General features: G+C 46.7%; 1 protein-coding gene and 1 pseudogene across 2 annotated transcripts; both read left to right on the top strand.

Moving 5' to 3' along the window:
- The first annotated feature begins 1,856 nt into the window (after positions 1-1,856).
- Positions 1,857-39,526, top strand: LOC137651913 (ERI1 exoribonuclease 3-like). Of its 2 annotated transcripts, none has more exons than XM_068385123.1 (6): positions 1,857-1,965; positions 16,856-16,995; positions 32,848-32,982; positions 36,462-36,659; positions 36,997-37,093; positions 38,706-39,526. In XM_068385123.1, the coding sequence occupies exons 2-6, from the start codon at positions 16,906-16,908 to the stop codon at positions 38,801-38,803; spliced, it is 618 nt and encodes a 205-aa protein (XP_068241224.1). In that variant the 5' UTR covers positions 1,857-1,965; positions 16,856-16,905; the 3' UTR covers positions 38,804-39,526. The 2 variants fall into 2 exon arrangements, with proteins under 2 accessions (XP_068241224.1, XP_068241223.1); XM_068385122.1 differs by lacking the exon at positions 1,857-1,965 and adding an exon at positions 2,284-2,373.
- Positions 39,527-45,330: 5,804 nt separating this feature from the next.
- On the top strand, positions 45,331-45,449 carry LOC137652603 (5S ribosomal RNA; annotated as a pseudogene).
- Positions 45,450-71,819: the final 26,370 nt, after the last annotated feature.

Genomic DNA, 71,819 nt, shown 5'->3' on the forward strand with positions numbered 1-71,819 from the left:
GACGCAAGAGATCAGATGGCTCTCATTCGTAATATCCGAATCAAACGATGTCCTACACTTTTGATAACTATTTTGTTTACTTGAGGTGTTTGCAGTGCGATTGTTCTAATTTTGAGTGAAAAGAAAGAAGAAAAGTACGAATTATGAATATGAATAAGAAAAACCATCAAAATAGCCTTGATGTTTAAACTTATGGTCATTCTCAAATTTGACGCCAATGTAATTAGTCAGAAGAATGGCTAATCAAAATCAATTTCTTCATCTATAACTGAAATGAGAAGTCCCCCAATTGTGCTAAGATTATTTCTCAACAGTACCCATAGGAAAGAAGTCAATTATTTTAGCATACTATGTTCCCTATTTGTGATGTCGCCGTGGTTGTTTAACTTGTATGTTGATGGAGTGGTGAGAGAGGTGAATGCTCGAGTGCTGGGACGAGGATTGAAACTGGTAGACGAGAATGATCGTGAATGGGAGGTAAATCAGTTGTTGTTTGCGGATGATGCTGTACTGCTTGCGGACCCAGAAGAGAAGCTCGGCCGATTAGTGACAGAATTTGGCAGGGTGTGTGAAAGAAGGAAGTTGAGAGTTAATGTGGGTAAGAGTAAGGTTATGAGATGTACGAGAAGGGAAGGTGGTGCGAGGTTGAATGTCATGTTGAATGGAGAGTTACTTGAGGAGGTGGATCAGTTTAAGTATTTGGGGTCTGTTGTTACAGCAAATGGAGGAGTGGAAGCAGATGTACGCCAGAGAGTGAATGGAGGATACAAAGTGTTGGGGTCAGTTAGGGAGTAGTAAACAATAGAGGGTTGGGCATGAATGTAAAGAGAGTTCTGTATGAGAAAGTGATTGTGCCAACTGTGATGTATGGATCAGAGTTGTGGGGAATGAAAGTGACCGAGAGACAGAAATTGAATGTGTTTGAGATGAAGTGTCTAAGGAGTATGGCTGGTGTATCTCGAGTAGATAGGGTTAGGAACAAAGTAGTGAGGGTGAGAACGGGTGTAAGAAATGAGTTAGCAGCTAGAGTGGATATAAATGTGTTGAGGTGGTTTGGCCATGTTGAGAGAATGGAAAATGGCTGTCTGCTAAAGAAGGTGATGAATGCAAGAGTTGATGGTAGAAGTACAAGAGGAAGGCCAAGGTTTGGGTGGGTGGAAGGAGTGAAGGAAGCTCTGGGTGATAGGAGGATATATGTGAGAGAGGCAAGAGAGCGTGCTAGAAATAGGAATGAATGGCGAGCGATTGTGACGCAGTTCCGGTAGGCCCTGCTGCTTCCGCCGGTGCCTTGGTTGACCGCAGAGGTAGCGGCAGTAGGGGATTTAGCGTTATGCAGCTTCATCTGTGGTGGATAACGGGGCAGGGTGGGCTGTGGCACCCTAGCAGTACCAGCCGAACTCGGTTGAACTTGAGTCCCTCGTCAGACTGGGAGGAACGTAGAGAGGAGAGGTCCCCTTTTTTGTTTCATTTGTTTGATGTCGGCTACCCCCCAAAATTGGGGGAAATGCCTTGGTATATGTATGTATGTATGTTCCGTGAATAAGATTCTCCAGTGTATGAACAGTGAAAAAGATGTGCTCATCAGAGGGAATAAGTCTATCTTGTGCCTGTATGCTTTGTTCCTTGAAGATTCACTTGTGCTGTTTCTTTATCAGCTGGACAGATACAGAAGAAACAAGTTTGACTTCTTTTAGCATACTATTTTCCTTGAATAAGATTCTCCAGTGTAGAAACAGTGAAAAAGTTGTGTTCAGCAGAGGGAAGAAGTCTATCTTGTTCTCGTATGCTTTGTTCCTTGATGAAGATTCACTTGTTCTGCTTCTTTATCAGCTGGACAAATACAGATCAAAAGAAGTCTGACAGTCTGACTTCTTTTAGCATGGTGTGCTCCCTGAATAAGGTTCCCCAGTGTAGGGACAGTGGAAAAGAGGGGCTCAGCAGAGGGAATAAGTTTGACTTGCTCTAGTATGCTTTGAATATTGATGAAGATTCACTTGTTTTATTTCTTTGTCAAGTGGACTTTTATTGTGATGTGTTTTTTTGATAAAAATCTCGTGTTGGAATATTAGATCAGATGGTTTTGCGGAATTTTTGTGGAAAAAAATATAATAACTCTTAAACAACAGGAAATATGAAAAAAAGATTAATATAAAACTAAGAAAAATATGAAACTCCAAAATTAAGTATTATGACCCTTCGTGTATTCATGAAATAAGATTTATCCTACTTTTTACCTCTAATACATTTTCCCGTTGTATAGACTTAATCACACTATTACTACTAACATACAAGGCCATCTGAATTTTTGTCGAAAATTTCCTTTTATTTTAACACAAATGTCAGTGTTTATTCGATTACAGCTTCATATTATAAGTAAGTAGTAAATTATATTGTTGTATGATAGTAATTAGGGTACAAGCGTACATTTAGCCAGTGCCTAACTTTAGGGTCCACAGATTGCATTTTTGAGTTTGGGGGATGTGATATCTTTCAGGTTAAATACATGATTATTTCATTTTTAGTTAAATTACGTGAACCATATATTTTGTGAGTTAGGGGATATGACATCTTTCAGGTTAAAAACATGATTATTTAATTTATAGTTAAATACGTGAACCATATATTTTCCTTACATATTGTTACAAACTATGAAAACAATTACTGTATGGGGGATCCCAGTGTGAAACAACTTTTGGGTCGCAAAACAACAAAAACTAGTGATTAACAATAATAATGATGGCTAGAAATGACTAATAAACACAAGGTAACTAGGGAAATATATATGGATCATGAAAGTGGCCAAAAATTAAAATATCATAATAACCTATTATTCATATTACGTACCTCAATGATTTTTGCTCCACAGCGGCTCGCTTCTGTCACGAATAAACATAATCTCGCTGCTCCTCTATCCTGGCAAGCAGTACGTGGATGAGCTGCGCACACCAATCATGTGGGTCATTATATTGGTGATTTTCAGATAAGCAGCAGTTGCTATTTACTGAACAGAGAGCGTTTTCACTATAACCAATTATCAAAATAGATGAAATTACTTTAAATTTACGAAATAGATGGTATTTCTGGTTTTATTATATTTATGGACGGGAAAAGCTTTCCTGCTAAAAAAACTTTTCCCTATAGAAAAACACAAATTTTCTTGAAAAATGACACTTACTTTCACAGCAAATAAATACAGTAGTGAAATATATATATCTATATCCACCTATAATGGGTGACCCCTGGGGGAACCCGTATAATTTTACAGTATTTCCCTCTCGTAGATGTCTTCTTGTGGCAGTTGTCATGCTATAATTGAAGGGGAAGACGGGAAAAGATTGGCTGTTGTAGAAATATATTCAGGAACTTGTGCATAAATATTTGGAAGCTCTCAATTGGTTAAAAATGCCTGGCAAAGATTATGTCATACAGAAAACAGAACAGCTGGCAAATGCAAACAAATGCATAGTAATTCATAATCAGTCTCCCAAAAGTAGGCAATGGATTTATGTACAGTATCATATATTAAGCATGCCCATGCTAAAATAACAAAAGCTATCTACTGAGCTTATGCCTAATTGAAAGAGATTATGTTGAGTCTATAAGTTTATATGGAACAAGCTAACCTAGGCTAGCCCATCCTGTAATTACTTACAATTTCACCTTGTGCTAATGTGAATAGTTATTTTCATTTATACCATCTTGATTTTTCCAATCAAACTTCTTCCATGAAACTTTTTTTGGCAACACTCGTCTGTCGCTTAAAAAAAATATCTACTTAATATTACTTTAGGATCCAACATTAGTAATGCAATTTTCTATTATGACTGATGATGTTTGTTTCTACGCAGTATATAAATTCTCGACCTTTAATTAGAAAGATTGATTCAGCGCAAGCTGAAATTGGTCGTTAAAGTTGTGTAATGAGTGGTTATCCAGCTGGTGAGCCTGAACTTTAGATTTGGTCGCTGACTTGTACACATGTACAGTTAGTAGCCATGGAGGACTTTGCCTAGGCCTTTTTCCACGGTGTTTCCTGGCTCGATCAGTGGTTGGGAGGAGTGACGCACTTTGCAAAGTTGACGAGGTTATCAACCCCGGAAGCTTTAGAGAAGTACTAAAGTGCTATTGGGTGGGAAGGCGGTTACCTTCCTTGCCCACCAAGCATAAAATCAGTGGGCTAACTTGTATTTGAAAAGACGAGATGCTGTTGTTTCTTGTTTTTCAAAACATGTTACCCCGGAGGTAGAGTTATCATTGAGAAACTCATCGGTGCAGGGTGTCACATTTCTCCTTCCTTGGAGTTGTGTACAAATGGCGGTGGAGTCTTGTAGGGCTCCTTCGTAGGACTCCATGATCCAGCACACTGACGTCTTCAGGGACTGACCCTTTGAAGGTGGCGGCAGCCAATCCTTCGGTTGTAGCCAAGATTGCAGTACTGTATTGAAATCATGAAAAAGGCCCTGTGCCCGGTCTGTGATGCTGGTTGGCAATGCTCGCGACCTCTTCCCGAAAAGTCTTTAGGTGGACAGCTTTTTTGAGCACCCCAACCCACTCATTTTAAGAAGGGAGGTAGTGGGAAGAGGGGAGAGAGAGGGAAACGTTCATGCTGGTGTTCCCCCTCACCCACTGCTGAGAGTAGAGGGATACCTGTCTTGTTACTGGGTGACTTGGCCGAGACATGGGGCTGAGTCTTGGGTTGGGACTATCCTATGGACAGTTACTTTCTACCTATTCAGTTCTGCCAGCCCTTCATATCAAGTTCAGATCGAGTTCATTGTGGATCATCTATCACCAAAAGCTATGGCCTTGCAGGCAGAGGTGGACATGATATTGGAGAATAATGTGCTCAAAGTTGTTTGAAATGAGTTTCTGGCTTCTATTGTTGGCTCTTCCTGGTAGAGAAGGCGACTGGGACTTAAGATCGGTCATCGATCTCTCTCCTCTGAACAAGTTTGTCTACCAAACGAAGTTCAGAATGAATGTAGTACGGTCTGTGTTGTCTTCCGTCAGAGAGGTAGACTTCGTGCTTTCGGTAGACCTAAAAGACGCATACAGTACAGTACTTTCAAGTGCCTGTTTATCAGTCATCTCAAGAATACCTTCGGTTCTCCCTCTACTGTAAGGTGTACCAGTTCAAGACTCAGTGCTTTAATATATGTATGACTGCCCAGGTGTTCACTTGGGTGTTCATCTTTGTAGCTGCTTGTATTCATTCAAGAGGAATATGTCTGTTAATGTATCTTAATGATTGGTTGATTCTAGCCTCCTCAGAGGGGTAGATGGTACAGGATGGAGATCTGATTCTTGCATTTTGCTGCGATTTGGGGATTGTGGTAAACTGGGAGAAATCAAATCTCATACCTAAGCAGAGGTTGAAGTTCATAGATACTGCAACAGTGAGACCATCTGACGATTGCATCAACAGGCTCAGGGAGGTTGCGCAACCATTCCGGTCCAAGACAGAAGTACCAGCTCTGCGCTGGTAATGTATTTTTGATCACCTCTCCTCGGAGAAACTCGTTCAATGGTGTCTTAAGGATCACTGGTCAGCCAACAGGGATCTCCTGTTCCAGTGAGACAGGAGGTTCATCCTGATCTGTCCTGGTGGCTTGATGAGAACCTCACCGGGGAAGTTCCATTTGATTCTCCCCCTCAAGACATGCAACTGTTCTTGAATGTGTCAAGGTAGGGGTAGGAAGCACACCTGGACGATCTGGTCGTTTTGGTTTTGGGGACCAAAGAAGAAAGGCATCTGCACATTAACCCTCTCGAGATGCATGCAGCCTTACTACTGTTGCAAGCATTCCAGGAACATTTGAGGAGACACTTTGTAGTGTTGATGAGTGCTAGCACCATCATAGTGGCCTATGTCAACAAGCAAAGGGGCACTGTTTTGTGCCTTCTTTAAAAGTTAAAGATGTCAGGTTTCAGTTCCAGTTTCATTAAAATAGATGCTCACCTGAACATCAGCAGGGCAAGCCCATCCCCACTGTGGTGCCCAAATACAGTAGTGACCCCCCAATAAATAGCTTAAACTCACGGTCTCGGCGAGGATCAATCTGTCCCCATGCAAACGGTCGGCAAACTGACGAAGAGAATGCACATCTGTGAAGGGTTTCACGCCGTAGAGTTGTCGGCAAGGTACATTCCTGGCAAGAGGAATATATTAGCAGACAGATTCAGATACCAAAGGAAAGTTGTAAGGCAAGAGTAGTCCCTACATCCTCTTGTAGCAGAAAGGCTTCTTGCCTTATGGGGCTCTCTGGCTATTGGCTTGTTTGCCACCCGGCAGAACAGGAAGCTCCCCGTGTTCTATTTCCCCCTTTCTGTACTCTTGGGTAGTGTTCAAAGATCCTTTTCAACACCCAATGGATCACCTGGACATGTACTGTACACCTTTCTGCTGTTCAGCCTGATCTGGCTGTGTTGGTTATGCCAGGACTCAGAATGACCTTGGTGGCTCTCTTGGTCAAGGTCCCAAGAGAACTACCCCAATTACCCACGTATTTCTGTTAGCCACACCTCTAGAGGTATCACCAGGGCATGGAGTCCTTGGCTTTTCATATGAGGAGGCTATACAGCATCACCTCCAAGTGAAAGGCTTTTGTACGAGGCACTGCACAGATATCTGGATACCTCTAGAGGTCCTCTACAGGTGTCTACCACGGTAAGTTTGATATATTCTGCGATTGGTGTCATAGAAAAGATATTTATACCGTCGGAGAAACTCTAGCACAGATCGCGGATTTCTTCGTACTTCTTTGCTGAGAGAAGCACCTCAGTTGTGGATGTTAAAGGCTACCGCTCATTCTTGAGTGTGGTCTGGTTGAAGGATAAAGACCTCTCTGCTTCTTTTGAGTTGTTAATGCTTACGAGGAGCTTTGATTAGGCCCATGTAGTGAGGCGTAACTTTAGTCCTCTTACGCATACCATATTTCAACCTTTGAGGAGGTTGTCAGACATGTTACCTCCATACTACCTTTTTGCTAGCATAGCATCGGCGAAAAGAGTAGGCGAGTTGCAAGGTCTCTCTTATTTAGTCACCTGCAGTGAGAATTGGAAGATCTTCAGTTTTGTGCCTGAGTTAATTGCCAAAACTCAGAACCCGACGAGGAACGACCACAGGTTTGAGTCCTCCTCCATCCTCTCTCTTTAGGAGGCGTTAGGTGGTGATCGGAAGGAGATGCTCGTGTGTTGCATGAGGGCTTTGTGGTGCTCTATGGAAAGGACCTGATACCTCAGGCTTGAGTGTCAGTTTATGTTAACACTGGCAGGTCCAAAAAAGAGGTGTCAAGGAACATGGTCTCTTTCTGAATTCGTGAGACAAGCCATAAACCGTACGCCTCTTCCGATGAGAGTTGACGCACCAGCTAGGACCAGAGCTCACAAAGTCAGGGGTATTGGCCCCATTCTTGCCTTCAAGAGAAACTTGTCAGTGAGCCAAGTGTTGAATGTTGGTTTGTTCCGTAACCGAAATACAAACCACGCTATTTACATTGGGTTTACCTTTTAGCGCAGCTGAAATGGCGAGCCATTACAATTTAACGAGGGTGTATTACCCCCGCGCTAGTTAGCGGGGGGGGTAGGGGATTGGTAGCTAGCTACCCCTCCCCCCTCTCACACACAGATGAATGCTCACTTTCACTTTTGGCTCGGACTGTGACAGACGTCTCTGTCTTGGTCCTCTCTTGGCAGCCATTGTTTGTTTTGTCTTTACTTAATCGCTTACTTTTCTTTTACTCAATATATATGTAAACATGTTTTCATGTTTGTATATATATTTGAGTATAGAAATCAGTAAGTTTCCTTTTCAGATTTGTGTGTGTAGTTTACGATATCTACGTGGTGTCCTCGGCAGTTAGGCCACCACGGCGTAATTTTATGGGTGGCGATCGAGTTTGGCTTCGGTCTCTCTCTCTCTCTCTCTCTCTCTCTCTCTCTCTCTCTCTTGAGGTCGTTCACCCTTTTACTACGTGTTACTACGCCCTTGTAGCTTCCTTTCCGTGTGGGGGGGTTGCTACGCCGTACGTTTGTCTCAATTAGTTTATGAATCTAATTGTAGTTGTTTTATTCAGCTTGTAGAACGATTCCTTTCGGGGTTTTCGTTCTTTCTTTAGTGTTCATTCATTTTTAAATTACATAATTACATAGTTTCATAATTATAATTGTTATAATTCTGTTTTGGTTACAACTCTCCTTCCGTGAGTGTAAGTGGTTGTGAGGGCACGTGCCTGTTGTGTAATTCTTGTTTCCTTTCCCTCGGGATTCCTCTTCGGAGCCTTCCCGGGGGAATGAATGTGTACTAATGATTTTTGTTTTATTTTTTTACAGTTACCGATCTAGTTCGTTTCTGTAATATGGCAACGGTGTGAGCTGTCTTGTTGAGGCCTGGGGATTCGGCTGTTGCTGCCTCCCCCCTTGTATTTTCGTCAGGGGCGTGTCTCCTTCTACTGGAAGTACTCCCGTGACGACGGACAGCTCTCCAGTTAATTTTAGAAATCTCAGGAGGCTTGCCTCCTTGGGCGGGTAACTTTCCTTCTGAGGGAAGTTTTTCCTGTCCAGGCTTGAGTTTTTCCCCTTTTGGGGGGTTCTTCTCTTTCCTTTTTTTCGTGCGACTATGCTCTTGGTGCTGAGCGGTCACACCTGCAGTTTCGCTCAAGGGGCTGGGCAACTGCAGGAGCTCCTCTTCGGAGGATTGCTCCTTTTAGGTCATTGGCTGACCAGTCTCTTCTACGAAGTGTTTCTCTTTCGTTCGCGAGAGAGTACACTCATCGAGACTCCTCTTCGGAGGATTCTTCTGCTGCTGTTGGCCTCCCTCGCCGTAAGGCCCACCGTCCGCCTCGTCGTAAGGGCCTCTCATATCCCTCTAAGGGTGCTAAGAGGCGCCTTTTTGAATCTCCGTTTGCAGCCTACAACTCTTTTTTCTTGATCTTCCGCCTTGGTGCAGATGGACAGCAGTCTGATCTCGTCTTCCGACGGGCAACGGTCTTCCCGACGGACAACGATCTTCCAACGGACATCAGTCTCCCGGCGGACAGGCTACGGTCTTCCGATGGACATCTGTCTCCCGACGGACAACGTTCCCTTCGGGGCAAAGGGTTGCCTCCCACGGGGGTTCTTCCCTTGCGTGTCAGGGTTCCCCTGCGCGCCCTTCTGCTGTGATCTCTCCTGCTCCTGCTCAGTGTTAGTGCACAGGCGCTCTCCTGCTCATCAGCGCTTCCTGATCGCTAGCGCTTTCCTTTCGCCAGCGCTCTCCTTTCGCCAGCGCTCTCCTGTTCGTCAGCGCTCTCATGATGATCATCACTGCTGTTCCTGTTGGTTCCTGTTACGCGCCCTGTGCGCCCACGTTCGCCCTCGCGATCTAGAACTTTGGTTCAGGTCTGGGTCAAGGACTCTTCTTCTATGCGCAGGCTTCCACGCGTTGCCTTCTGCTCGTCAGCGATCATCAGCTCGCCAGCGATCATCAGCTCGCCAGCGATCACCTGCTCGCCAGCGTTCACCTGCTCGCCAGCGGGCACAGGTGATTTTAGTATCGCCTATTCAACAGCGTTCTACACGTCATCGATCACCTGTCTCTCGGCGATCTCCGGATCGCCCGCGTGTGTTACAGCCGGCACGCCAACGTTCTCCAACACTTCTGAAGGAACATGGTTCGCCAGCTACTAGCTCGCCATCGCCCACCTGCGCATGCTGCTCGCCATCGCGCGATCGCCCACCTGCGCATGCTGCTCGCCATCGCGCGATCGCCCACCTGCGCATGCTGCTCGCCATCGCGCGATCGCCCACCTGCGGATGCTGCTCGCCATCGCGCGATCGCCCACCTGCGCATGCTGCTCGCCATCGCGCGATCGCCCACCTGCGGATGCTGCTCGCCATCGCGCGATCGCCCACCTGCGCATGCTGCCCGGCATCGCGCGATCGCCCACCTGCGCATGCTGCTCGCCATCGCGCGATCGCCCACCTGCGCATGCTGCTCGCCATCGCGCGATCGCTCACCTGCGCATGCTGCCCGCCATCGCGCGATCGCTCGCCATCGCTCGCCAACGCGTCGACATGCCACAATGCGCCATCGCCAACCTGCGCGTTAGCGCTCACCAGCTCACCACCGATCGCCTGTTGATCCATATTGCCAGCGGTCTTCCTCGCCCACGCGGCAGCGCGTTTCCTCGCCATCGCGCCTCGGACTCTCGCTCATTCATCTGCCCACCCTCGCGACCGCTCGCCTGCGCGCCCGTGCGACCGTTCGCCTGCGCGACCGCTCGCCTGCGCGCCCGCGCAATCATTTGTCTGCGCGCCCACACGCCCACGTGCCTGCACGTCTACGCTCATGCGCGTCCGCGCACATGCTCTCCAATGTTCGCCCGCGCGCGAACCAACGGTATTCCATCGCGCGGACGGACGGGGTTCTGTCGCGCGAACCGACGGTGTTCCGTCGCGCGAACCGACGGTGTTCCGTCGCGCGAACCGACGGTGTTCCGTCGCGCGAACCGACAGTGTTTCTTTGCACGAACGTCGGCTTAATTCTTGCAGTATCCATTGCTCGTCTATGGGTTATCGCTCGCCGACCACCAGCTCTCGCCCTTCCTACCACGCTCGCCCTCCTTCTGCGCTCCTTCGCTCACCTTCGTTTGCGTTCCTGCGTGACCGCGCATGGGCGCTTCCACGTTCGCCCACGCGCAAATCTTTGAATTACTATCGCGCGAGCTCCAGGGCAATTGCGACCACGATTCCCATTGGGGTTTTCGCAGCATGGCCAGCCTGGCAAGTTCTTCTGGAGCGTATTTCCAGAACACGGCCTCATCCCGTAAACGCAGAGCATGGCACTTGCAAGAATAGGAAGAAACTTCAGGGAGGTCTGAGCAACACTCCTCTTTCCAGAACCTGGGTTAGCCCTTCCCCGTCATTCCCTGGAAGGATTTTTGGCGGGGGGGCTTTCCGTTTGAGATTTCTCCATCGGCCAAGGGGTGACTGCTTACCCCTTCCTCTGGGGGCTTACCAGGTCCTTTCCCTCCTCGGTTACGGCCCGAGGTTTGGTTCAAGGAAGCTACAGGAAGATCATGGGTACTTTCCTCCTCTCGAGCTCAGGCACCTTGGCCTTTCGTCGTTAAGTATCTAACTTGCGGACAAGCTGACTGAGGGCTTCCTTCGGGTGTCTCATCTGTGGAGGTCGACGACCTCAGACACCCTTCCATCCTTGAAAAGAGTTTGTTTATGCCCAAGGACAGAGACTTAGACAGCGGCTGTGCGGAGGAAATCGACTTCCGTTTTCACTCCTCCAAGGCGCTTTCTTCCAGACTCTGCAGGGCTCCAGCGCCCTTTTCTTTCAACCACGTCGGCCTAAGTTGTCGGCTACGACAACTGGGACAAGGTGTCCAATTGCAGTTTCCTCCTGTCAGGAACAGATGGCACGGGAGGCTCCCCCGGGAGGGCATAGTCCTAAAAGGAGCTGCAGAGTTCACGAACTCTAGGATTGCAGGTTTCTCGCTGGGAGGATGTTTAAGGTTACTCATCCGGATGACAGCTTCCTGATGCCCATTCCCGCACAATCTCTGTGATCAGCCAAGGATATCGCGCCTGCCGTCTCTGTCAGCGAATTCAGTGTCTCTGAACCTCTATGCCATAGTGTCGGCAAGAGTTGCCCGGTTGGGCAGAATGATCCATACCTTAGGCGAAGGTCCTCCATAGGATCATCGACGGCTTCACCCCCGGCCTCTTCAGTCGATCCTTTCTTGTAAGGAAGGATCTGAGAGGGGAGTTCCGTAGTCGACCTCTCAGCCCTGATCAAGTTTGGTGAACAAACTTCGGCCAGCGTAGAACAGCAGAATCGATCAGACTGGTAACGAGGCGACAGGACTCCTTAAACCCTGGATCGGAGGGACGGGTACTTTCAGTTTCCATTCCATCCATCTTCCAGGGAGCTCGTGGAATTCAGCCTAGACTGCAAGTATTCCTGCTTATGATGCAGTGTGGCTATCCCGCCGTGGCATAGCAGGTTTTTTTCCCCAGAGAACTCTCCCTGTTTTCCTCATGGCCGCTCAGGTGCAGGCTTCCGCCTCCTCTGCTTTTTGGAGGGCTGGTCAACTCCGGTAGGCTCGGGTTCGACCTTCTTCAGCGCCGGGACAAGCTTCCGGATGCTTACCATGAGTGTGGGTTCATGGTATTTTGCTTGGAGCCTTCTCTTCTTCTGCCTCAACATCTGGAATATCTGGCCATGATATTGAGTCAACGGCCTTACGACGTTGGAAACCCCGCTTCTCGTCCGTCCAGCGAGGTTAAGCAACGTCGGTTCTGGTCGGTACTTGGATGGGTGACCACCTGGGGACGCCAGATTCTGTTGCCACATCCTCCGAGCCTTCCTTACAGTTGACTGTGGCAAGACTGAGGAGAGTCGCAGTACCTGTTCTCAGTCAAGCAGAGCTTTCAGCCCTACCTTGGAACGTTTCCTAGTTCTCCTTTCCTCATTGACCCGTCTATAGTCCGAATGGTCGCTTCAGGATAAGTTCCATGTGGGGCGGTCCAAGTTCTGGTGGTTTCAGGCAACGTTTAACCGGACTTCCTGGCCCCTATGGGACCAGCGGAACTATTAGACCTGCAATGGGTGTTGACCTATGGAACCTCTTGATGGTAGTGGATATTCTCGTCCTTTCCCCACATTCTTGATGCTGTTCTCGGACTCGTCAAAGGAAAGGGGGGGGGGGGGGGGCATGTTCTGGTCCAGGCCTATGGTCAAGACCCGAAGGATACCTCTCCATCATTCAGGCAGGCTTAGGGGCCGTAGTCTGGCCCCTCTACAGATCCTACAGCTCCTGCCGAGTCGCCCATTGCGCGTCGACTTCATGATTCTGGCGTGTTCTAACCAGCAGGGGACGCATTTTCACACCTTCACATCTTGCAGTAGAGATACCGGGATGATTGAGATTATCTCAATACCACCATCGGCTCTCTCATTCCAGGCAGAGGAATGTTCTCTCCGACTATCCGAGCAGAGCCTCGTAGAGAGAGTGTACCTGGGGGTATTTGACCTTGAGTAACCAGCAAGTCCTGGTCTGGGGGACCTGATCGCGACAGCTTGGAACCTCAAGCTTCCGCTGTTCTTCCCCCCAGTCTCAGACCCCGAGACTCTGGCAAGATGCATTCCGGTGATGGTGGGACAACTTCGACGCCTGCGTCTTCCCTCCTTTTTGTCTGTGGACAATGGGTCTCAACAAGACCAGGTTGTCTGTCAACCTTTCAATGGGAGAGCTCCACTGGGACTATGCGCAGAACGGTTTCTGGACCCTCTGCTTCCCCTGACGGAACTCCCGGGAGAGCTTCTCTCACGGCGCAGACTACTCAAACAACCACACTGCGACATCTCTCCCGAACCGGGGCGTCGCTTCGGCTTCATGCCTGGAGACACTACGCCTCCTCCTCAAGAAGAGACAACCCGCTACAGTCGCGGTACGGAGGTCGCGTCATCTGCGATAGTCATCCGCAGGGGTCTTCCAGGCAAGGTGAAGAGTCTTCGGTGGTTGGTGCCGTGGGAGATATACCTCTTCCCTTGAGGCCTCTTCTCCAGCAATAACGGTCTTATTGCCTTTCGGCGGGAGGAAACTCCTTTCCGCTCTCGGCAATGAAGCCTGTCGCTCAGCCTTTCCCTGACCTTCAGGCTTAAAGGAATAACTTTTTCCTGCCCGCTGGATCTTTCCTCGCTCATGCGAAGCTACGATCGTCCCTGCCCTAGTCGGAGGAAGACCTCCAACTTGGAGCATGGCTCGGACTTTTAGTCCTTTAAGAGATCTTCTCAAGACCCTTTACGACAGGCCTCGGATTGTATTCCGCCTTGGGTCTCTTGCTCACTCTGGCCACGGCCAGTGTGTAAGCAATCATCTTGGTCTCGTACGACTCCGCCCTTTTTAAGGAAGAGGGGAAGGCAACATTCAGGTTCGCTCCTGAGTTGTTGGCTAGACTCAGAATCTGGGGGTCCCGGCCCTTCGGTCCAATTCCTTCAAGATTTCGAGTCTCCATTCTGTATCTGATGTCCCAAGACCTTCTCTTTCTTGCCAGTAAAGGAATCGAGAGGTTAGCTTTGGGAACAGCTGCAGTTTGTCCTCAGTTGCAGCCGATTTGGGAGCACAAGGAGGACACGGGGGAGAGTCACCAGTATACCTCTTCAGCCCGGACTCAAGGACATTCATCTCGACCTGTCTCCAGACCCTCCCCCGTCATGTCGCCCTACAGCACGATGTTGGATACATCGCAACGTCCCTCGCCTTCGAGTAATACTACTCTGTGACGCAGGTGCTACAAGCTGGAGTCTGGAAGCGTCTAATGACCTTCGCAGCCCGTTTCCTGCAGGGCGTGACCCACAGGAGTCTCGATACGTTTTCTATCGCTCTGTGGTGGCTACACAAAAGCTGGTCTAACCTCAGGCTCCTTTTTGGACAGGTAGCAGAAGGTTGAGGGCATTGTTATCAGGTTTTAGTCTGCATGAACGAAAGAAGTATGTCTGGCCCTTACTTCTTTCTTCATCATCCCCTCTACGGGGAAGCAGCATCCTGGTCTCTGCATAGCTGACCTCGAACCTCTGCAGGTAAACCATGCTTCCTTGTGTTCCGAGTATTGAGTCAATACTGTCGCGTCCCCCATACCCTGACGAGGTGGTATTGGGAACGTTCTAACCCAGAGTTCCTTCTGGAACTCCAGGTCAACTGCCTAGGACGGGTTACACTTCTTCCTTCACACACAAGCTTATGTAGGCCACACGGTTCCTTGCGGAGCAAGGAACTTGTGAGGTGCAGGGACTCCTTTTCTCGAGTGCGACTCACTCAGATTCTGAGTCCCTGGGTAAAGCCAAAGCCAGTATGGCTGGGGACTTTCCACCCTACCTAATGGGTAAGTCACCCAATGTAAATAGCGTGGTTTGTATTTCGGTTACAGAACAAATGACAAATTCGAAGATAATTTGTATTTTTCCTAACCATACAAACCTTAGCTATTTACACATATTTGCCCGCCAGCCCTGTCCCCCAAGACAAGTCCTACCTCTAAGTGAAAGTGAGCATTCATCTGTGTGTGAGGGGGGGAGGGGTAGCTAGCTACCACTCCCCTACCCCCCCCGCTAACTAGCGCGGGGGTAATACACCCTCGTTAAATCCTAATGGCTCGCCATTTCAGCTGCGCTAAAAGGTAAACCCAATGTAAATAGCTAAGGTTTGTATGGTTAGGAAAAATACAAATTATCTTCGAATTTGTCATGTTTGGATAGGAAGACTACCTTCACTGCCTTTTACTTGCGAAAGTACAATATACCCACAAGTCCTTTGACTCCTTTGTCCTTGGATCTGTGCTGGCTTCTCAAGGAGTTGTGAACTGTATCGAGCCCAGCTTCCACATGGGACATGGATGCATCTCATCTCTGGTAATGTGTAAATGTAAGTCTGGAATGAATGGTAGCCTGACTGGTTCTTTTCTTTCATTCTTTTGTCCCCCAACTTAGGGATTTGGGGATTATGCGGTTGAAACGTTACATGCTGGTAAGTTACCCTTCAGAGCGTCATTCTGTAAGTCCAAAGAAATATCTCTCCCAGGGGATGTGGATCTTATACCCCAACCCATTGATCATCATACAAGGTATATATTTCCAACTGAAATCCCCTTTGTGGGAAGGATATCTCTAGTTTGATCAAGTGCAAGTTTGCATGTACAGTACAGCCCAGGTCTTATCAGTCTTTCATCCATCTGAAAGTCAGGTAGGAGGTGGATTCGGTCATCGTTTTGTTTCTATGCAGATTAAGCAGTCATTTACTTCCAGCGAAGAAAATGAACCTTTCAGTTTAGGTTCTAATGGGACTTCCATCCCATTAAACACTGAGTGTCCATAGTTAAAGAACTAGGGTTTGTATGAGCATAGGAAAAAATAACAGATTTTTAAATTAATTTCTATTTGATCCAACATCCCTCCTTAACCACCTCTCTCAGTCCTTGGTTGATGGGTAAAAAGTGAAGGCTCTCTGGCTTGAAAGGGGCGGGGGCTAATTGACCCACATCCTCACTAGTTGGATAACAACTTGTTATCCAACTTTAACGACTGACGACTCCAGTACTGGCCTAATTAATCTCCCTAATTAAGGGGCAGGTTTGTAAGTCTAGTAAAAATACAAATTATTTTAGAATATGTGACATTTGAATTAAATTATATGGAAATAAAAGGGAAACTGTATGTACTAACTAAGGTAACCCGCCCCCTAACATGACATTTGCCATGTCCTTGTTTACTGGTGTGCAGCCTTCCTCCCCTTACCTTTGGGCACTGATGTTGGGTTCTATTATTAAACGAAGATTAAGTAAGTAAATGATACTTTAAGTGACGATGGAGCATTTCTGAGAAAAGTACCTTGGAAGGACAAGGAAGTTGATTGGAAAGAACAAGATTGTGTAATTAAAAGTACAGTACTTATTAGCGTGAAGTAAGATTGTAAATATATACCACCCATCCTATACATTTTAGAAGAAATTTTATAGATTCATTAGCATGTGTGGATGTAGACAGTCTTAATGACCCATAGGTAGAGACATTTGCACATCTTTCACATTCACGAATGTACTGTATTGCTGAAAGATAAAATTGGAAGCCATGAAATAAGGAACATACTCTCAGTTAGGGTGCTTATACCTATAGTTTCTTTCTCCATCTTTGTCAGTGGACTATCAATATTCTTTGAAATTTTTATTAAGATTTCACAAGAAATTTTTTTCTTGTTGGATTATCTATGGTACTTGTAGTCCTATGTATGAGTTAATAATCTTTGACATACTCTTATGTACATGTCTCAGTATGATTATACTATAATGTGTTGTTATTTTTTATTTCCAGATATTTGAAATAACAAAAATAAGCTGGGCTACCTTACCATTGAAACAAAAATGGCTCAAAGAAAACTTCAAAGATATGATTATTTTATTGTCCTAGATTTTGAAGCCACTTGTGAAAAGGACATACAACTGAAGCCACAGGTACGTTGTTGGATGTACAGTACATATATTTATATATTTAGCTTATTGCTGTTGTATTCCTTTGATTCAAGAATGTTATTGACCTACAAATTTGGAATTTTTTTGCTCAAAATCTTTTTTTATCATGTTCTGTAAAAGGAGTCCCATCAGTGCTACTCTGTTCAGTTTTGCCTACAATACAGTTTATGATTATCCTCATTCAAAAGTCTTACTTTTTTAATGTGCATTTGTTCCAACACGGAGTACTTACCTCGAACTACTTTCTTAGGAGTATCTGGGATCTCCCAACCGACCAGAATTTTGTGTAGTTTCCCCTATCTCTGTTTTCTATAGTGGGTACCTCTGGCGGAGGGATACGCGCCATGAGGTGACCTGGGGTCAGAGAGCGTGCTCGCCCAGGTCTCGACCTCCAGTAAGTTTCGGGTCGTGACGTGATTAACATCTCGCCGCGCTCTCTTCACCCAGTGCGACCCTTTGTGTCTCACGCGGTACTCACGTGGTCCCCTCTTGTTCAATCCTTACCTTATCCTACTCTTTCCTCTGTGTCCCTGTGTCGATTGGTGCTTTAGTGTTTCGTTATGGAGCATCCCCGCCGTTGCCCTGGGCCTATGGCCGGTAAATCTTGTGGGGCTTTTCTCTCCAAGCCGGAGGTCGACCCCCACTCTTTGTGTTCTTCGTGTAGGGGCAGTGTGTGTGTTCCCCTACAGCCACGTGTCCGGAGTGCGAATCCTGGAACGAGATCCAGTGGGTGCTCTACGGCACGAAGAAGAAGAAAGCTATCAAGAGATTGCCGAAAAAGTCCAGCATTTCCTTGCCCCTAGCGTCGCCCGATGCCTCGTCGGAGAGGGGTTCCCTACCGCCTTTCCCTACCCAGAGTAGGGGACGAGGTAAGTCCGTTGCGGGGAAGCGGCCCATTGCCCTTCCCCAGGAGTCTGTGATGCCTTTTGGTGGGGATATTGTGTCGATTCAGGCAAGTGGGGGGCCTGAGGGAGGGACGGGAGTGTGCTCGGGAGACGCAGTCCTGGTGCCCGCAGGGCCCGTCTCTACCGACGATCTGATGTGGGGGAAAGCCGCTACGGCCTCTTCCCCCACATCTTGGGTGTGCGTTTCAGGTATGTCAACGGCCGGGGGAGACGCCGAGAAGGAAGGAGATTCACCGAGTTCGGACCCCCTCGCGTGGGCGCCGCCGAGACGCTTTTCAGGTCGCCCATGAGACTGAAGGAGGAGTTCGACACCTGGTTCGCCCGCAAGAAGGTGCCTTGGTCTCCCCCGGTGCCGTCGGCAACGCTCCTGCCGGTCTTTCTACAGCCTTCTTCGCCAGCGGACCGGCACGAAGATCCACCAGAAACTCGAGACGCTTTGAATGACTCAGCAGACTCTCTTTCCTCCCCGTCATCGTTCTCCTCCTTCGAGTCTGACTCATTCTCCTCGGAGGACGAAGGCCCAAGGGACTCCAGGAGGAGAAGGGAGAGGTCCCGCAGGATGAGGTCCCGCTCATGATCACGCCACGCCAGGAGACGGTCCAGAACCTCTAGGAAAAAGCATAAGAGGAGCCGTTCGTCGAAAGGTGAATGGGTGCGAGTCACCATCCCCCGTAGTCACCTCCTAAAAGTTACCGCCGACCCGAGCACCTCTGGCTGGCTCCCTAGAGCTACTTCGCCACCCTCGCGGCACGGCCCCTCCAGCAGACCCGATCATCGTCGGAGGATGTCGCACCAGGTCTCGGTAGACAAGCTTAAGTCCGCGAAGGTTCCGGCTCCATCCGCCCGGCGGAGAGAGCCGCCCCTTCGGCCTGGCAGCTTTGTCCCGGCCTCCGGCCCTTCGACGGGGTTCCCTGAATGACAGAGCCAGCCAGCTGGTACGGAAAAGCCCGCAGCTCCGTGGAGCTCGCAGGAGGGAGTAGACCCATGACGGCTACTCCCGTCCCAGCGGATCCGTCCGCTCGGCGGGTCGACCCGCCAATGGCTCGGCACGAGAGGAAGATGCCTCCCCCTCACGCGGAAACCTCCGTCATCGACGTAGCTGCTCATGCGGAGGACCAGATAGCCGAAGGCCTCGTAGAAGGGGGAGAATGCTCTACGGACGAAGTCTCCGCCTACAGGAAGGTCTTGGCCCTCATCAGGCGTCACCATAGGTTGGATGAGTCGAAACCCTCGGCAGAACAAGCCTGGCTCTCCGGACTTAGCAGGCTGGTAGATAATCCAGTACAGTAGAAGCTTTCCCTGGCCCTTCCCCTGGCAAGGGATGTGAAGCTGGGTATGGACCATATAGATAGGTTCATAGCCAGCCAGGCAGACGCCCCCAGGAACCAGAGCGCCTCCAAACTCCTCCAGGGACTTAAAACGCAGAAACGCTTTTATCTCCCAGAGGGGCGCTGCGGAGGCCCCTGTACGGTTGAGCCAGCGATCGCCATTCTGAACCAAGGAGTGGCTGAAGATAGGGCATCCTCCGCTCCGGTGTGTTTTTCTCCAGCGGAAACCTCCATGATGGAGGACATGGCCCTGGACCTAGTTTACGTGTCTTCGTGGTTGGACTGGTGGGCCTGCACGTTGGTGGGATTCCAGGCATCTCACGACTTCTCCGTCCCCGAGAATCAGTCCTTACTGAGGGAGCTGATTAGTTCGGGTGGAAAAGCACTCAAGCTCCTCTCCTACCAGTCTCTCTCACAAGCGTCCAACTGGGTCCTGTGGAAGAGGGACACAGTACTGAGCAAGCTGTTTAGGAGGTTACCCGAGCGGGAGGCGAGGGCTTTGAGGAACTCGCCAGTGTGGGGCGAGTCGGTGTTCCCCTTGAAGGCAGTGGAGGAGACCATGGAGAGGGTCAGGAAGCTTAAAGAAGTGGGAGAGCCCAGACCCCCGCCTGCAAGACGACCAGCCCACAGGGGACCCTCTTCAGACGTCCCTCACCCATCCCGTGGATCGCCGGTACAGCTGAGGAGGGACTCCCCGTCGGTGTCTTGGCACCAGGCCTCGCAGCCCTCCCGTAGGGGTAGTTCAGCCCCACAGTCAAACTTCAGACCAACCTATTCAAACTCCAGGAGAGGGCGTTCCAGCCGCGCCTCTAGAAGGAGATAGGAAGGGAAGCCCCCTACTACTGCCGAAGCCTCAGGTAGGGGGATGCCTCAAACACTCTTGGCAAGCTTGGCGGGACCACGGAGCGGATCCGTGGACCGTAGCAGTACTGAAGGAAGGGTACAGGTTGCCCTAACCGCCCCTTCTGATCCCGGACCAACAGGCGGAGTGGTTGGCGCCCAAGGACCCCTTGAGAAGAACAGCATTGCAAGAGGAAGTATCGGTCATGCTCGCCAAAGGGGCGGTAGAACCAGTCAGGAATTCCGCGCCGGGGTTCTTCAGCAGAATCTTCCTGGTGGAGAAAGCGACAAGGGGTTGGAGACTGGTCATAGATCTCTCAGCCCTCAACAAGTTCGTGTGCAAGACCGACTTCAGGATTGACACCCCGAAGTCAGTTCTGGCGGCCTTGAGAGAGGGGGACTTCATGATGTCCATAGATCTCAAGGACGCCTACTTCCAAACCCCTGTCCACCCCTCTAGCAGGAAGTTCCTAAGAGTAAAATGGGGTACCCAAACGTTACAATTCAGAACCCTCTGCTTCGGACTGTCGACAGCCACTCAGGTCTTCACGAGGGTCTTTTCAACAGTCTCGGCCTGGGCGCACGAGCAGGGCATCCACCTGATTTGGTACCTAGACGACTGGTTGTTGCTTTTAGCCTCAGAGGGAGCACTGAGGGAGCAAGGTACGAAGCTTCTGCGGTTATGCGGTGTCTTGGGTATCACCATCAACCTGGAAAAGTCACAGCTGATACCCTCCACCAGGATGACCTACCTGGGGATGGTTCTAGACTCCCAGTTGGTGAGAGCCTTCCCCTCCTCGGAGAGGATAGACAATCTGGAGCAGATACTCCGTCCCTTCCGAACGGACCAGCCCAGGGGAGCCAAGGACTGGCAAAGATTGATAGGCCACCTCGTGTCTTTGGAGAAGTTGGTCCCCCAGGGGAGGCTCAAACTCAGGGGTGTTCAATGGAACCTGAAGGAGCTCTGGAACCAGGGGGACTCCCTGCACAAGATAGTCCCGGTGTTTCCGGAGACGAAGGAAGTCTTGAAGTGGTGGCACGACAGGACAAACACCCTCAAAGGAATGCCCCTCGCAATCGACCCTCCGGAGGTGCTGCTGTTCATGGACGCATCCAAGGAGGGTTGGGGAGCCCATGTTCTCGATGAGTCAGCGAAAGGGAAATGGGACCTCGCGGAGAAGAGCCGTCACATAAATGTACTAGAGCTGATGGCCGTCCATCTACTCCAGGGAATCACCGTGGCTCTGATGTGCAACAACGCCATGGTGGTGGCCTACGTGAAGAAGCAAGGAGTACTGAAGTCGAAGGAGCTGTGCAGTCTCACAACGGAATTCCTGGAATGGGCGGAGGAGCAACAGATCAAAGTCACAGCCAGGTTCATTCCGGGAAAAAGGAACGTCCTAGCTGACGGCCTCAGCAGGGTGGGTTAAGTAGTAGGGTCGGAATGGTCCCTACACCCGAGAGTGGCCCGGACTGTCATCCTGAAGTGGAGCTCTCCGATAATAGACCTCTTTGCCACGAGACTAAACGCACAGCTCCCCGTGTTTTGTTCTCCTGTGCCAGATCCAACAGCGGCGTTTGAGGACGCCCTTCAACATCCTTGGGACAATCTCGACGTATATGCCTTCCCCTCCTTCGGAATGCTCAGACAAGTTCTCAACAGAGTGAGGAGGGCAAACAACCTTTGGATGACTTTGATAGCGCCCTGGTGGCCGGAGAGAGAATGGTTCGCGGACCTAAAGGAACTGGCTCGCCGTCCGCCTTGGCCCCTTCCAGACAGGCCAGACCTCCTCCGGCAACCACACTTCCAAAGGTTTCACGAAAACCCTCGGTCCCTCCGCCTACACGCGTGGAGGTTATCGAGCGCCTCCTGAGGAGGGAAGGATATTCGTCGAAGATCGCAACAAGGATGTCGGGGTACCTTAGACGGTCCTCGGTCGCAGTATACCAGGCGAAATGGGCTACCTTTACTAAGCGGTGCACCGAGAAGAACATTAGGCCGTTAGCGGCCTCCATTCACGAGATAGCCGACTTCCTGGTATATCTGAGGGATGAAGTGGGCACGTCCATACCAGCCATCAAAGGAGTCCGGGCGGTGCTGGGCCAAGTCTTCCTCCTGAAAGGCATCGACCTAGGAGCGTCTAGACATATCTCGATGCTCATCAAGAGTTTCGAGCAGTCGTGTTCCCCCCAGGCCTCTAGGGTACCCCAGTGGGATGTGGCTAGAGTACTGAAAGTGCTGTCAGAGCCTCCCTTTGAACCGCTCAAAGATATCCTGGACAAAGAGCTCACCCTCAAGACGGTCTTCCTGTTAGCCCTTGCGTCGGCGAAGAGGGTAAGTGAGATCCATGGGCTGTCTTACGAGGTCTCACACTCGAAGGGTTGGCGAGAAGCAACTTTCAGGTTCTTACCTAACTTCGTAGCCAAGACTCAGAACCCAGCCATCTGGGACCCTAGGTTTGAAGGGTTCTCAGTGCCAGCGATTCCGCGTTCAGACAACCCAAGGGACTTGTTACTGTGCCCAGTCAAAGCGGTGCGCAAGTACCTAGAGAGAACTTCCAGATTTCACCTGGCCTCAAAAGTCTGTTCGTCTCCTCAGGACTAGTGAAGAAGCTAGTCTCTAAGAACACGATCTCCTTCTGGCTACGGCAGGTAATCATGAGAGCCTACGACAGTTCAGGGGTCTCACTTCCGGGAAAGCCTAGATCCCATGATATTAGGGGCCTGAGTACTTCGTTGGCCTTCGAGAAGAACATGGCAGTGGGCCAGATCTTGAGGGCAGGCACTTGGTCAAGGCAGTCCACCTTTACGGCTCACTACCTAAAGGACTGTTCTAGAAAATCTTTGGACGGCTTCTCGCTTGGTCCCGTCATTTCTGCGCTCCAGAAGATTTAAAGGTGTAGCCCCGGGGAAGCCGTGGGCGGTAAGTCCAAGAGACACAGGTTCCTTCCTTACCTTTCCCCCCCTTATCACCCTTCCTCTCCATGGCCCTTGATTCCTTCACCTTCCATGGGATACACTTTCAGTGAATGAATACATCTCCGAGGACTTTTACAGAGGTGAGTTACTTAGACACTAAGATATTTTTTTGCGTAGTTTTCCCTAGTTTCTCGTTTCTATTTTTGGGGTCAGCAGAACCTAGCCTCCTATCTAGGTTTGTTTTTTCCCTTCTCCAACAGTCTTTCAGTCCGGAAGGCCACTCCCACCCCCTAAAGTATAAGTCTCCTAAGAAAGTAGTTCGAGGTAAGTACTCCGTATTGGAACAAATCACAAATTTTAAGTAATTTGTATTTTTCCTAACAATACTTACCTCGAACCACTTTCGGGTTATGGCCCACCCATCCTGCCTCGAGTGCCTTACAGGACTTTTGGAACCTTATCTATCATAAACTTACTGGAGTTCGAGACCTGGGCGAGCACGCTCTCTGACCCCGGGTCGCCTCATGGTGCGTATCCCTCCGCCAGAGGTACCCACTATAGAAAACAGAGATAGGGGAAACTACACAAAATTCTGGTCGGTTGGGAGGAGATCCCAGATACTCCTAAGAAAGTAGTTCGAGGTAAGTACTGTTAGGAAAAATACAAATTACTTAAAATTTGTGATTTTCAAGGCTTTTGAGAGATAGCATAACAAGGCCTCTCTTACTAAATGTTTTGTTTATAGCTGTTCAGCATTTCATATTCAGTATGTTGTTTTTATATGTTTTAACTGATTGCTTTCAGTTTTTCACTCAGTACTTGATGGTTTCTATGCTGAACAATATCGAGTAACATGACTGATCTGCTTAAATAAGCCAATGGAAAAGGAATAACTCTTGTAAATGAGAGACTTGAATCCTGGAAGATTAAAAGAAGGCCCGAATTTTAAGATGAGGAGACATCCAGGGACAAGGATGGAACACCACCTGTTAAGTAAACAACTATTGTTTTGAAGACTCAACTAACCTGTGATCATAGACTGAAGAGAAAATTACTATAAGGAACCCACAAGCCCATCACTGAAGAAAAAGGAGTAATGGTGCTAATGGAATTTGGTAAGAGCAAGATTGGCGACAGAAAAAAGTGCAGGTATAGACATGAGGCTGATTGCTAGTTTTCAGTTGGCAAATGGTTTCCAATTAAGCACAGAAGTGTATCCCTGCAGTAGTGAACTTTTAGAGATGAGTTACTGGATATGGCAGGCTACACACAAGCAGAAAATATATGAACACATTTGCAGTAACAAGAGGTAAACTGAACCCAGAGAATTCTAATGGAAATAGTGTATGCAAGAAGGATAGAGTCTTTTACTGTGCAAGGTAAGCAAAACATTAAGGAATGTCTGAGTTGTTTAAGATGCTGGAAAGTAGTACCTATAGAAGGAGGAATTACTTTAACTGAAAAATGTTATTTTCATTAGTAAAATAAATTTTTGAATATACTTACCCGATGATCATGTAGCTGTCAACTCCGTTGCCCGACAGAAATCTACGGTTGGGATACGCCAGCGATCGCTATCCAGGTGGGGGTGTACACAACAGCGCCATCTGTGAGTAGGTACTCAAGTACTTCTTGTCAACAAGAACTCAATTTTCTCCTCGGTCCACTGGTTCTCTATGGGGAGGAAGGGCTGGTTCTTAAATTCATGATCATCGGGTAAGTATATTCAAAAATTTATTTTACTAATGAAAATAACATTTTTCAATATTAATCTTACCCGATGATCATGTAGCTGATTCACACCCAGGGTGGTGGGTGGAGACCAGCATACATGTTAACAAAGAAGCTAAGTATCCCGTATTTCATTTTATCAGTTATTCAAAATAACAAACATAAAATAAATAAGTACCTGGTAAGGAAGTCGACTTGAACTATTACTCTGCCTTTTTTAAGTACGTCTTCCTTACTGAGCCTAGCGGTCCTCTTAGGATGCTGAACGACTCCTAGGTGCTGAAGTATAAAGGGCTGCAACCCATACTAAAGGACCTCATCACAACCTCTAACCTAGGCGCTTCTCAAGAAAGAATTTGACCACCCGCCAAATCAACCAGGATGCGGAAGGCTTCTTAGCCTTCCGTACAACCCAAAAAACAACAATAAAAAGTATTCAAGAGGAAGATTAAAAAGGTTATGGGATTATGGGAATGTAGTGGCTGAGCCCTCACCTACTACTGCACTCGCTGCTACGAATGGTCCCAGGGTGTAGCAGTTCTCGTAAAGAGACTGGACATCTTTGAGATAGAATGATGCGAACACTGACTTGCTTCTCCAATAGGTTGCATCCATAACACTCTGCAGAGAACGGTTCTGTTTGAAGGCCACCGAAGTAGCAACAGCTCTCACTTCATGTGTCCTTACCTTCAGCAAAGCAAGGTCTTCTTCCTTCAGATGAGAATGTGCTTCTCTAATCAGAAGCCTGATGTAGTAAGAAACTGCGTTCTTAGACATCGGTAGAGTAGGCTTCTTGATAGCACACCACAAAGCTTCTGATTGTCCTCGTAATGGCTTTGACCTTCTTAAATAGTACCTAAGAGCTCTTACTGGGCAAAGTACTCTCTCTAGTTCGTTCCCCACCAAGTTGGACAGGCTTGGGATCTCGAACGACTTAGGCCAAGGACGGGAAGGAAGCTCGTTTTTAGCCAAAAAACCGAGCTGCAAGGAACATGTAGCCGTTTCAGAAGTAAAACCTATGTTCCTGCTGAAGGCGTGGATCTCACTTACTCTTTTAGCTGTTGCTAAGCACACGAGGAAAAGAGTTTTTAATGTGAGGTCCTTAAAAGAGGCTGATTGGAGCGGTTCAAATCTTGATGACATTAGGAACCTTAAAACCACGTCTAGATTCCAGCCTGGAGTGGACAACCGACGTTCCTTTGAGGTCTCAAAAGACCTAAGGAGGTCCTGTAGATCTTTGTTGGTGGAAAGATCCAAGCCTCTGTGGCGGAATACCGCTGCCAACATACTTCTGTAACCCTTGATCGTAGGAGCTGATAGGGATCTTACGTTCCTTAGATGTAACAGGAAGTCAGCAATCTGGGTTACAGTGGTACTGGTTGAGGAAACTGCATTCGCCTTGCACCAGCTTCGGAAGACTTCCCATTTAGACTGATAGACTCTGAGAGTGGATGTCCTCCTTGCTCTGGCAATCGCTCTGGCTGCCTCCTTCGAAAAGCCTCTAGCTCTTGAGAGTCTTTCGATAGTCTGAAGGCAGTCAGACGAAGAGCGTGGAGGTTTGGGTGTACCTTCTTTACGTGAGGTTGACGCAGAAGGTCCACTCTTAGAGGAAGAGTCCTGGGAACGTCGACTAGCCATTGCAGTACCTCGGTGAACCATTCTCTCGCGGGCCAGAGGGGAGCAACCAACATCAGCCGTGTCCCTTTGTGAGAGGCGAACTTCTGAAGTACCCTGTTGACAATCTTGAACGGCGGGAACGCATACAGGTCGAGATGGGACCAATCCAGCAGAAAGGCATCCACGTGAACTGCTGCTGGGTCTGGAATCGGAGAACAATACATCGGGAGCCTCCTGGTCATCGAGGTAGCGAATAGATCTATGGTTGGCTGACCCCACAGGGCCCATAGTCTGCTGCAAACATTCTTGTGAAGGGTCCACTCTGTGGGGATGACCTGACCCTTCCGGCTGAGGCGATCTGCCATGACATTCATATCGCCCTGAATGAACCTCGTTACCAGCGAAAGCTTTCGATCGTTTGACCAAATGAGGAGGTCCCTTGCGATCTCGAACAACTTCCTCGAATGAGTCCCTCCCTGCTTGGAGATGTAAGCCAAGGCTGTGGTGTTGTCGGAGTTCACCTCCACCACCTTGTTTAGCTGGAGGGACTTGAAGTTTATCAAGGCCAGATGAACCGCCAACAACTCCTTGCAATTGATGTGAAGTGTCCTTTGCTCCTGATTCCATGTGCCCGAGCATTCCTGTCCGTCCAGTGTCGCACCCCAGCCCGTGTCCGATGCGTCCGAGAAGAGACGGTGGTCGGGGGTCTGAACAGCCAAAGGTAGACCTTCCTTGAGAAGAATGCTGTTCTTCCACCACGTTAGAGTAGACCTCATCTCTTCGGAAACAGGCACTGAGACCGCCTCTAGCGTCGTGTCCTTTACCCAGTGAGCAGCTAGATGATACTGAAGGGGGCGGAGGTGGAGTCTCCCTAACTCGATGAACTGGGCCAGCGATGAAAGTGTCCCTGTTAGACTCATCCACTGCCTGACTGAACATCGGTTCCTTCTCAGCATGCTCTGGATGCATTCTAGGGCTTGATTGATCCTTGGGGCCGACGGAAAAGCCCGAAAAGCTCGACTCTGAATCTCCATACCTAGATAGACAATGGTCTGGGATGGGACGAGCTGGGACTTCTCTATATTGACCAGGAGGCCCAGTTCCTTGGTCAGATCCATAGTCCATCTGAGATTCTCCAGACAGCGACGACTTGTTGGAGCTCTTAAAAGCCAGTCGTCCAAATAGAGGGAGGCTCTGATGTCTGCCAAGTGAAGGAATTTCGCAATATTCCTCATCAGTCTGGTAAACACCAGAGGTGCCGTGCTTAGGCCAAAGCACAGGGCTTGGAACTGGTACACAACCTTTCCAAAGACGAACCTTAGGAAAGGTTGGGAGTCTGGATGAATGGGGACGTGAAAGTACGCGTCTTTCAGGTCTAACGAGACCATCCAGTCCTCCTGCCTGACCGCTGCTAGGACCGACTTCGTCGTCTCCATCGTGAACGTCTGCTTGGTGACAAAAGCATTGAGAGCACTGACGTCCAGCACCGGTCTCCAACCTCCTGTCTTCTTCGCTACCAGGAAGAGACGGGGATTGATGGTCCCGGACTATGACAACCGCTTCCTTTTGTAGCAAGAGCGACACCTCTTGTTGCAACGCTAGCCTCTTGTCCTTCTCCTTGTAGTTGGGAGAGAGGTTGATGGGAGATGTAGCTAGAGGGGGACTGCGGCAGAACGGAATTCTGTATCCCTCCCTTAGCCACTTCACAGACTGAGCGTCTGCACCTCTGCTCTCCCAAGCTTGCCAGAAGGTCTTGAGTCTGGCTCCCACTGCTGTCTGGAGACGAAGAAAGTCAGAACTTGCCTTTTGCGGACTTGGAACCCTTCTTGGATTTGCCACGGTGACTGTCGGCACGGGTACCTCCTCTGCTGGAGGTTCTGCCACGAAAGGGCGGGATGAACCGAGTAGCAGGAGTGTCTACTGCTGCAGGGCGGAAGGGTCTAGGCACGGAAGGTAAGGTTTTAGCCTTACGTGCAGAAGATGCCATCAGATCATGGGTATCCTTCTGGATAAGAGAGGCAGCCATCCCCTTAATCAGCTCCTCCGGAAACAGACACTTGGAGAGAGGAGCCAACAACAACTCTGACTTCTGGCAAGGAGTGATACCAGCCGATAAGAAGGAGCAAAGATGTTCTCTCTTCTTGAGCACTCCCGACACGTACGAAGCCGCAAGTTCACCAGACCCATCCCGAATGGCTTTGTCCATGCTAGACATGATCAGCATGGCAGAGTCCCTATCTGAAGGGGAAGTCTTCCTGCTTAAGTCTCCCAAACACCAATCGAGGAAGTTGAAGATCTCGAAGGCACGAAAGACTCCCTTCAACAGATGGTCCATATCAGAAAAGGACCAGCAGATCTTCGATCGTCTCATAGCCAACCTGCGGGGAGAGTCAACCAGACTTGAGAAGTCGCCCTGGGCAGAGGCAGGAACTCCCAAGCCGGGTTCCTCTCCCGTGGCATACCAGACGCTCGACTTGGAAGCAAGCTTGGTAGGCGGAAAGATGAATGCAGTCTTTCCCAGTTGCTTCTTGGAATGCAACCACTCTCCCATAACCCTCAAAGCTCTCTTAGATGATCGTGCGAGAACAAGCTTGGTGAAGGCAGGCGCAGCAGACTGCATGCCCAGAGCAAACTCGGAGGGAGGAGAGCGAGGGGTTGCAGACACAAACTGCTCAGGATACAAGTCCCTGAACAAGGCAAGGACTTTACGAAAGTCTAAGGAGGGAGGCGTAGACTTGGGCCCTTCAAAGTCAGAGTGTGGCTCATCCAAGTGTGCAGCTTCGTCATCCGATACTCCATCATCCGAAAGCTGAGTAGGAAGTGGCAAAGGCAGAGCAGAAAGCTGAACGGCTGAATCCGGCAGAACGGGTGCATGCGTAGCTGCGGATCCAACATCATGCCGCTGCTGGTCTGTCTGCGAGCTGGCAACAACAAAGGCAGAGTGCTGGTGCGAGGGTGGGGCTGCGGTGGGTTGCGGAGCATGCTGAATGGTATGCGGAGCATGCTGTATGGTATGCGGCGCATGCCGCATGGGTTGCGGAGAAAGCCGCATAGTGCTGGAACCCGGCAGCTCTACAGCAGCAAGAACATGCGTCTGGCAGGGTGGACTGCGCATCGGTGGTGGAGCTCTCACAGGTGGAGTGTGGGAGCAGGCAGCCGCAGTATCTGCTGAGCGCACAACCTCGGCGCGTTGTAGGTTAACAGGTGCAGTGTTAACCTTCTCAGCATGATACTCCTGCATGAATGCCGCAAGCTGAGACTGCATAGTCTGCAGCATGGACCACTTAGGGTCTACCGTGGTCGGAGCAACAACAGACGGAGCAGAGGCCTGTTGTGGAACCACTCTACCTCTCTTGGGAGGTGTGCAATCATCAGATGACTGCAGCGAGTCCGAACTGACCCAGTGGCTACACCTGGGCCGTTGGACTCGCTCGGAAGGGACCTTACGTTTGAGCGGTCGTGAGACCTTGGTCCATCGTTTCCTCCTGGAAACTTCTTCCACAGACGAGGAATGTTAGGGCTCATTCGTCTGTTTGTGGATGGGACGATCTTGAACAGATACGTCCGCAACCACTGAGGATACATCCGTGCGCCGATCAAGGCCTGCCGAACCCTTTGGTCCTTCGACATTGCTTCTCCCCTGGGCTTGGGAGCTTGCAAGAGGTCCCGGACTGGGAGGACGACTGGCACGCACAGATGTACCCTCATGCGCAACACTGACACTGACACTTTTCACATCACTAGCACTAACACTTCCCACTGCACTTTTCGCTTTCAGCTCTCTGACATCTGCCAAGAGCTGATTACGGTCATTAGCCAATGACTCCACTCGGTCACCTAGAGCCTGAATGGCACGCAACATATCCGCCATGGATGGCTGAGCACTAGTAGCAGGTTCGGGAGTCACCACCACAGGGGAAGGAAAAGGTTGAGGGGCATGGGGAGAGGAAAAATGCACAGAGCGAGAAGAACTCCTCCTGATTCTCTCCTTCTCTAACCTACGTGCATTTTTGAGGAATTCGTTAAAATCGAATTCCGAAAGCCCAGCGCATTCCCCACATCGATCTTCCAATTGACAGGTTTTACCCCTACAATTGAAACAAACGGTGTGAGGATCTAAAGAGGCCTTCGGAAGACGCCTAGCACAAGTCCTAACACTGCCTGTATTTAGGGACTTGAGACTGGTCAGACATCTTGAATTTAGAAGTAGTCCAGGGGGAATTCCAAAATCTAGCAAAGTTCGTTAACAATTAATCCAAATTAATTCCAAAAGCTTGCTAAGCTAATGATAAAGCTTCCTGAATAGCGAAGGCTAAACTCTAGAGTAAATACATCACCAAATCGTGAACAACAACTCCAGAATCAACAGCGTATCCAAGTAGGTCTTGCCGGCGGCACGACAGAGGAAAAATTGAGTTCTTGTTGGCAAGAAGTACTTGAGTACCTACTCATAGATGGCGCTGTTGTGTACACCCCCACCTGGATAGCGATCGCTGGCGTATCCCGACCGTAGATTTCTGTCGGGCAACGGAGTTGACAGCTACATGATCATCGGGTAAGATTAATATTGAAAAAGGAATGTACTTGTGAAGCAGATTATACTCCCATAACCATATTAAGCTACGTATCACTATAGGAGCACAAGACATCATGAAAGACTGATACTAAAAAGCTCTCATCGAGGGACCTTGGCATATTAAAAACTCTCATCATCAAGGACTTTGACACATTTTGGTAAGCAAAAGTTTCATAGACTCAGAGAACAGTTCTGTCATAGATGAAGAATTATTTCTGGAAGCTAAATTTCTTGTTAAATACTTTATTCATCTCTGTATCATACTAAATAGATAAAAAATGAGGACACCTGTAAGCTTACTGTATTTACCCAGTAAAAGGAAAGAAGAGCCAAGAAATGCATGTTACAGAAAATATAAAAAGAAATTCTTTGTGTAATGACTTTATCGGTACAATACTACAAGACAAACCTCCAAAATATAAGATCGTAGTTGACAAATTTGTGTGAAAAGGAAACCTTTGGCACTAGGAGAGCTTAAATAAGATACAGTACAAGGTCATCAGACTTTGTCCTAGAATAAGTGTATCGATGTAAGGTAAATGTCTTTCATACCAAAGTTACTGAAGAATGCTTCTGACACTGATCAAATGGAATAAATACACAATCATAATTGCACAGTATATTGTACAAAAGAAGCAAATGTGTAGCTAATGAGCTTGTTATTCTCAATTTAGATTTCTATAAAATGTCATATATAACAGGCACTTCTTTGTTAATTTATAACACTAGTAAAGCATTGTTATGATGGCATAGAAAGAAATAAAACATAACCAGAAACCTGTTAGTCATAGCTCTCATGTATGTAAATGTAATATACAAAATCTGTCATCGCAGAGAAGTAAAACAAATATGAAAAGAAATGAAGAGGAATATATTTGATACAAATAAGAACAGAATCTAAAGCTAATGCTTCAATGCTAAATGATCGATTCTGGTACTATTAAAAACTGTCAAACTGAAATATTATGGTCCAAAGATGAGAATTGGCTATTGGTGGTTCATAGTCAACTGTGTGGCTGAAAATTATAGTCTTACTCTTTATTATATATTTGGCTTATTGCAAGAAGACACATTGTTAGAATGAAGAGAAAATAAAAACTGAAATACTATACACACAAAAATTTATGGCTTAGGGAGGAAATCTCTTGGGAGTTGTTAACTGGAATGGAGGCACATAAAATGATTCAGTCATGTATTATAGATCACTAGGGTCCCATGCACGTAAACTTACTTGCCTGAGTCATGTAGGCTTCATTTTATGGTGGATGCAGAGTCTGGGATTTTACTGATACATGATTTGTGGTTAAAGAATACTGTATGCTTCAAATTATTTTAATAAGATAGTGCGTTACCCCAGAGAGAGGGATAGCAACTTTATTCAGTAGCATGCTGCTATTTCTGTCCATTTCGATACGGAGCAGAACTGATTCTCACATTTTCTTGTCTATTTTATCATAGTTATGACTGATTTGGGAAGTTGTATGTTTATATCCAGCAATAAAGGTTATATCATTGTATTCAACTAATATATCTCAAAGTTGCCAGACAAGCAGGCCAAGGGATAAATTCAATATATGGTTGCTGAATGTAATAAAAGGTGATCCATAGTGGCCTGTCTTTCTCTGAAAATTCACCTAATCTAATCTTTTGACAAACCTTACACCAATAATTCTTGTATTCAGCAAACTATTCAAAAATTAATTTATGCAACATGTCCTTCCTTTGTAATTAGAAGGTAGTTTTAAGTGGACCAGTCAGAAATGAAAAGATGTGGAAGATCAGATTTAATTGTAAATATCAGAATTTCAAAGTTGGCTGGGAACTTGGACATCTACAGTGTGTTATTACAATTCTATTTTATGTTTGCTTCAAAAGCCAAGAGAAGATGATAGTTGACTCTATTCGTTTTTATTTGCAGGAGATCATTGAATTTCCAGCACTGAAGGTTAATTCCACAACATATGAAGTTGAAAGCCAATTTCACCAATTTGTAAAACCTGTTGGGCATCCACAGCTGACTATGTTTTGCAAAGAGCTAACAACAATCAAGCAGGTATGATACATTTTTTTTTTCATAATTATTACATAGAGTACTGTACATACATCGTGAAACTTATTGGCATTATTCTGTTATATACAATCCTTTTCATACTATGAAAGGAAATACTGCTTATATAAACTATTTATCCATTGGATGTTGTTAAGTAGCTTTTTAAGATTAATTTCATGGAGGATTATAGCACATTTTCTTAATCATTATACCTTGCCTTCCTCTTTTTGCAGGGTTGTACAATCACGCAAGCAAAATTTAATTATGTTGCGATGGTAAAATCAGTGCATTGTGGATAATTATTATTTCAAATTTTCCAAGTCTGCTTGTGAATACAGTAGGTTAATATGTTACATATTTTATGAGGTTTAATTTGTTTACATTAGTGAAAATGTCAAGAGGATAGTAGGAATATATGATAAAACTATGGCACCCCACTCTATATTGTAGCATGCTTTGTAAAGAAAAAATGCAAATATTTTGTAAATTTTCAAATATCCCAAGTAATGAGTAGTATGAGTGTCATGCTTGAATTTCTATAAGTTTGAGGAAAATTTTTTTTATACTGTATCTGTGAACCTCCCCTGATGATCATATTGCTTCTCTCTCAAATCTTGCTTATATCAACGTTTACTCTAAAAAACTCTTTGCTTACAAAAGAGTTATGCCCCTAATATAACACAGACAACTTAACTGCTAATAGCAATAACTATGGCATGGGTAGGCCGTACTGTCTTTTGTCTTTGAAACTCTGCATCGTTCTTGCTTTAGCAAGCCGTCTTTACTCTATGTGAATTCTCCAGATAGAAGTGTTTTGATTATTTGTGATTGTAACAAATGTCATCAGGATTTGTTGATAATTATTATGTAGATTGTTCAAGGGAATTTTTCCTAAGCATTCATAGTCTGCATTCTCTTTGTCTATCATGGCAGGAGCAATATTGTGATTTAGATAATCATTGTGATGAATGCAAAGCCTTACTCTTCCTCTTATGGGAAAATATTTGTAAATGATTGCGGACCAAATTAAAAATCCAAAACGTATAAGAAACTATCTTTTAGTTTAAAGGTTAATTGTTTACCGGGGTGATATTGATACTGTAATGCTGCTCTAGATATTAACATGTCTACATTCGATAGTAATGAGCTTCAGAAGCTCTTGTCTTTAGTTTATTTTGTGCAATCTCAGAAGGTCTGTGTACCTTCAGGTTAAGGCAGAAGTATAGCCTAACCTACCCTGTTTTGAATCCTATTCTAACTCCTCAAGTTTTGCCTAGCAGCCCTGGTGCACCACTCAGTAAGGGTTCTGATGGGGCACACCACATACAATGAGATCCTCCCTTTGAGCCATAGATAAGTGCAGGTTTTTAAATTCCACGGTAGGCTATTGAGCATACCAAAGGAAGACTATCCAAAGAGTAAGATCCTCGACCTGTTTCATCTAAAAAAAAAAAACATCAGGTGTGATGCATTTAAAATGATGACCATCCTGCATGTCTGCCAATTACTACTCCAAGGGGCTTTGATCTGTACTATAGATCTAAAAGACACTTATTGGTTTGTCCCTATAGCTCAACTCTTCCAACCTTACCTAGGGTTTTGGTTCAGGAGGGGTTTATTACAGGTTCAAAGCAATGCCATTTGGCCTCAATACTATCTCAAGTGTGTTTACAAAGCTAGAAAGGTAGTGGTCAAATACTGTACCTGTGATGGGAGGGAGTTCAGGTCATAGCTTATTTAAATGACTGGCTGATATGGGCAGACTCAAAAGGATTACAGTATGCCTCGAATACATAAATCAAGACTAATTTCATGAGGGATATTTCATCAGCTACATCTTAAAAGGAACATGGGGAAGCCATACTAAGCCTAACAAAAGCATCTAGTCAAAAAATTCTAAACAAGGTCAGATTCTTTCGAACCATTACTCCAGCAGGCACCAACTAAAGAAAATTTTGGACCTTCTTCAGTATACCCAGGGTTAAAGACCAGGTTGAAAGATCTCAATTGGGTGCAGAAAAGAACAGAACAGAAGAGGTTTTGAGACCTTTGGGCTCAATTGCCCAGTTGTTGCAAAATATTTTCAGGCCATGGATGACATCAAATGCCTTTTTTATGTCGAATCCATTTTTCCCACCCCCGATTTCCATGATCCTTCATATGTTCTGCCAAAGGTCCTGCACCTTCTAAAGACTTTGGTATTGCAAATGGTAGATTAATTGATGCTGTAATAGCAACCTACATCTGCATAGCATCTCTCATCCTCTAGCCTGTTGATGCGTTTCATATTGTCTGCAGTATAAGGACAACAGTAAATGTCACTTTTAACAATACAGCAAAAAGTGTGGTAACTTCTCACAATAAAGCTTTCATAAGGATAGAGTCTCTGCTAGCCCTTTGGATCAGCAACTTTAGGAAGAAGAAACTCGCAGTGTATACCAACACCATAAGCAAGAAGTCTTGGCAGTTTTATGGCAAGTTTATGGATGATGCTGACTATGATCCAGAACCAAAGCCATGTACAAAATTTCTCATGAAACCAGCCAAATTTAATGCCAGCAAGGACAAGTTTCATAAATTTCAAAGAAGGTTCAACCTTAAGAGTGTATCCCTGCATGGAGAAGCTGTCTCTGCTGACAAACCTGCCACTGATGTGTATATGAATGAAACGTTCCAGACCATCTTTGAGAAAGGGGAATACTGTATTCGCATGAACGAGTTTTCAACATGGATGAAACTGGCCCTATTTGGTAAAAGGTCCATCACGGATGATACTGTAATATTGTTGTTAAAGAAATGCAATCTATAGAGACATGGAAATGCATAAAGACATCCATTTCCCTAAAAAAATCCCAAATGTTCCTCACCCACAAAAAAAAAAAAAGAAGACATGTCATGCCTGCTGAACTAGTGCTTTCAGAAGAGCAGTATAGTAATGCTTTTCTTTGCCGTGCAGTACATTTACTTCTTCATTGCCATCATCTACATTGTTCACTACTACACTGGTAATCATCTTCGTCATGATTATTAAAGTGATGAAAAACAGTATACCATAGAGCACTGTTTCTATTTCGTAGATTTCCATCTATTGTGGGGTGGCATCATGAGACTCGATGCTACACAGTATTCTATAAGTTTTATCCCAGCTGTGAGCAGATTGTGGAATGATCTTCCCAATCAGGCAATGGAACTAAAGAAGTTCAAACTTGCAGCAAATGTTGTTAGGTTTAACAGGCTGACATAAGTTTATCTTCATAATCTATATGTAACAGATATATATTGACATTACTGCTTTTAATATATTTGATATTCTCATATACAGTAGTTTATTCATTTTCTTATATCCTTTCCTCACTGGGCTATTTTTCCTTGTTGGAGCACTTGGGCTTATAGCATCCTGCTTTTCTAACTAGGGTTATAGCTTAGCTAGTAATAATGATAATGATAGTACAGTAATTAAAGGTGAGCATTTTTTTTTTCAGGATGAAGTTGACAATGCAAGTGAGTTCAGTGTGGTTTTGAGAGATTTCTGTTCTTGGGTTAACAGTGAACTGCATGGAAAAAGCTTCATATTTGTTACATGTGGAGATTGGGACTTGGAGACTATGTTGCCAGAGCAGTGTAACTTCTCTGGTGAGCAGGTACCACATTTCTGTAAGAGCTGGGTTAATATCAAAAAGGTATGTTGATTAAAAAGTTTGGTTATGTTTCTTTAGCAAAGCTTCATTATCAAAGGTTTTGAAATACATCTTGTATATCACTTATTTAAGAAATTGAATAATAAATAATTTATTGATATAGCTTGATGATAAAAATAACCCTCAGTAAGCCTAAAAACTCCTGCAATTACAAAAAAAAAACTGAGGATCCTTATTTTAGTGATCATTTTCATATTACAATAGTGTTGTTATATACATTATTGAATTCATAGTAACTCATATTTATTATGGGTTGATAATCAAAATTATGATGGGACTATGTATTTGTCTCATTGTAACACAAAAGCATTTTTTCCAGTCTTACCGGCATTGTACTGGCCGCTTTGGCAAGGGTATAGTCGAAATGCTCAGGTATCTGAGAATTCCTCATACAGGGACTCTGCACCGTGGACTTGGTAAGATTAAGAAATTTTCTTTAATCTATATTTAAACATTAATGTTTTTCCATCATTCACTAATACAGTATATCCAAGCTAATTGTATTAATTTTAGTAGAACTAGTTTCACCCCTGTATTTAAGTATCCAAAGAAGATATATTATTATTATTACTGTTATCACTTGCTAAGCTACAACCCTAGTTGGAAAAGCAGGATGCTATAATTATAGCCCAAGGGCCCCAACAGGAAAAATAGGTCAGTGAGGAAAGGAAATAAGGAAATATACAACAAGAGAAGTTTAAGAATAATATCAACATTAAAATAAATCTTTCATAAATAAACTATAAAACCTTCAAAATAACAAGAGAAAAAGAAATAAGATAGAATAGTGTGTCCGAGTGCACCCACAAGCAAGGGAATTCTACCCCAAGACAGAGGAAGACTGTGGTACAGAGGTCATGACACCACCCAAGACTAGAGAACAATGGTTTGATTTTGGAGTGTCCCCCCTCCTAGAAGAGCCGCTTGCCACAGCTAAAGAGTCTCCTCTACCCTTACCAAGAGGAAAGTAGTCACTGAAAAACTACAGTGCAGTAGTTAACCCCTTCAGTGAAGAATTGTTTGATTATCTCAGTGTTGTTAGGTTTATTGGAACAGAGGAGAATGTGGAAAGAATAGGCCAGACTATTTGGTGTATGTGTAAGCAAAGCAAAGAAAAAATGAGCCGTAACGAGAGAGAGGGATGCAATATAATATTGTCTGGCCAGTCAAAGCACCAAATAACTCACTAGCGGTATTATCACAACGGGTGGCTAGTGCCCTGGCCAACTTACTACTTACCAAAGGAAACTCCTAAGCATCAAGATCAAAGAATCTTACCTGAGTTTGACATTAGTTCCAAAATAGGTCTTTATTGTTTGTAAAGTGGCCATCATTTAGAAAATATATCTCATGTGAAATCTTTGAGTTACTGTTATTATAAAGTAGGTGAATGAGACCACTATCCTATTTTCAAATTTTCAGTCTACCACAGGACTGGTAAGATCGATTTATCTTCAGGTGACTGGTGTAAAAATAAGCAAAACAAGATTAAAGAAGTAAAGTAGCTAGAATGTAAAAGACCAAAGGGAACAGATGAGAAGTAAAAGACAAGATTAACTCAGTTTTGAGCTGAAAGAATACTACAAAGAATTTTTATTGATGTCTGCAGTACACCACATTTGTCATCACGTTTGAGGTTTTATTCTACAGTAATTATTATCATGAGTTGGTTAAAAAGGACTACTGGATCGCGATGTCAGAAATATTTAAAAAATCAATCAAACGACCTGGTCACCTTTATAGACTAATAACTCAAAAGATTTGCTCTGAAATGAAAATAAAAATTTTAGAAACCCAAAGTTAAAGAAAATTAACAGCTGAAAAGGAAGAGATTAAAGAGAAAAGATGAAAAGCATATACAGTACTTAAAAAAATACTATATAAAGTAATCTGCAATCTCGGTTTTTTCATTATGCTCAGATTTAAGATAGATTCCACCCTTCATTAGATTTGACATTGGTATCAAGTAATCTAATATCTCAAGGTCAATGAATGTCAGTCACTTATGTATAGGTCTTTTATTTCCAGATGATTGTTTGAATATCGTGAAAATTCTCCGAGCACTGGCAGAACGGGGATTTCAGTTTTTGCCTTCTGATAGATGCATTCATTCCAGGTTAAGCTAAGGATTAGATATGTCTTGTGATATAGTGCAATAATCAAATTCTTAGATTATTATTAAACATTTTTGTGGGTGTTCCAGTTCAGCAGTGGAAAATAGAATCTGCAGATGGATTTTATTTCCTGAATTGTGTTTTTTATTGATGTAGCAAAGAAATATAGAATGGTAATGAAATACAAAAAATCTAGGTTGCGATAATGTTTTTTATAATTGTTAACATATATTTAAGTTGTTTCTTGTTGCTGAGGCTTAAAAATGGATATATAATTTAATGAAATTAGTGGATGTAAAGAAATATATTAAATGCTTCTTACTCTGAAGATGTGTCTCCAACAATTAGTAAGAGGATGGAGAAATTTTATGAATATTATCAGCGCAACAATGCAGGATGAGATTAAGAATTACACAGTATAGTTATATTGTATACAGTACAGTATGTAATTTTGTTGGTTTAGTTACTATTATACAGTAAACTAAAATCATTTAGTTTTTATCAGACATTCTAAATGAACAAAACAACTTCATTTAGTGCTAAATTAATTTTTAGGAATATAATTTAATTTTTCATCGTTAATTAAGATTATTATCTCAAAGAAACATGCAATTTATAGTTTTACTTATGTACTCAAACTGTACCCTTGATGAAATATGATCAGTTTGATACCATGTCTATGCTTTGAACAGTATCAAGCTATAGGTTTATTAAAGTCTTGTTCTTAATTGGGAATTTTGTTTCATAAATCAACTTTAATAGTGAATTATTGATATTGAGATAATAAAATATCAGCTCCCTGATTTTGATTTTAGAGATTAAAAGATGTTGGAAATGAGAATTGTTCCGTAACCGAAATACAAACCACGCTATTTACATTGGGTTTACCTTTTAGCGCAGCTGAAATGGCGAGCCATTAGAATTTAACGAGGGTGTATTACCCCCGCGCTAGTTAGCGGGGGGGTAGGGGAGTGGTAGCTAGCTACCCCTCCCCCCCTCACACACAGATGAATGCTCACTTTCACTTTTGGCTCGGACTGTGACAGACGTCTCTGTCTTGGTCCTCTCTTGGCAGCCATTGTTTGTTTTGTCTTTACTTAATCGCTTACTTTTCTTTTACTCAATATATATGTAAACATGTTTTCATGTTTGTATATATATTTGAGTATAGAAATCAGTAAGTTTCCTTTTCAGAGTTGTGTGTGTAGTGTACGGTATCTACGTGGAGTCCTCGGCAGTTAGGCCACCACGGCGTAATTTTATGGGTGGCGATCGAGTTTGACTTCGGTCTTTCTCTCTCTCTCTCTCTCTCTTGAGGTCGTTCACCCTTTTACTACGTGTTACTACGCCCTTGTAGCTTCCTTTCCGTGTGGGGGGGTTGCTACGCCGTACGTTTGTCTCAGTTAGTTTATGAATCTAATTGTAGTTGTTAATTTTTCAGCTTGTAGAACGATTCCTTTCGAGGTTTTCGTTCTTTCTTTAGTGTTCATTCATTTTTAAATTACATAATTACATAGTTTCATAATTATAATTGTTATAATTCTGTTTTGGTTACAGCTCTCCTTCCGTGAGTGTAAGTGGTTGTGAGTGCACGTGCCTGTGGTGTAATTCTTGTTTCCTTTCCCTCGGGATTCCTCTTCGGAGCCTTCCTGGGGGAATGAATGTGTACTAATGATTTTTGTTTTATTTTTTTACAGTTACCGATCTAGTTCGTTTCTGTAATATGGCAACGGTGTGAGCTGTCTTGTTGAGGCCTGGGGATTCAGCTGTTGCTGCCTCCCCCCTTGTATTTTCGTCAGGGGCGTGTCTCCTTCTACTGGAAGTACTCCCGTGACGACGGACAGCTCTCCAGTTAATTTTAGAACTCTCAGGAGGCTTGCCTCCTTGGGCGGGTAACTTTCCTTCCGAGGGAAGTTTTTCCTGTCCAGGCTTGAGTTTTTCCCCTTTTGGGGGGTTCCTCTCTTGCCTTTTTTTCGTGCGACTATGCTCTTGGTGCTGAGCGGTCACACCTGCCGTTTCGCTCAAGGGGCTGGGCAACTGCAGGAGCCCCTCTTCGGAGGATTGCTGCTTTTAGGTCACTGGCTGACCAGTCTCTTCTACGAAGTGTTTCTCTTTCGTTCGCGAGAGAGTACACTCATAGAGACTCCTCTTTGGAGGATTCTTCTGCTGCTGTTGCTGTTGGCCTCCTTCGCCGTAAGGCCCACCGTCCGCCTCGTCGTAAGGGCCTCTCATCTCCCTATAAGGGTGCTAAGAGGCGCCTTTTTGAATCTCTGTTTGCAGCCTACAACTCCTTCTTCTTGATCTTCCGCCTTGGTGCAGATGGACAGCAGTCTGATCTCGTCTTCCGACGGGCAACGGTCTTCCCGACGGACAACAGTCTTCCAACGGACATCAGTCTCCCAGTGGACAGGCAACGGTCTTCTGATGGACATCTGTCTCACGACGGACAACGTTCCCTTCGGGGCAAAGGGTTGCCTCCCACGGGGGTTCTTCCCTTGCGTGTCAGGGTTCCCCTGCGCGCCCTTCTGCTGTGTTCTCTCCTGCTCCTGCTCAGTGTTAGCGCACAGGTGCTCTCCTGCTCATCAGCGTTTCCTGATCGCTAGCGCTCTCCTTTCGCCAGCGCTCTCCTGTTCGTCAGCGCTCTCATGATGATCATCCCTGCTGTTCCTGTTGGTTCCTGTTACGCGCCTTGTGCGCCCACGTTCGCCCTCGCGATCTAGAACTTCGGTTCAGGTCTGGGTCAAGGACTCTTCTTCTATGCGCAGGCTTCCACGCGTTGCCTTCTGCTCGTCAGCGATCATCAGCTCGCCAGCGATCATCAGCTCGCCAGCGATCACTTGCTCGCCAGCGTTCACCTGCTCGCCAGCGAGCACAGGCGATTTTAGTATCGCCTATTCAACAGCGTTCTACACGTCAGCGATCACCTGTCTCTCGGCGATCTCCGGATCGCCCGCGTGTGTTACAACCGGCGCACCAACGTTCTCCAACGGTTCTGAAGGAACATGGTTCGCCAGCTACTAGCTCGCCATCGCCCACCTGCGCATGCTGCTCGCCATCGCGCGATCGCCCACCTGCGCATGCTGCTCGCCATCGCGCGATCGCCCACCTGCGCATGCTGCTCGCCATCGCGCGATCGCCCACCTGCGGATGCTGCTCGCCATCGCGCGATCGCCCACCTGCGGATGCTGCTCGCCATCGCGCGATCGCCCACCTGCGCATGCTGCTCGCCATCGCGCGATCGCTCACCTGCGCATGCTGCTCGCCATCGCGCCATCGCTCACCTGCGCATGCTGCCCGCCATCGCTCGCCAACGCGTCGACATGCCACAACGCGCCATCACCAACCTGTGCGTTAGCGCTCACCAACTCACCACCGATCGCCTGTTGATCCATATCGCCAGCGGTCTTCCTCGCCCACGCGGCAGCGCGTTTCCTCGCCATCGCGCCATCGCTCACCTGCGCATGCTGCCCGCCATCGCTCGCCAACGCGTCGACATGCCACAACGCGCCATCACCAACCTGTGCGTTAGCGCTCACCAACTCACCACCGATCGCCTGTTGATCCATATCGCCAGCGGTCTTCCTCGCCCACGCGGCAGCGCGTTTCCTCGCCATCGCGCTAACGCTTGCGTTCGCCGCCTTGGACTCGCGCTCATTCACCTGCCCACCCTCGCGACCGCTCGCCTGCGCGCCCGTGCGACCGTTCGCCTGCGCGCCCGCGCGACCGTTCGCCTGCGCGCCCGCGCGACCGTTCGCCTGCGCGCCCGCGCGACCGTTCGCCCGCGCGACCGTTCGCCCGCGCGACCGTTCGCCCGCGCGACCGTTCGCCCGCGCGACCGTTCGCCCGCGCGACCGTTCGCCCGCGCGACCGTTCGCCCGCGCGACCGTTCGCCCGCGCGACCGTTCGCCCGCGCGACCGTTCGCCCGCGCGACCGTTCGCCCGCGCGACCGTTCGCCCGCGCGACCGTTCGCCCGCGCGACCGTTCGCCCGCGCGACCGTTCGCCCGCGCGACCGTTCGCCCCGCGCGACCGTTCGCCCGCGCGACCGTTCGCCCGCGCGCCCGAGCGACCGCTCGCCCGCGCGACCGCGCGACCGCTCGCCCGCGCGACCGCGCGACCGCGCGACCGCTCGCCCGCGCGACCGTTCGCCCGCGTGCCCGCGCGCCCCGCGCGCGACCGCTCGCCCGCGCGACCGTTCGCCCTCGCGCCCGCGCGACCGTTCGCCCGCGCGACCGCCCGACCGTTCGCCCGAGCGACCGTTCGCCAGCGCGCCCGCGCGACCGTTCGCCCGCGCGACCGCTTGCCTGCGCGCCCACACGCCCACGTGCCTGCACGTCTACGCTCATGCGCGTCCGCGCACATGCTCTCCAATGTTCGCCTGCGCGCGAACCGACGGTATTCCGTTGCGCGGACGGACGGTGTTCCGTCGCGCGAACCGACGGTGTTCCGTCGCGCGAACCGACGGTGTTCCGTCGCGCGAACCGACGGTGTTCCGTCGCGCGAACCGACGGTGTTCCGTCGCGCGAACCGACGGTGTTCCGTCGCGCGAACCGACGGTGTTCCGTCGCGCGAACCGACGGTGTTCCGTCGCGCGAACCGACGGTCTTCCGTCGCGCGAACCGACGGTCTTCCGTCGCGCGAACCGACGGTCTTCCGTCGCGCGAACCGACGGTCTTCCGTCGCGCGAACCGACGGTCTTCCGTCGCGCGAACCGACGGTCTTCCGTCGCGCGAACCGACGGTGTTCCGTCGCGCGAACCGACGGTGTTCCGTCGCGCGAACCGACAGTGTTTCTTCGCACGAACGTCGGCTTAATTCTTGCAGTATCCATTGCTCGTCTATGGGTTATCGCTCGCCGACCACCAGCTCTCGCCCTTGCTACCACGCTCGACCTCCTTCTGCGCTCCTTCGCTCACCTGCGTTTGCGTTCCTGCGTGACCGCGCATGGGCGCTTCCACGTTCGCCCACGCGCAAATCTTTGAATTACCATCGCGCGAGCTCCAGGGCGATTGCGACCACGATTCCCATTGGGGTTTTCGCAGCATGGCCAGCCTGGCGGGTTCTTCTGGAGCGTATTTCCAGAACACGGCCTCACCCCGTAAACGCAGAGCATGACACTTGCAAGAATAGGAAGAAACTTCAGGGAGGTCTGAGCAACACTCCTCTTTCCAGAACCTGGGTTAGCCCTTCCCCGTCATTCCCTGGAAGGATTTTTGGCGGGGGGCTTTCCGTTCGAGATTTCTCCATCGGCCAAGGGGTGACTGCTTACCCCTTCCTCTGGGGGCTTACCAGGTCCTTTCCCTCCTCGGTTACGGCCCGAGGTTTGGTTCAAGGAAGCTACAGGAAGATCATGGGTACTTTCCTCCTCTCGGGCTCAGGCACCTTGGCCTTTCGTCGTTAAGTATCTAACTTGCGGACAAGCTCGATGTTGTACCATCTGGACGCGCTGACTGAGGGGTTCCTTCGGGTGTCTCATCTGTGGAGGTCGACAACCTCAGGCACCCTTCCATCCTTGAGAAAAGTTTGTTTGTGCCCAAGGACAGAGACTTAGACAGCGGCTGTGCGGAGGAAATCGACTTCCGTTTTCACTCCTCCAAGGCGCTTTCTTCCAGACTCTGCAGGGCTCCAGCGCCCTTTTCTTTCAACCACGTTGGCCTAAGTTATCGGCTACGACAACTGGGACAAGGTGTCCAATTGCAGTTTCCTCCTGTCAGTAACAGATGGCACGGGAGGCTCCCCCGGGGGGGGGCATAGTCCTAATAGGAGCGGCAGAGTTCACGAACTCTAGGATTGCAGGTTTCTCGCTGGGAGGATGCTTAAGGTTACTCATCCGGATGACAGCTTCCCGATGCCCATTCCCGCACAATCTCTGTGATCAGCCAAGGATATCGCGCCTGCCGTCTCTGTCAGCGAATTCAGTGTCTCTGAACCTCTATGCCATAGCGTCAGCAAGAGTTGCCCGGTTGGGCAGAATGATCCATACCTTAGGCGAAGGTCCTCCATAGGATCATCGACGGCTTCACCCCCGGCCTCTTCAGTCGATCCTTTCTTGTAAGGAAGGATCTGAGAGGGGAGTTCCGTAGTCGACCTCTCAGCCCTAATCAAGTTTGTCGAACAAACTTCGGCCAGCGTAGAACAGCAGAATCGATCAGACTGGTAACGAGGCGACAGGACTCCTTAAACCCTGGATCGGAAGGACGGGTACTTTCAGTTTCCATTCCTTCCATCTTCCAGGGAGCTCGTCGAATTCAGCCTAGACTGCAAGTATTCCTGCTTATGATGCAGTGTGGCTATCCCGCCGTGGCATAGCAGGTTTTTTTCCCCAGAGAACTCTCCCTGCTTTCCTCATGGCCGCTCAGGTGCAGGCTTCCGCCTCCTCTGCTTTTTGGAGGGCTGGTCAACTCCGGTAGGCTCGGGTTCGACCTTCTTCAGCGCCGGGACAAGCTTCCGGATGCTTACCATGAGTGTGGGTTCATGGTATTTTGCTTGGAGCCTTCTCTTCTTCTGCCTCAACATCTGGAGTATCTGGCCATGATATTGAGTCAACGGCTTTACCACGTTGGAAACCCCGCTTCTCGTCCGTCCAGCGAGGTTAAGCAATGTCGGTTCTGGTCGGTACTTGGATGGGTGACCACCTGGGGACGCCAGATTCTGTTGCCACATCCTCCGAGCCTTCCTTTCAGTTGACTGTGGCAAGACTGAGGAGAGTCGCAGTACCTGTTCTCAGTCAAGCAGAGCTTTCAGCCCTACCTTGGAACGTTTCCTAGTTCTCCTTTCCTCATTGACCCGTCTATAGTCCGAACGGTCGCCTCAGGATAAGTTCCATGTGGGGCGGTCCAAGTTCCGGTGGTTTCAGGCAACGTTTAACCGGACTTCCTGGCCCCTATGGGACCAGCGGAACTATTAGACCTGCAATGGGTGTTGACCTATGGAGCCTCTTGATGGTAGTGGATATTCTCGTCCTTTCCCCACATTCTTGATGCTGTTCTCGGACTCGTCAAAGGAAAGGGGGGGGGCATGTTCCGGTCCAGGCCTATGGTCAAGACCTGAAAGATACCTCTCCATCATTCAGGCAGGCTTAGGGGCCGTAGTCTGGCCCCTCTACAGATCCTACAGCTCCTGCCGAGTCGCCTCGTGCGCGTCGACTTCATGATTCTGGTGTGTTCTAACCAGCAGGGGACACATTTTCACACCTTCACATCTTGCAGTAGAGATACCGGGATGATTGAGATTCTCTCAATACCACCATCGGCTCTCTCATTCCAGGCAGGGGAATGTTCTCTCCGACTATCCGAGCAGAGCCTCGTAGAGAGAGTGTACCTGGGGGTCTTTGACCTTGGGTAACCAGCAAGTCCTGGTCTGGGGGACCTGATCGCGACAGCTTGGAACCTCAAGCTTCCGCTGTTCTTCCCCCCAGTCTCAGACCCCGAGACTCTGGCAAGATGCATTCCGGTGATGGTGGGACAACTTCGACGCCTGCGTCTTCCCTCCTTTTTGTCTGTGGACAATGGGTCTCAACAAGACCAGGTTGTCTGTCAACCTTTCAATGGGAGAACTCCACTGGGATTATGCGCAGAACGGTTTCTGGACCCTCTGCTTCCCCTGACGGAACTCCCGGGAGAGCTTCTCCCACGGCGCAGACTACTCAAACAATCACACTGCGACATCTCTCCCGAACCGGGGCGTCGCTTCGGCTTCATGCCTGGAGACACTACGCCTCCTCCTCAAGAAGAGACAACCCGCTACAGCCGCGGTACGGAGGTCGCGTCATCTGCGATAGTCATCCGCAGGGTTCTTCCAGGCAAAGTGAAGAGTCTTCGGTGGTTGGTGCCGTGGTAGATATACCTCTTCCCTTGAGGCCTCTTCTCCAGCAATAACGGTCTTATTGCCTTTCGGCGGGAGGAAACTCCTTTCCGCTCTCGGTAATGAAGCCTGTCGCTCAGCCTTTCCCTGACCTTCAGGTTTAAAGGAATAACTTTTTCCTGCCCGCTGGATCTTTCCTCGCTCATGCGAAGCTACGATCGTCCCTGCCCTAGTCGGAGGAAGACCTCCAACTTGGAGCATTGCTCGGACTTTTAGTCCTTTAAGAGATCTTCTCAAGACCCTTTACGACAGGCCTCGGATTGTATTCCGCCTTGGGTCTCCTGCTCACTCTGGCCACGGCCAGTGTGTAAGCAATCTTCTTGGTCTCGTACGACTACGCCCTTTCTATGGAAGAGGGGAAGGCAACATTCAGGTTCGCTCCTGAGTTGTTGGCTAGACTCAGAATCTGGGGGTCCCGGCCCTTCGGTCCAATTCCTTCAAGATTTCAAGTCTCCATTCTGTATCTGATGTCCCAAGACCTTCTCTTTCTTGCCAGTAAAGGAATCGAGAGGTTAGCTTTGGGAACAGCTGCAGTTTGTCCTCAGTTGCAGCCGATTTGGGAGCACAAGGAGGACACGGGGGAGAGTCACCAGTATACCTCTTCAGCCCGGACTCAAGGACATTCATCTCGACCTGTCTCCAGACCCTCCCCCGTCACGTCGCCCTACAGCATGATGTTGGATACATCGCAACGTCCCTCGCCTTCGAGTAATACTACTCTGTGACGCAGGTGCTACAAGCTGGAGTCTGGAAGCGTCTAATGACCTTCGCAGCCCGTTTCCTGCAGGGCGTGACCCACAGGAGTCTCGATACGTTTTCTATCGCTCTGTGGAGGCTACACAACAGCTGGTCTAACCTCAGGCTCCTTTTTGGACAGGTAGCAGAAGGTTGAGGGCATTGTTATCAGGTTTTAGTCTGCATGAACGAAAGAAGTATGTCTGGCCCTTATTTCTTTCTTCATCATCCCCTCTACGGGGAAGCAGCATCCTGGTCTCTGCATAGCTGACCTCGAACCTCTGCAGGTAAACCATGCTTCCTTGTGTTCCGAGTATTGAGTCAATACTGTCGCGTCCCCCATACCCTGACGAGGTGGTATTGGGAACGTCCTAACCCAGAGTTCCTTCTGGAACTCCAGGTCAACTGCCTAGGACGGGTCACACTTCTTCCTTCACACACAAGCTTATGTAGGCCACACGGTTCCTTGCGGAGCAAGGAACTTGTGAGGTGCAGGGACTCCTTTTCTCGAGTGCGACTCACTCGGATTCTGAGTCCCCGGGTAAAGCCAAAGCCAGTATGGCTGGGGACTTTCCACCCTACCTAATGGGTAAGTCACCCAATGTAAATAGCGTGGTTTGTATTTCGGTTACGGAACAAATGACAAATTCGAAGATAATTTGTATTTTTCCTAACCATACAAACCTCAGCTATTTACACATATTTGCCCGCCAGCCCTGTCCCCCAAGACAAGTCCTACCTCTAAGTGAAAGTGAGCATTCATCTGTGTGTGAGGGGGGAGGGGTAGCTAGCTACCACTCCCCCCCCCCCCCCCCCCGCTAACTAGCACGGGGGTAATACACCCTCGTTAAATTCTAATGGCTCGCCATTTCAGCTGCGCTAAAAGGTAAACCCAATGTAAATAGCTGAGGTTTGTATGGTTAGGAAAAATACAAATTATCTTCGAATTTGTCATTTTCATACCGTATATGAAGACTTTCTCACTGAAATTGTAACAATCTGCTGTGGTGGTCTTAAAAATATCTCAAAGGGATATTATACATTTATGGCTTTCTTTACAGTAATTGATAGCCTTAAAAATTTTTATGAAAATTTCATATTCCCACTTGATACAGTGAATACAAGCCTTTTGTTGAAGTGGACATATGTAGCTATTGCGTCACTTGCCTTGGTTAAAAAATGTCTTTTCACAATGGCTTGTAATTGATATTATTGTATTCTACCCTTTGAAACAAAGCTGCTGTTTTTCTGAGGTTGCTGAAAGATTTAAGTCTGTTTTTTTTCTTTTTTTGGGGGTGGGGGTGGGGTGGGGTGGGAGGGCAATTTGCGATATGTTAAATAATGCAGTTGTACTCCTGAGTAACTGGAATTTGCTAAATTGGGGGAGTTTATCTCTTGGATTGCATCCAACTTTCTTTTTATCTACTAGCTATGATTAAAAAAATCTGTTCATAGCACAAAAAATTTTCTTAATATCTTAGGATTATGTGCAAGAGAGTATAATTAGTTGTAAAAGATTAAATTAAAAAAAAAATACATCAAGATTGAAATGGTAAGCCACATCTTACCCTAAACATTTTTTTTTTTTTTTTTTTTTGCAAATATAGTACAGTGCAGCTGAAAGTGGTAATTGCATGATTGTAACAAGGTATTGTAGTAGTTTTTTCCTGTAAGGAGTGTGGGAGTAGCCTACTCTTCACTCTCATGCTGTTCACTTTGTCTCTAGCTGCAGCAGCAAACAGACGAAGGCTTTGCTTTAAATGACTGCTGGTTGTTTTAGTCTTTTTTGGGGGTAATTTATTATTTCTATGAATCTCCCCTGATGTTCATATTGCTACTTTTCCAGAAGCTTAATTTAATCGACATTGCCACAGATACTGAGATGGGTAGCTGGATCCCGATATCCTGCCTCTTGTTAAAGTAAGAGCGTTTAAACAATTATATCGTTGACGCTCTTTGAAGGGTTTATTATTGGTGATGTTTCAGCTCGTGATCGCTCTGGATGACAGTGCATTTTATTTTCTCTTCATAAGCTCGGCCTCTAGTTCATCACAGGTTTAATTTATTATAGTAATTTCTCACTCTCATGTGTTTAGTAACTTTACGAGTCTGGCTGCGAAAAAGACATAAATATTATATTGGATTTTCAGTATTTGCATTATTGAAATTCTGGTCATTCTATATGACATCTAGATTACAAGGCACAAGACTGAGTGTGATAGCTGGATCCATATATCCAACCTGTCGCTTGAACAAGAGTTTTTAAACAATATTATAGACACTTTTTAAGATTTTTTGTTATAGGTGTGATATCAGCTCAGGTGGTAGGTTACATTTCGTGTTCACTTTGGATAACATTGCTTTTTCATTCACTTGGAAGCTGAGCCTGTAGAATCTAGATTATCAGAGGTTTTCTTTAGTGTGGTGATTTTTTACACTCACAGTTATATTACCAGGCTGTAAAAAACTTAAACATCATAATGGATTATTTATATTTAGTTAATAATTATAGTTACTGTAATAATAATAAAAAGTTAATATTCTAATTGAATGCATGAATATCTATGTCTTTACATCCCTTGGAGGTACCGTTATATAGATGTCTATTTCATGCGGGTTGTATCATTACGTATGGTAGACTTTTCAACCATGAGCCTCAGCATGTGCACAACACTATCATTTCAGTTGTAAACAGGATTCGTGTTAGAGTTTAGCGCTCTAGAAATTTTACGATAAACTAACTTATCACATTTTAGAATATGATCTGATTCATTTTTTTCATCAAAGTATGCAGATAGCTGTTTCTTAACTGTATAGCATAAACTGTACCTCTCGATTCATAAACTTTGTAGTGAATAAGATCAATCATTTCTTTTTGAGTAGCTCAGAAATCAACTTTGTTCCAGATTCAGAGTACTGTAATATTTCAGGTCCAAACTACCCAGTTTAAGTGGTAACTAGGAGATCATCTTCACCATTCAGTGAAGGTTATTGTTCTGTTGGCTTTAGCATCAGCTAAGCACATAAGGAAATTACAGGCATTGACGATCAAGGTAGGCTTTGTGGAACACTATGATCTTGTCTCTCTTACCTTCCTCAGGTCCAAAATATTTTTTGGGCTCAAGCCATGACGTCCTGATGGAAGGTTCCTTCAGTAGCTTCCTGAGGGTATATATGACTACAGTAGATATTCCCAGAGAATTAACTAAAGGTTTCACAGAATTCTAACTTCTGGCGCGAGTACCCATAAGGTTTCCCTTTAGGATATCATATAATAACGGGACGTATGCTTGACACGCCACATAGCTATCTGCACCCCACATAGCATTTACGCTTCGAGGGAGAAGTGTGGCAAGTATTAGGAGGAGCCATTACAAAACTCTCCTCCTACGTGACTGTTACGGTACTTAGCGATGTAAACAAACGGCCGCCATAGCTGTCCGCCATCTTGGTTTACGTCACATCCGCACGCTCCATTCCTTGTTCTGTAGCGTACCTGAGCAGAGTGTTTTTCCCAGTGTTCGCTATTTAATTGCATCATGTCGCAATCTTCAGCCTCGCCTCCTGCTGGAAAGTTGAGTACCATATTCTTGTATTGTATAAATAAGCTCCAGTCGTAAAGTAACGACTTTTTATCTTTAATTCTTGTGTTTTGTGGCTGAGCTGTGCCCCGACTGGAGGCGTCATGTTGCGACGCTGTTGGTCGCCTCGCATGCTTTATTTAGTTAGCCAGAGCAACCTTCCCGGTCTAATATCTAATAACTACATTAGTTATTCAGTCTTCATTGCTAGGAATTAGTTATATTATGCCGTTAGTATTCGTTTTAGGCGACTAGTGTTAGCCTAATCCTATGCTAGATTGCTAGCCCAGCCCCTAGGCTCGATAGCCTAGTGTTCATGTTTACTTCTTGCATGATATAATAAGTGTTCCTAGTGTTATTTTATAAAATGGAGACATAGGCATTTATACAAACAAGATTCAGTGATAGGCATTTATACAAATAAGATTCAGTGATTGCACAGATGTTATTTCGCCTTCTAGGGAGTATACAAAGGGTTTCGGTGATCTTGGTAGTCGTCTCCCTTACCCCTAACCTAACGCTGGGGCTATTGTATACTCCCTTACCTCCCCAGTTACCTTATTTAAGGTAATCTCCTCTCTCTGAGGTAGCCTAGGCTACATCCTACCCTTCTTTACCTCGAATTGCATTCGGGTAAGGTTAGGCTAGGATTTTCCTTCCCCCACTCCTTGCCATAGTACATGCACTTTGAGTCTGGGACGGAACTTCAGAGTACCAGTCGTTCGCCCCCCAGTTCCCCATTAGGAGATTGTACTCTCCTTCTGGTCCCTGCTGGAGGGTGAAGGTGGTGGGGCTCTGCCCTTCCCTCTAGTCCACACTTGGTTGGGTTAAGTCCCTTCCTCCCTGTGGCCTAGCGACGTGTCCTCCCCCTGCCCTTCCTGGTCTAGGAGACTAGCTCACCTAGCCTAGGTTAGGCAGTCTGTGGGATTCTGCTTCTTTATAGTTTAGGAGAGGACATTAGTGCTGTACCCACTCTGTGCTAACCTACCCTAGGCTGGAGAATGGACTCTTCCTACCTAGACAGGCTAGCCCTGAACAGAATCCCCCCCCCCCTCTGGGTAGTGCTGTTGGGAACTACGCTTCCCCCATACACTCCCCCTCAGGACTCTCTCCCCTCCCCCTCTATCCCTTTGATGTTAGCTTAGCCTTCACACCCCTGTCCACCGTCTTACAACTCCACTGCGTGCCGGTGGGTTGCCAGTTCGGCTTGGTCCTTTCGTTGGTTAGTCCGTACTTCTACGCTTCCCGCATATAGTCGAACTATGGGATAGCATTCGTGGGTCGGTCGGTCTGCCGGCGGAGGACCTCCCTTCTTTGAGTGTTCTTCGGTCCTCCCTTGGGCTGCCACTGGCAACATAGCCGACTGCCGGCTCTCTGCCGCCAGATGAAAGGTAGCACCCCTCCCTTTCATTTGAACACTTCTTCTGGAGGAAGATTGGATTGGGTATTGGGTATTACCCTTCCCTCTCTCTCCTCTTATCCTATCCCTCTCTTTCTTAGTGCCGGTCCACTGCCGCCCCCCACTCTGCCGGCGCTAGCTGTCAGAGTCTTCGGTGCCCTACCACTCTCATTGAATGATATCAGTGTCGGTTACCGTCGCCGGCCACCTGCCGGCTGCCGGGGGCCGCCGGCTTGCCGGCGATCTGCCATCACCTAAGGTGTCACCCTCTCTCCCTGCCACATAGACTGATGGCTTGGAAGGGTCCATCCTTGATGGGGACCTGCCGGCGCCAGTCGAGCCTTCGACATGCCGCCAGGGCCACCAATCTTGGCGTTACAGTGGACAGTCACTCCTCCCTCCTGCTGGCCTCGTGCCGGCAGCTAATATTGTGCAGCTATGGATAATACCCAGTACACCTATGGTATAGTTATACCCTAGACTGAAAACTATTATGTATAGTTGTACAGTAAAATTTCTGGGTCGACCTGTGACGGCCGGCGAAAAAGTCCTTCTTTGTACTTTTTCTGAATTCAGCTTCCCCCTTTTACTGTATCTAATTCCCCAGAGGAAGCCTAAGCTTGGCTCATCCAGCACGGATGTTCTTCCTCCCCCCAGGGCCCATGACGGTCCTCTTGAATTAGTTACAGTATGGGGTCGCAGCAATTGGCTGGGCGGGATGCACAAATATGTGTCTTTCCTACCTCCTTTCTGGCTTACTTATCCTAAGCCTATACACACAGGAATCTTATATTATAAGTTTACTAACTTATTCTAATCTAAGATTAATGTAAGTCATGTTTGTATTGACTTCCTAATACTCATTTCCTCTTTCTTTTACAGGAGGAGTATGTGAAGTGTGAGAGCGCCTTATTGTTGTATCATGGAGGCTGACAGATACGCTGGATGGAATCAAGGAATGGAGCGTGCGGATGTGACGTAAACCAAGATGGCGGACAGCTATGGCGGCCGTTTGTTTACATCGCTAGGTACCGTAACAGTAACGCAGGAGGAGAGTTTTGTAACGGCTCCTCCTAATACTTGCCACACTTCCTCCTCGAAGCGTAAACGCTATGTGGGGTGCAGATAGCTATGTGGTGTGTCAAGCATACGTCCCCTGTTATTATACGATATCCTAAAGGGAAACCTTATGGGTACTTGCGCCAGAAGTTAGAATTCTGTGAAACCTTTAGTTAATTCTCAAGGAATATCTACTGTAGTCATATATAACCTCAGGAAGCTACTGAAGGAACCTTCCATCAGGATATCATGGCTATCTCACCCAAAAATAGATTTTTCGCTTCTCCCAAAATCCGTTTTTTAAGACTTTAGAGTCTGCCTCAAGTTTTGCATGTCCCTTCACTAAACCTGGATAAGGAAAGTTAGTAAAGAATAGTTTTTTGTCCATTAAGAGCTGTACAGTAGTATTTTGACAAACCAAGGCAATACTATAGAGGTAGTGCCTCTAATTTGTTATGTGGAGTGAGGGTCCATAATCGCCTGCTAACCAAATATGCTCTGACTTTCCTGGTTGAAATTTTATTTCAAGGAAATAGATCCAAAGATCATTAATGCTTGAGAGTGAAGGAGCCTCATATTAGGAGGGCAAGTAATTCCCTGATTTTTTATAGAAAGCTCTCTTTGGAAAGTTTCTAGCAGCATCTCAATGGGGTACCAAGTAGGTATTCGCAAAACATTATCTTAAAAAGTCAATCTGAAGTTTAGTATTACTCTACTGTATTTTTAATGACTTTAGTAAACTATCTGGAATCGACTATTTCTAGCCAAAATTTGAATATTTTACCAGAGTAAGATAAGAAAGTAATCTAGACCAGATTTGTAACCCTATCTTTGTTACATTACTTGTTCAGTAATTAAATTTATCCTCCTTTCCTTCAATTGCATCCCACCTCCAACAGAGTGTAGAAGTTAGCGGTATGAATATCAGGGGAGATTCATAGAAATAATGAGAATTTTAATAATAAACTCTCTCATTTCTATACTCACCTGATGTTCATATACATGCCCCCTTCCTCCCCACTGATTCATAGTATCAAGAGGAGGGATAATGTCAACTTCAAAACTGAAAACTATATTTCCTAATGCGACAACCTGGACTTCCTGCCTCTTACCTCTAGAGGGCTCTATTTCTTTGTTAAGGGCATGTATTGGTTGAAGTGAAATAAAATTGAGAAAGATAGAAAGTCTTATTCCGAAGTTGTGTAGCATGTATGGGAAGAACAAGTGTCCAATTCAGTAGCTATTCTAGAGGAAAAAGGAGATATGCCTATTGGAAACGTCCCTGCCTGGCAATAGTTTGGACTGGGGTTCAAGTCTCGTTCATCCCCGATAGTTTCTTGTAGTGTCTGCAGCCTCTTTATCCTTGTGAGCTAAGGACATTGGCTGACCTTCCCTAGTGTCCTAGCTTGGATGGAGAGGGTTCTTGGGTGCTAATCATATTCATTGCATATATGGTCAGTCTCTAGGGCACTCTATCAGGGTATTGTCACTGTCCCTTGCCTCTGCCATTCATGAGTGGCCTTTATAACCTTTAAAACAAAGTCATCATGATAAAGAGGGAGAAACCCCTGAATTTATGGATAGAGGATGTGACCAAGTGAAGGATGTTTTACGCCTACATGTTAAGACAAGGACTTGAGTTTGCTTTAAGATTTTTTCAGTTTAGTTCATGATAAAGAAATATAACCTTTTACAGGAATCAGAGGAGGGGTGGATGAATTTTGAATAAGATACAGTGCTGTACATATATGAAATTTTAAAAATTACCGGAGAATCGCTATTCGTAGATGAAGAGGCAGAGTGTACATATCCAGCTAAATCAAAAGAGAAAGTTAAACAGTGAAAATACAGTTCCAGAAAAGTGTTCACTTGCTACAAGTCTGGGCCAAACAGGCTACTGGGTTCAAAGGATTAACTGACCTTAGTTCTCTGTGGCATTGCAACAGAACTGTTTATTGCTCCCTGAACCTGCCCACCTTTTAGGTACAAGTAACACTTTACATTTTCTGCCAATGCATTGCCAAGGCCTAGATCCTGCTGTGCTTTTCAAGCAATAGCTAAACTAATGCATCATTCCTGAATTGAAAGCATCCTGGATAAGGAGGGTTTGCCATTCAAGGTACTGAAAAGTAATCAACATTCCCGAGGTATCATAAGAAGAATAAAATTATATGTATCAAATTTCTGCCACCCACCATATCCTTAGTCGTACTACAGTACTTCTAGATCATAGCATTGTCAAGTGAGTAAAAGCCTGCCACACTTGACATGATAAACATTTCAGACTTTTGAAATTAGAATAATGATTTACAGTATAATATGTCAGCTTTATCCTCATATTTTTATGAAATTTTGTACAGTATTTGATAAATGTGATACCCGTACCGTAGTTTACTTAAAGTACTTTCTAGAACTAGCGGAATTTTTTGAGTCTACTTTGTAGTTACATAGAAAACAGGATTGAAATTCCCATTTTCTATGCCAGAGTAGACCCATTTGGCCATTTTTTTATATTCAATCACGTATAAAGTGTATTCTAATGTACTAAATACTGTATGCTTAGTCAACCTTATACAGCATAATGTAGTTTGTGCTTGACAGGTCCTGGAAATGATAAGAATGGCTAAAGATGCAGTCTCCAATATGAACATAATGGAGAACTGGAAGGTGTTTACAGTTGCCAATACCATTACGTTCATTAAAGAAGCGATGGATGATTTACGGTCCCAAATCGTTGAGGCGTTTGGTAAAAATTTATGGTCAGGGACTTAAAAAGCTCCCCGAAAAAGAAAGGTAGTGTCATGAAGATACTACCGAGGGAAAAATTTCTTGGTGACGATGGAATGGGGATTTGTTTAGTGAAGATATCCTTAAAATTATAGAGGAGCACTGGGAATTGACAAATGCAGAGTTAGAACTCATTTATTCACTGACAGAAGAGGAGGAAGAAGACAAAAGTTGAACAACAAAATTGAACTTTAAAAAAGTTTTAGTGTAGTATGTTATCTTTGGAGGTATGATTGGCAAATTAAAAGAATATAACCCCCATACAAAGCAATACATTAAAGACTCGAAGTGTTACCTTTGCAACAGACATACTGTATTATGAAAGGAAAAGCCAGACACAACAGTTATATATCACTCTGTTCTTTACCAAAATAAAAAAAGTCCATTACAGATGCAGGAACAGTAGATTATTCAGTACCATAAATTTTGCTTACTCCCGACCCACAGGTCTCTGCTTTTTCTGCTCCCAAACCACCACAACGCTCTACTTTATCTGCTCTCGATCTTGATACAAATTCTTCTACCTTATCTCAACACCATCTAGGTTGCATCTACTTCTAGCAACAGAAATAGATCTACATTATCCTTCTACTGTTTCTTAAAGTTATTAAAAGGTACTGAAATGTCTACGCTAGTGTCCAAAGATACCAACTATGTATACTGTGCATGTGATCAGTGCTCAGCAACCTCACCACCTAAGCTAGGACCAGAGAAGACCTAAACCCCTCATCCCTAGTTCACAAAGTCGGTGAGGTGGCAGACACTGATAGAAACTATCAGGCATAAGGACATCTTGAATTTCCAACTCATATCATATACTATACAGTATATGGATTATAACTTTAATATTATTAATCCAATAAATACTATATGCATTCTGATGTACGTATTTCTAAGTGTTCAGTACACTACATACTTACATTGTTATAAGTACCATACTATAAACTGTACAGTGACAGTATACAATATCTAGATTATTGCTTTATGCTTTTCAATACATATAAATATTGGTCAGTATTTGAAAATATTTACATGTATGGTATGTAGGAATACAGTACATATTTTACATTTACTGTAGGCACAAATGTTTTGAACACCCATAGATTTTAGGGGTGCTTATCCACAGAATTCCTTCTTTGTGGGGTGGGGAACTTTTGAAATATGTTATTTTCATTAGTAAAATAAATTTTTGAATATACTTACCCGATAATCATGTAGCTGTCAACTCTGTTGCCGACAGAAATCTACGGTCGGGATACGCCAGCGATCGCTATACAGGTGGGGGTGAACACCACAGCGCCATCTGTGGTCAGGTACTCCAGTACTTCTTGACAACACCACCTCAATTTTTTCCTCGGTCCACTGGTTCTCTATGGGGAGGAAGGGTGGGTCAATTAAATCATGATTATCGGGTAAGTATATTCAAAAATTTATTTTACTAATGAAAAATGTTATTTTCATTAGTAAAATAAATTTTTGAATATACTTACCCGATAATCATGTAGCTGTCAACTCTGTTGCCGACAGAAATCTACGGTCGGGATACGCCAGCGATCGCTATACAGGTGGGGGTGAACACCACAGCGCCATCTGTGGTCAGGTACTCCAGTACTTCTTGTCAACACCACCTCAATTTTTTCCTCGGTCCACTGGTTCTCTATGGGGAGGAAGGGTGGGTCAATTAAATCATGATTTCTGGGCTCGAACCTGTGCCGCCCAGTGAATAAGCTCCATTTTAGCACTTATTCTTAGGTAATTTACTGCTAAATATACCAGAGAAAAAATGTAAAGGAGTGCTAGGTTAACTAGCTCGCTCACCTATTGGTGTCGGTATAAAATTGGGCGTATATTCCAGAGGTCCCGCACTATTTAGATTAATCCACGACAGAGAACCCCAATAGAGGAGAGCCGTTCAACCTCACTCGGTACTACTACAATGCATCCGCTCAGAACCCAACTCCTTTTAGCACAACGTTCAAAGTAACCCGCTTTTTTTCTGGTGCTCTCGCTTTTGGATATTTTCTAGTGAATTATGGCTTCTTCGTCGGTTTCCCAGGAGACACCGTCTAAGTTAAGTACCAAGCTGGATTTTACTGTGTTTTGAGCAACCTAGATCGTTTAATATTTATATTATAGGAGTTATTCTCTTCGTTCATACCGATCTTGCTTGATTTCACTACAGTTGGTACTCCTGTTTTTGAGAGCTTTTAATTTTCACTTGCGGTGTTACTATGTGTATTATTTTTATTATCAAATATTATTTGTTATTGTGAATATTCATTATTTAGCGTTTAGAATCCTCGTGGTTCAATTTTTGGGCCGATATCATTTACGTATCGCTATGGCTGCCGACCGTGCTAAGGCGGCAATGTTATTTTAGCCATCAGGTGTGTCTTTTGTGATTTAATTATTTATGTTGCATGCCTTGCCCAAAAATTTTCTATGTGTTTATTCATATATTTAACGCTATTATTATTATTATAATGAATATTTGTGCCATTACTCCGTTTGATCTGTCTGATTGGGGATCGTCAGTTGGTAGCCCTGCTGCCTCGTATCACGTGATCCTCCCCCACGCTCCCCCTCTAGCTAGGTGGGAGGCTAGGCTTCTCCCCCCTCCACTAAGGGACCGTTGCCTTCCCTCCTTTTAGAGGGGGTAGTTAAGTGTTTATGGACTTTGTCCTCCGGGTGGCCCGGCGGTTTAGTCTCTGTCTAGTCTGGTTGGCCACCGGTCTACAGAGTTGGATCCCGGTGTACCCTATTTTATATTCACTTTTCATTCTGGCTTATGTTATACGAAACCCTCCGGGTTCGATTGGCAGTTCTTAGTTACAGTTCCGCCCCCCTATTATTTTATAACATTTCCTATGATGATTATATATGACAGATCACTACCCCGGAGTCCCTAAAGGAATTGGTATTGAATATACCTTTATTTCCCGGCCCGGGGTCTACCCCACCCGGGAAATCAGATACTATGTGTCTTAATTCCTTGTTATTGCATCCTTTTTTATGCTCCCGGCTTGACCGGAATGGATGGTTATACTTTAGTTTCAAGTTAGACTTATGTTTAGGCTCAGGACCTCCGGTCCCGCCCCTATGTAAGACTATTACAGTTAAGCTCTAACCTTGCGTTAGACCTATGTTAGGCCCGGGTCCTCCGGACCCGCCCTAAAAAAAAAAAAAAAAAAAATTTTAAATTTAAAAAAAAAAAAAAAAAAAAAAAAAAAGTACAGTTAAGCTCTAATCTTGTGTTAGACCTATGTTAGGCCCGGGTCCTCCGGACCCGTCCCTACTTAAAGACTAGTACAGTTAAGCTCTAATCTAGTGTTAGACCTATGTTAGGCCCGGGTCCTCCGGACCCGCCCCTACTTAAAAGAATAGTACAGTTAAGCTCTATTCTTGTGTTAGACCTATGTTAGGCCACTTACAGAATAGTACAGTTAAGCTCTAATCTTGTGTTAGACCTATGTTAGGCCCGGGTCCTCCAGACCCGCCCCTACTTAAGAGAATTACAGTTTCTCATATACTATTCTTTTTACAGATGGTGCATTGTCTGACGCCGGCCTGTGCAGCTGTTCTGCACCAGCCTTGTGGCCACTCCGTCTGCCGATCTCACGCCCCTTGTGGGGTTCAACTGGAAGACGTTGTGGTATGGCACCCGGATAACTGTGTGATTTGCTTCGACCTCATCACTACCCTTGGATCTGACTCGGTGAGTCCCGTTGGCTATATTGCCTTCTTATTTTATTTACTATTAGTAAGATATCTATGGTCTTGAAGGACCATTGGGAGTCTCCCTTTTATAATTCCCACTATTATTTCAGGCATCCCCGGAGCAAAAGTCTGCGGCTCGGGCCACACTGAAGGTGTGGGTTGGTGGGTTTGCCCGGAATGTAAAGTCTAAGCGGCCGTACGTCCTATCTGAGGACTACTGCACCATGGTTTACCCCAACGCCAAGTCTTCAGCTGCTGTGGCTAGGCATGTGGCAGCTCCCATCATTGCCCACATTGATGCCACTATAACGGGTCTCATCGACCCAGAGCAAGATCCATCGGACGCCCACGGAGGTCTGGAGGACAATGTTGCCTCCATGAACCTGGACGTCGAACCAATGTTGCTAGACGAGCCGGATACAGGTAGGGTGGTAAGTGAGGCAGGTGTGTCCGGCGCTGAGATTCCTATCCTCAGCCCCGCTCTTTCTTCTTCTTCTGATCGCTCTTCCTTTCTTGGATTTTCTGGGGACCGTGATTCGTCTCAACGTTCATACCCGGTTCCCCCTAAGGATAAGTCTACTTCAAGGACCTTACCCAAAGCTCGCAAGCCTCACAAGACTTCTCATGGCTCTAAACATGGTACGAACCCGTCTTCAAAGACCTCTGGTTCCTCCTCTAAGTCTCATGACCCGGGAGTTCCTTCCGCCCCTCCTGCTGCTAGCCCGGGCCTTTCCGAATCAACTATGCTTCGCATCGTGTCGGAGATGCAGGCAAAGTTGGTTTCGGAGATGCAGTCGAGGATGGACACGATGTTCTCTAACTTCGGTCAGAGAATTGGGGCTTTAGAGCAAGGAGCTCCGGAGAGAGTCCAAAGCTCTCTCATACCGGATGCCTCTAAGCTCCCGCCGTTTGCCAAGAACAACCCCTGGCGGATGGCTCTTCATTCCCCGTTCTCAGACGGAATGTTAACTCTGGAGGGCCTTGGCACTCGTCCTCTAGAGGACTTTGAATTCTTTCCTCCGGGTCTGGCATTTCCATTTCATGGTTATGCCAGACTTACCGAGGAAGCTTTAGTCCGATTAGACAAGGTCCCCAAAGAGACGGTCATCTTCCCGAAGGAGCAAGCCCAATCTGTTTGGGCCAGATTTTTGAATGACATCGGCTGCACTAACACCATGCTGACGCCTTATAAAAGCTCCTTTACGATGTTCTTAATGGACAAGACCACCTTGACTCCATGCGTCAATAAGGTGGCAGAGCTTGCCTTTCAATATGCTCTGGAGGAGAAGCCCTTGCCTCCCATCCGAGAGGTGGATCCAATCTCCCTCCTTCTTCCCTCAGGTATTGAGTGTTGGGACAACGTCCATACCACCTTTACCTCCGGCAAGCTTGCAGCAGACTGTGCCTCAGTCTTGTTTAGTGAGAAGCTTCCCCGTCTCCCGGAATCCCTCATTAAACAGGAATATGATTCCCGCCTACGTGTGGGCCGTACTCTAAACCTGGCCACATCCACGGAGTCGATAGCCTTGACTTACGATACGGAGAGTATTTTTAAGTCTCTCAACAAGGCTACGTTACAGTCTTTGTATTATGACTTGTATGACTTCGCTACTGCTAAACGCAGATGTCGCAAGCATGTTCTAGCTGAGGCGACGATTAGGCATGAACCTAATAAACTCATCCGGTCCTCCTGTTGGGGTTCAAATCTCTTCCCCGAGGATCTCGTAGAGGAAGTCTTGGCGGAGGCCACTAGGGTTAATCAGAGCCTTAAAGCCCGTTGGGGTTTGACCCCTAAACGCAAGTATGACCCCGCAAATTATCAAGCCCGGGGTAGGAAGAAGCTTAGACCATATACCTCCACCCAGTTCAAGCAACAACAGAGTGCTTCATCCAACTTCCGGCTGCCTCTTCCTCCATCTTCTGTTGCCCCTGCACAGCCTTCCACCTCTCGGGCGCCTTCGGATGACTATGTCACCGTTCTGCTACCTAAGAGCCAGCTTTCTGGTGCCTCCGCCACTTCCCCTGCCTTTAACCAGTCCTACGAGGCTCATAGCTCTTCCCAGAGTTATGGTAGAGGTAGAGGCTACCACCGTGGCTCTAACCAGAACAAAGGCAGGGGAAGAGCCTTTCGCAGAGGAAAGAACTTCCGAGGCGGACGTGGAGGCAACTCCTCAAACCAATACTGAGGTACAGCAGGTAGGGGGGAGGCTCTATGCCTCCCGCAACAAATGGAGGTTCAGTCCTTGGGCGTTCAGTATCATCTCCAAGGGACTAGGGTGGAGTTGGACTCAAGGACCTCCTCCTCCGAACAAATTTCGTCAACATTCCACTCCGGACCTGGTCGAATTTGTCCAGGATCTTTTACAAAAGAACGCCATACAAGAAACGAAACATCTGAAGTTTCAAGGTCGGCTGTTCAGTGTCCCGAAGAAGGATTCAGACAAGAGAAGAGTGATTCTAGATCTATCCCTTCTCAACTTGTCCATTCAATGCGACAAGTTTCGAATGCTTACCGTCTCGCAGGTGCGGACCTTACTTCCCCGTGGGGCCGTCACCACCTCTATCGATCTTACAGACGCCTACTATCACGTCCCGATAGCGAGACACTTCCGTCCGTACCTAGGCTTTCGCTTAGGGGACAAAAGTTACTCCTTCAAGGTGATGCCTTTCGGGCTCAACATTGCCCCAAGGATCTTCACAAAGCTAGCAGAAGTCGCTGTTCAGGAACTCAGGAATCAAGGGATTCAAGTAGTAGCCTATCTGGACGACTGGCTCATTTGGTCAGACACCCCCCAAAATTGCCTAAAAGCCACTCACAAAGTCATCCATTATCTTCAATCTCTAGGCTTCCAGATCAACTTCAAGAAGTCCCGTCTTCTTCCAAAATCGAAGTTCCAATGGCTCGGCCTGCAATGGGATCTTATATCTCATACTCTGTGTCTTCCCAGACCCAAGAGGTTAGAGATTGCAAGGAACACCAAACGCTTTCTCAAAGACAAAGTAAGTTCCAGACGACTCCAAGAGAAGATTCTGGGGTCCCTTCAGTTTGCCTCAGTGACGGATCTTCTTCTGAAGGCAAAATTGAAAGATATCAATCGTGTCTGGCGTTCGAGGGCGAACCGGAAGCTCCGGGACAGGAAAGTCCGCCTTCCTCCCATTCTACGGGAAAGACTTCTTCCTTGGACAAGAGCAAACAGTCTGTCAAAGTCAGTTCCCCTTCGATTTCCGCCTCCGGAATTAATCATTCACACAGACGCATCCCTATCAGGTTGGGGCGGCTATTCTCAGCTCAAGAAAGTTCAAGGTTTTTGGACTCCCTTGTTCCGCCATTTTCACATCAATGTGCTAGAGGCCATGGCAGTTCTTCTAACCCTGAAACGTCTCGCTCTTCCCAAGAAACAACACCTTCGTCTGGTCCTCGACAGCGAAGTGGTGGTCCGCTGCCTCAACAGAGGCGGGTCAAAGTCAGGGCCTCTGAACCATGTTCTAGTAGCCATATTCTCCCTAGCAGCCTCGAACCGTTGGCATCTTTCAGCTGTCCACCTGGCGGGAGTCCGGAATGTAGTGGCAGACGCCCTGTCCCGGACCTCCCCTCTAGAATCGGAATGGTCACTCGATCTAAAGTCATTTCGGTGGATTCTCTCTCAGGTTCCCGGTCTCCAAGTGGACCTCTTCGCCACGGAATCCAACCACAAATTGAGAGTATATGTGGCTCCCAATCTAGACCCTCAGGCTTACGCCACAGACGCCATGTCACAGAATTGGGACAACTGGGAAAAGATTTATCTCTTTCCCCCGGTGAATCTTTTGCTGAAAGTTCTAGACAAACTGAGATCCTTCAAGGGACAAGTAGCCTTGGTCGCACCCAACTGGCCCAAGAGCAACTGGTATCCTCTCCTGCGGGAGTTGAGATTATACCCTCGCCCGATACCCAATCCGGTTCTGTCTCAGATAGTACAAACGCGCGTTGTGTACGCTTTCTCAAACATTCAGAGCGCCCTAACTTTATGGACTTTATGAAGTTTGCGGCTATGCATGGTGCCAATATTGATCCTCAAAACACCTTGTTCCTAGAATCGGATAAACGGGATTCCACCATCCGTCAGTATGACTCTGCAGTTAAAAAGTTGGCAAAATTTTTAATAGACTCAGACGTGAACTGTATGAACTTGAACCTTACAGTCACTTTCTTTAGATCTTTATTAGAATCAGGTCTGGCAGCCAATACTATCACCACTATTAAATCGGCTCTGAAAAAGATCTTCCTAGTGGGTTTTAACATAGACTTAACCGACTCTTTGTTAGCTTCAATTCCGAAAGCTTGTGCCAGACTGAAACCGGTTACTCGTCCTACCCCGGTGACCTGGTTCCTTAATGACGTACTCAAATTGGCTTCTGATACCATTAACAGTTCTTGTGGTTACATGCCCCTTCTCAGGAAAACACTTTTCTTAGTGAGCTTGGCTTCCGGGGCAAGAATTTCTGAATTGGCAGCCTTGTCGAGAGACCCGGGTCATATTGACTTTCTGCCTTCAGGAGAGGTCCTTCTTTCTCCTAACAAATTCTTTTTGGCTAAGAATGAAGACCCTCAAAACAGATGGACCTCCTGGAAAATTGTTCCCCTCACGCAAGATCCGTCGCTGTGCCCTGTCACTACTCTTAGGTCTTATCTATCCCGGACCTCCTCTAACTCCTCGGGGCCTCTATTCGTTAGAGAACAAGGCGGTACCATTACTATTAAAGGGATCAGGCAACAAATTTTGTATTTTATTAAACAAGCTAACCCTGACTCTTTTCCTCTTGCACATGATATCAGGGCGGTTGCCACCTCGGTGAACTTCTTTCACCACATGAATTTTACAGACCTTTCCAGGTATACAGGGTGGAAATCACCGTCAGTGTTCAAGAAACACTACCTTAAACATTTGGAAGCCCTAAAATTTTCTACAGTAGCCGCAGGGAGCGTAGTTACTCACGAGTAACTCTCAGGTTAATGCCTTGACTCTTTATCTCTCCCTCTTACCTGCCTCATTTATACCCTATTGTATTCGTTGGTCGCGCACCTGAATACTGTTATTATATTTGTAAATTTTATGCTCCGGAGTATCTGTATATATTATCACTCACGGCATTATTATACCTACCTTATTGGATTTATGTTCATATTTAAGATACCCTTATAATTGTTTTTTGGTACTCATCTCTGATTAAAGCATCCTGTTTTTCTCTTACGCTTATGTTTTTTCCTTTATTTTGCAAGTTTGGTGACATTTTTCTCTTGTATAGATTCACTGGGCGGCACAGGTTCGAGCCCAGAAAAGGGATTTTGACGTAGGAAAAATCTATTTCTGGGCGAAGGACCTGTGCCGCCCAGTGAACCCTCCCAGCTCCTCTCCCTTGGAGTCCCCAAACTTTGGGTGCTAAGGAGTTGGGTTCTGAGCGGATGCATTGTAGTAGTACCGAGTGAGGTTGAACGGCTCTCCTCTATTGGGGTTCTCTGTCGTGGATTAATCTAAATAGTGCGGGACCTCTGGAATATACGCCCAATTTTATACCGACACCAATAGGTGAGCGAGCTAGTTAACCTAGCACTCCTTTACATTTTTTCTCTGGTATATTTAGCAGTAAATTACCTAAGAATAAGTGCTAAAATGGAGCTTATTCACTGGGCGGCACAGGTCCTTCGCCCAGAAATAGATTTTTCCTACGTCAAAATCCCTTTATCGGGTAAGTATATTCAAAAATTTATTTTACTAATGAAAATAACATTTTTCAATATTAATCTTACCCGATAATCATGTAGCTGATTCACACCCAGGGTGGTGGGTGGAGACCAGCATATATGTTAACAAAGAAGCTAAGTATCCCGTATTTTATTTTATTAGTTATTCAAAAATAACATAAAATAAATAAGTACCTGGTAAGGAAGACGACTTGAACCATTACTCTGCCTTTATTAAGTACGTCTTCCTTACTGAGCGTAGCGGTCCTCTTAGGATGCTGAACGACTCTTAGGTGCTGAAGTATAAAGGGCTGCAACCCATACTAAAGGACCTCATCACAACCTTTAACCTCGGCGCTTCTCAAGAAAGAATTGACCACCCGCCAAATCAACAAGGATGTGGAAGGCTTCTTAGCCGACCGTACAACCCATAAAAAGTATTCAAGAGAAAGGTTAAAAAAGGTTATGGGATTATGGGAATGTAGTGGCTGAGCCCCCGCCTACTACTGCATTCGTTGCTACGAATGGTCCCAGGGTGTAGCAGTTCTCGTAAAGAGACTGAACATCTTTGAGATAGAATGATGCGAACACTGACTTGCTTCTCCAATAGGTTGCATCCATAACACTCTGCAGAGAACGGTTCTGTTTGAGGGCCACTGAAGTAGCCACAGCTCTCACTTCATGTGTCCTTACCTTCAGCAAAGCAAGGTCTTCTTCCTTCAGATGAGAATGTGCTTCCCTAATCAGGAGCCTGAATAGGTAAGAAACTGAGTTCTTAGACCTTGGAAGAGAAGGCTTCTTGATAGCACACCAAAAGGCTTCTGATTGTCCTCGTAAAGGTTATGACCTTTTTAGATAGTACCTAAGAGCTCTAACTGGGCAAAGTACTCTCTCCAGTTCGTCCCCCACCAAGTTGGACAGGCTTGGGATCTCGAACGACTTAGGCCAAGGACGTGAAGGAAGCTCGTTTTAGCAAAAAACCGAGCTGCAAGGAACATGTAGCCGTTTCAGATGTGAAAACTATGTTCCTGCTGAAGGCGTGGATCTCACTTACTCTTTTAGCTGTTGTCAAGCACACGAGGAAAAGAGTTTTCAATGTGAGGTCCTTAAAAGAGGCTGATTGGAGAGGTTCAAATCTTGATGACATAAGGAACCTTAGGACCACGTCTAGATTCCAGCCTGGAGTGGACAACCGACGTTCCTTTGAGGTCTTAAAAGACCTAAGGAGGTCCTGTAGATCTTTGTTGGTGGAAAGATCCAAGCCTCTGTGGCGGAAAACCGCTGCCAACATACTTCTGTAACCCTTAATCGTAGGAGCTGAAAGGGATCTTACGTTCCTTAGATGTAACAGGAAGTCAGCAATCTGGGTTACAGTAGTACTGGATGAGGAAACTGCATTGGCCTTGTACCAGCTTCGGAAGACTTCCCCTTTAGACTGATAGACTCTGAGAGTGGATGTCCTCCTTGCTCTGGCAATCGCTCTGGCTGCCTCCTTCGAAAAGCCCCTAGCTCTTGAGAGTCTTTCGAAAGACTGAAGGCAGTCAGACGAAGAGCGTGGAGGTTTGGATGTACCTTCTTTACGTGAGGTAGACGTAGAAGGTCCACTCCTAGAGGAAGAGTCCTGGGAATGTCGACCAGCCATTGCAGTACCTCTATGAACCATTCTCTCGCGGGCCAGAGCGGAGCCAACCAACGTCAGCCGTGTCCCTTTGCGAGAGGCGAACTTCTGAAGTACCCTGTTGACAATCTTGAACGGCGGGAATGCATACAGGTCGAGATGGGACCAATCCAGCAGAAAAGCATCCACGTGAACTGCTGCTGGGTCTGGAATCGGAGAACAATACAACGGGAGCCTCTAGGTTATCGAGGTAGCGAACAGATCTATGGTTGGCTGACCCCACAGGGCCCAAAGTCTGCTGCAAACATTCTTGTGAAGGGTCCACTCTGTGGGGATGACCTGACCCTTCCGGCTAAGGCGATCTGCCATGACATTCATATCGCCCTGAATGAACCTCGTTACCAGCGTGAGCTTTCGATCTTTTAACCAGATGAGGAGGTCCCTTGCGATCTAGAACAACTTCCACGAATGAGTCCCTCCCTGCTTGGAGATGTAAGCCAAGGCTGTGGTGTTGTCAGAGTCCACCTCCACCACCTTGTTAAGCTGGAGGGACTTGAAGTTTATCAAGGCCAGATGAACCGCCAACAGCTCCTTGCAATAGATGTGAAGTGTCCTTAGCTCCTGATTCCATGTTCCCGAGCATTCCTGTCCGTCCAAAGTCGCACCCCAGCCCGTGTCTGATGCGTCAGAGAAGAGACGGCGGTCGGGTTTCTGAACAGCCAAAGGTAGACTTCCTTGAGAAGAAAGCTGTTCTTTCACCACGTGAGAGTAGACCTCCTCTCTTCGGAAACAGGAACTGAGATCGTCTCTAGCGTCATGTCCTTTATCCAGTGAGCCGCTAGATGATACTGAAGGGGGGGAGGTGGGGTCTCCCTAACTCGATGAACAGGGCCAGCGATGAAAGTGTCCCTGTTAGACTCATCCACTACCTGACTGAGCATCGGTTCCTTCTCAGCATGCTCTGGATGCAATCTAGGGCTTAGTATATCTTTGGGGCCGACGGAAAAGCCCGAAAAGCTCGACTCTGAAGATCCATACCCAGGTAGACAATGGTCTGGGATGGGACGAGCTGGGACTCCTCAAAATTGACCAGGAGGCCCAGTTCCTTGGTCAGATCCATAGTCCATCTGAGAATCTCCAGACAGCGACGACTTGTGGGAGCTCTTAAAAGCTAGTTGTCTGACGGAGCCGGACACAAGATCATGGTACTGCTGCACAGTCTGTGAACTGTCAACCATGGGGAAGCGAGGAAGTACAGTGACAACCCGAAGCTGTCTAGACTGTCTGGGTCGTACAGACAACTCCTTATCGGGTTGCTGAGGTTGCCGCACTGCGTCACAACAAGTCACTTCTGCTGGTTGTTGAACGTCTTCCCAGTGACACACTGACTCCGTAAACAAAAAATCCTCTAACAAGGACTAAGCTTGGACTGCATGTCTTGCAACACAGCTCAAGGTCTATGGGAGCAGGTGTGGTAACAGACGGGGTTAGCGACTGAAGTGGAACCATTACCCTCCCTGGAAGCATGCTATGCTTAAATAAAAGACCATAGGAGGCTAAGCAGCTAAAGGCTCCTCTCCAAATGACAGAGTCCTCAAGGGAAAATCAGAAGGAGGGAGAATAGCACTTTCTCATCTACAGGAACCATATCCGAGAAAAGCTAAGTTCTCTCAGTGAGGGTTTCACTGGTGCAAAAGCAGCAGACTAGAAGGCAACGTTATGAAACTGCTTGACAGTCTAGTGAGTTGGCAACAACCAAAGATGTGTGACTGAGAAGCATGCGGTAAGGTATGCAGAGCATGCTGTATGCAGAGCATGCTGTATGTAGAGCATGCTGTAAGGTAAGCAGAGCATGTTGCATGGCGTGCGGCTTATGCTGCATGGGATGAGGCTCATGCTGCATGGGATGAGGCTCATGCTGCATGGTATGAGACTCATGCTGCATGGGATGAGGCTCAAGCTGCAAGGGATGAGGCTTATGCCGCATGCGTTGAGGAGGATGCCGCATAGTATGAGGCTCCTGCCTCATGGGTTGAGGCGGTTGCCGCATAGCATGAGGCTCCTGCCTCATGGTTTGAGGAGGATGCCGCATAGCATGAGGCTCCTCATAGCATGAGACTCCTGCCTCATGGGTTGAGGAGGATGCCGCATAGCATGAGGCTCCTGCCTCATGGGTTGAGGAGGATGCCGCATAGCATGAGGCTGCCTCATGGGTAGAGGAGGATGTCGCATAGCATGAGGCTCCTGCCTCATGGGTTGAGGAGGATGCCGCATAGCATGAGGCTCCTGCCTCATGGTTTGAGGAGGATGCCGCATAGCATGAGGCTCCTGTGAGGTTCCTGCCTCAAGAGTTGCGTCTGCCTCAAGGGTTGAGGAGGTAGCTGCGCAGAGAGAGGCTCATGCTGTGAAGAATGCGGTTGCTGCATGCGTTGAGGCGGCTGCCTCATAGCATGAGGTTCCTCAAGAGTTGAGGCTCTTGCCTCAAGAGTTGAGGTTCTTGCCTCAAGAGTGGAGGTGGCTGCCGCAAGAGTTGAGGTTGCTGCCTCAAGGATGGTGGAGGTTGCCGCAACGCAAGAGGTTGCTGCCTCGAGGATGGAGGAGGTTGTCGCAACACATGAAGCTCCTGCCTCAAGGGTAGAGGAGGTTGCTGCAAAGCATAAGGCTCCTGCCTCAAGTGTTGAGGAGGTTGCCGCATAGCAAGAGGCTCCTGCCTCAAGGAAAGTGGAGGTTGCTGCACAGCGCTGGTATCTGGCAACTCCCAATGCGGCAGCTCACGCGTGGAGGTAGGTTGAGGAACCTCAACATCATACGTCTGGCAGGGTGGACTGCGCAGAGGTGGAGTTGAGGTGGCTGCCTCATGAGCGCTCGCAGGAGGAGGTGTGCTAACCTTCTCTGCCTGAAACTCCTGCATCAACACCGCAAGCTGAGACTGCATTGTCAGCAGCATAGACCACTAGAGTTTAAGAAAGACAACAACAAACGGAGCTACTGTCCGTTGAAACTGAGGGTCTAAAACAGCTGGTGCGGCAACAGACGGAGTTACTGTCTGTTGCGATACCACCTTGCCTCTCTGGGAGGTGTGCAGTTGTCGTACTGCAGCAAGTCCGAACTGACCCAGTGCTAATGGCACCACCTAGGAGTTGGACTTGCGCGGAAGGGACCGACTTGCACTTAAAAGCTGCAAGATTTGGTCCATGGTTTCTGCGAGAAACCTCTTCCGCAGACGAGGAATAAAAGGGCTCTCTCGTCTTTGTGTGGGTGGGGTGATCACGTCGGCTACGTGAGTTGGTAACACCCGAAACCACGGAGGGAAACGTCTGTTCGTCGATCAAGGCCTGCTGAACCCATAAGTCCTTCGACATTACTTCTCCCCTGGGCTTGGGAGCTTGTAAGAGGTCCCAGACTAGGCGAACAACTGGCACGAACAGACGAACCCTCGAACGCAACACTGTAACACTTTGCGCTTATCACTTTATCACTTTTGATTTTCTGTTTGCACTTATTTCACTGAACTCGAAACTTTAAGTGGTTTGTACCTGAAACACGCAATTCTATCCTTCATTAAAAGTTAGTAATTGCGAAAACAGTATTACAATGTAACAGAAAAACATAATGAAAGATAAATAATTCAGTGGCTGGAAAAGAGACTAAACACTAGATCAAATAAACTACGTTTAAAATCTCTCACCGCATAAAGCCTGAGAACAAGAATAAAACTCTAGAAACGTTTACCTTCTTCCCTTAAAGAGACTAGGGAGAAGAGCAAAAACGATAACAACGTTACCCGCTTGAACGAAACGTTTATCCTCCTCTCTCTCCCTCCGTCTCTATCTCTCTCTCTCTCTCTCTTGACTTAGCACCTGAGAGAAGAGCCCAATTATATATATCGTTAAAACATATTATTGTTAAAGGAAAAAACTGAAAGATTTCCCAAATAAAAAGTTCCTTTATTAGAATTAAAACCATTTAAGCTAAGAAAGAATGAACAAAACGCTAGAATCGGTTTACTCCTACTGCAACGTGACACCGTGATAGACTCTCTCTCTATCGTAACCATAGAGCGCAAGTTGAACGTTCTGAACGTCAACAACTGCAGAGACAAAACAAAACGTTAGTTCAACTTTGAAAACAGTACAAGACTATCAAAGAAATTCTTTCAAAAACATTAAAATAGCATAATATGTTAACAGGTAAAAACGAAATGACGGGCTCAATGTTAATTAACTTCGGTTCCAAGAAAAGACCGCCTACTATTAGGAAAGGTCGAATATAAACAAATATAAAAATTAATTTTAATAAGTTTATAATAAAAGGAAGTTAATCAAAGAGGCCTATAAAAGGCGGAGAGATATAAAATAAATCTATAACTTTGTTAAGCAAAATTAAGAGAGTCTATACTCTCTTCGACACCAACACTTCCGTCTAAGGGAAGGGTCGGCCATTTAAAAGTGAAAGAGAGTTCATACTCTCTTCGTACCAAAATTAAATCAAAAATTAAATCAAATTAATTCCAAAAACTTGCTAAGCTAATGATATAGCTTCCTGAATA

Source organism: Palaemon carinicauda, chromosome 13 (genome assembly GCF_036898095.1).
Source record: "Palaemon carinicauda isolate YSFRI2023 chromosome 13, ASM3689809v2, whole genome shotgun sequence".
Lineage (NCBI taxonomy): Eukaryota > Metazoa > Arthropoda > Malacostraca > Decapoda > Palaemonidae > Palaemon > Palaemon carinicauda.

Bases quoted from the DNA above. Each gene is read 5' to 3' on its own strand.
- LOC137651913 (XM_068385123.1), top strand. From the start codon at position 16,906: ATGGCTCAAAGAAAACTTCAAAGATATGATTATTTTATTGTCCTAGAT. The intron at 32,983-36,461 runs GTATGATACATT...TTTTTTTTTCAG, and splicing joins AGCTAACAACAATCAAGCAG to GATGAAGTTGACAATGCAAG. The intron at 36,660-36,996 runs GTATGTTGATTA...CATTTTTTCCAG, and splicing joins GCTGGGTTAATATCAAAAAG to TCTTACCGGCATTGTACTGG.